The sequence below is a fragment of the Mercenaria mercenaria genome, chromosome 2 (assembly GCF_021730395.1).
Source record: "Mercenaria mercenaria strain notata chromosome 2, MADL_Memer_1, whole genome shotgun sequence".
Taxonomy (NCBI): domain Eukaryota; kingdom Metazoa; phylum Mollusca; class Bivalvia; order Venerida; family Veneridae; genus Mercenaria; species Mercenaria mercenaria.
The window spans coordinates 78629856-78701944 of NC_069362.1; the positions used below are offsets into that span (position 1 = coordinate 78629856).

The 72089-nt window shown below is 34.9% G+C and overlaps 1 protein-coding gene, 4 long non-coding RNA genes and 1 other non-coding gene across 6 annotated transcripts in view; 5 read left to right on the forward strand and 1 right to left on the reverse strand.

Annotated features, from left to right (window-relative positions):
* Window positions 1–22630: 22630 nt before the first annotated feature.
* LOC128548543 (uncharacterized) lies at window positions 22631–23485 on the reverse strand. The gene is made up of 2 exons (XR_008367152.1): window positions 23060–23485; window positions 22631–22765 (listed from the first exon to the last, which is right to left on the reverse strand). It is a non-coding gene; the product is annotated as an uncharacterized LOC128548543 (long non-coding RNA).
* Window positions 23486–26511: 3026 nt separating this feature from the next.
* LOC128555242 (uncharacterized) lies at window positions 26512–37356 on the forward strand. Its single transcript, XR_008369910.1, has 7 exons — window positions 26512–26651; window positions 26986–27134; window positions 27726–27858; window positions 28594–28837; window positions 29724–29850; window positions 34272–34327; window positions 36959–37356. It is a non-coding gene; the product is annotated as an uncharacterized LOC128555242 (long non-coding RNA).
* Window positions 37357–43882: 6526 nt separating this feature from the next.
* Window positions 43883–46847, forward strand: LOC123558130 (uncharacterized). Its single transcript, XM_053523705.1, has 3 exons — window positions 43883–44676; window positions 45603–45766; window positions 46539–46847. The coding sequence occupies exons 1-3, from the start codon at window positions 44406–44408 to the stop codon at window positions 46719–46721; spliced, it is 618 nt and encodes a 205-aa protein (XP_053379680.1). The 5' UTR covers window positions 43883–44405; the 3' UTR covers window positions 46722–46847.
* A 4674-nt stretch (window positions 46848–51521) lies between these two features.
* LOC128548545 (uncharacterized) lies at window positions 51522–54227 on the forward strand. The gene is made up of 3 exons (XR_008367154.1): window positions 51522–51890; window positions 52464–52601; window positions 53549–54227. It is a non-coding gene; the product is annotated as an uncharacterized LOC128548545 (long non-coding RNA).
* A 7403-nt stretch (window positions 54228–61630) lies between these two features.
* Trnak-cuu (transfer RNA lysine (anticodon CUU)) lies at window positions 61631–61700 on the forward strand. The gene has a single exon. It is a non-coding gene; the product is annotated as a tRNA-Lys (tRNA).
* An 8290-nt stretch (window positions 61701–69990) lies between these two features.
* The window catches only part of LOC123562855 (uncharacterized), a 2663-nt gene continuing 564 nt past the window's right edge, over window positions 69991–72089 (forward strand). Inside the window, exons 1-2 of the long non-coding RNA XR_008367155.1 lie at window positions 69991–70077; window positions 70332–70483. This is a non-coding gene — a long non-coding RNA (uncharacterized LOC123562855). The remainder of the gene's footprint in view (window positions 70078–70331; window positions 70484–72089) is intronic.

The window sequence follows — 72089 nt, forward strand, 5'->3', positions numbered from 1 at the left end:
ATCATCAAGATGAACATTCAGACCAACTTTCATGAAGATCCATCGAAAAATACGGCCTCTAGAGAGGTCACAAGGGTTTTCTATTATTTGACCTACTGACCTAGTTTTTGATGGCACGTGACCCACTTTCAAACTTGACCTAGATATCATCAAGATGAACATTCAGACCAACTTTCATACAGATCCCATGGAAAATATGGCCTCTAGAGAGGTCACAAGGTTTTTCTATTATTTGACCTACTGACCTAGTTTTTGACGGCACGTGACCCACTTTCAAACTTGACTTAGATATCATCAAGGTGAACATTCTGACCAATTTCCATGAAGATTTCATGAAATATATGGCCTCTAGAGAGGTCACAAGGTTTTTCTATTTTTAGACCTACTGACCTAGTTTTTGACCGCACGTGACCCAGTTTCGAACTTGACCTAGATATCATCAAGATGAACATTCAGACCAACTTTCATAAAGATCCCATGAAAAATATGGCCTCTAGAGAGGTCACAAGGTTTTTCTATTATTTGACCTACTGACCTAGTTTTTGAAGGCACGTGACCCAGTTTCGAACTTGACCTAGATATCATCAAGGTGAACGTTCTGACCAATTTTCATGAAGATCTTGTGAAATATATGGCCTCTAGAGAGGTCACAAGGTTTTTCTATTTTTAGACCTACTGACCTAGTTTTTGACCGCACGTGACCCAGTTTCGAACTTGACCTAGATATCATCAAGGTGAACATTCTGACCAATTTTCATGAAGATCTTGTGAAATATATGGCCTCTAGAGAGGTCACAAGGGTTTTCTATTTTTAGACCTACTGACCTAGTTTTTGATGGCACGTGACCCATTTTCGAACTTGACCTAGATATCATCAAGGTGAACATTCTGACCAACTTTCATAAAGATCCCATGAAAAATGTGACCTCTAGAGTGGTCACAAGCAAAAGTTTACGGACGCACGGACGGACGACGGACGCCGCGCGATCACAAAAGCTCACCTTGTCACTTTGTGACAGGTGAGCTAAAAATGAAATCAAAATTCTTCAACTCTTTCAAAGTCTACTGACAAAGTTTGACCTCTTTGAGCTAATTACTGTCACAGTAATTATTCCGATTTTTAAAATACTACTTAATATGCAAACTAGTGACATTTTCTCACTTTTAACTAATTCAAGGGTCGTAACTCCATAGCAAATATAATATGCCCATCTTTGAATATGGAGGTATATAGTGTTAGTTTGAATAAGTTCTAAGAGAAAATTATCTAGTTATTGAGCAGTCACTGGAAATTTTGACCAATCCAAGGAGTAGTAACTCTGAAGTCCCCTAATCCAATCTTGACATCAATATAGATGCCATATAATTTGTGTAATTACTAAAATTTTGAACCTGGTGAAGAAATGTGAATGTATCAAGATAGATATTAAACTATTTTTTAAAAATATTTTTAGACGCTTTTGAAAAAAATATGCTAACTTGCAATTTTTAATAAATTTCTTAAATGGTGAAAAGTCACAATACCATATCCATACCACTTTCAAGTATACAGCATAGGGATTTTGTTAACAGAACAAATTAATAAAACCTAAACCAAAAACCAAATTGCCATGAAAGTAAACCGTAAGAGAAAACTACATTTGTACTTGATTCGTTATATTTATTTCAAATTACTTGCATTTGTTCTGTAGTAAAAAAATCATTTCTAAAACTTTAAACATACATATTTATTTATTTTTCCATTTTTAAAATTTAAAAGTATATAACAATACATAGGGAGGACTTAACAGGTAAGGTTACTTTGTTATTAACTGTAAAATTAACATTTATGATTGAGAAAACCTGACTAAATTTCAATAAATGCAGTCTGCTGTACTGACAAATGATTTTGTTTTAATTTATTACTTTTTATGTCACATCTAAATCTTATGATGTATCAATTAAGAAGAGCTAACTTACCTTTAAGTGGATGACATTGCCTGTCTCAGCTCTTTTTCTTTGGTCTTTGCTGAAACACAGTTCCTTGCACGTATGCATCTTTGCCAACACTGTGTGTGCCTCAGCTGTTTGCTGAAACCCTGTCTGTCTCAGTTCTTTGCTGATACTCCATCTGCTTCAACTATCTGCTGAAACTCTGTGTGCCTCAGCTGTTTGCTGAAACTCTGTCTCAGTTCTTTGCTGAAACTCCATCTGCCTTAACTCTTTGCTGAGTCTGTGTGCCTCAGTTCTCCTAAAACTCTATCTGTCTTATCTTTGCTAAAACTTTTGTTTGCCTCAACTCTGTTAAAAATCTAACTGTGCTCTTGGCTGAAACCCTGCCTGCTTCAGCTTTGCTTAAACTCTATCTACCTCAGTTCTTTGATGGAACTTTATCTGTCTCAGCTCTGCACCATTTTCAGATTTTCTAAGTTGTTGCATACTTATTTTGCCTCCCTGTTGTCATTTTTGTCTGTACAGGACATTTCTGGACATTTCATCCCTGCTTCACAATTATACCTCAATAAAATGTTATATTTGTCACACAGTATACCTGCTTCAAGCTGTCTAAGCCCAGTAGGTGAGGTTTTCTGAATGCAATTTGCCTGTACACAGACTCAGCTGTATTATCATCAACTGGCACATACATCTTTGTTTTTATCTGGAAATAAATTTTCATATGATTATGACAAAACATAAAATTACAATAAGATCATTTTATATCTTACCTTGAATTAGTTAATTGTTTTAAAACAGGACTAGTACCCAATAATAAACAAGAGCTGTTATAGTGAAATAGGGAGCTGGAGCTATCACTCCAATATGGATGACAATATTGGGCAATAGATTAAGTCTGAGTAAAATGTATTTAATATTATAGTGTTTCAAAATACTAAGTATAAAAGGGACATAATTCATGGAATATTCTGGTCATAATCCATGACTAGTTATCTCCCCTGACAGTCACAAGCCACTGCTATTAACAACAGCTGTCACAGGAGACAGTACGCTGGACTAATTTAGTGCTTGATAGTGAAACTGGGCACATCTAAGGAAGCTGGAGCTGCCAATGGAGTGTTTAATGACTCAAAATGTTGATGAAGATATTGGACAATAGCTTAAGTCTTAGTCAAATGGATTAAGTAACAACACAGTATGGTTTATCAAAACATTAAGTAAGTATAAAATGTACAGAATTCATGGAAAACTTTTGAAAATGTGGCTAATTATACGGAACAACTATTCTGGATCAAATTTATTCAGAAATAACTGAGATAGAGCAAAAGTGCATCAAAACTTGAACCTGGAATTTTATTAGTAACAAGAGCTGTCTGTAAGACAGCACGCTCAACTTTTCTAAGTGCTTGACTCTGAATTAGAGCTTTGCCAGTAAAAATGTTATAAAACTTCAACCAAAAAATCTAAGTTAAAAAGGGGCATAACTCTGTCAAAATTCAAATCAGAGTTACGGGGTTTGTTTCGCCTGGTGAAGACTTTGATAGTAAATAACTATTTTAAGTTTTAAGTCAATAGCTTTGATAGTAACAGAGATATTTGCCTTAATCAAAACTTTTACCGAAAAATCTAAGTTAACAAGAGCTCGTCGAACACGAAATGCCCCCTTGATGCATTCAGTAATTGCACAAGGAACAGAAATTATATGCTCACTGTATATAAAACAAAAGTTCTACCCTTCTGGTTTAATCTGACCTTGACCTTTAACCTATTAACCTAACAAGAGATTACAGAGTGATCCTGGCGCCATCCACTGAGCCATTTTTGAATGTTTCAAATTTCAAGGCTAGCTCAAGGTCAAAATCAATGTCAAATTTCGTTTTGGTACAAAACAATGTGTATGTGGTCCAGATTTAAAAGCTGTGGCTTGAGAAATGTGAAAGCAGGTCACTAGATCAATTTCAAGGTCAAAGTTCATTTCGGTAGACAGAACTATGCATGTACTTCAAATTTGAAGGCTGTAGCTTGAGAAATGTGAAAGTAGGTCACTAGGTCAAAATCAATGTCAAGTTTTATTTCGGAACAAAAAACTATGCAAGTGGTCCAAATTTGAAGGCTGTAGCTACAGAAATGTGAAAGTACGTCACTAGGTCAAGATCAAGGTCAACTCATGTCAAGGTTCATCTTGCCACTCAAAACTATACATGTGGTCCAAATTTGAATGATGTAAGTTATGGACATGAAGGTTCTAACTTTTTCCCTATTTAAGTCTACATGAACCATATGACCCCTGGGGCGGGGCCATATTTGACCCGAGAGGGATAATTTGAACAAACTTGGTAGAGAAGCACTAAATGATGCTACATTACAAAATATCAAAGCCATAGCCTTTGTGGTTTGGACAAGAAGATTTTCAAAGTTTTTCCCTATATAAGTCTAGGTAAACCATGTGACCCCCTAGGACGGAGCCATATTTGACCCTTGGGGAATAATTTGAACAATCTTAGTAGAGGACCACTAGATGATGTCATATACAAAGTATCAAAGCCCTAGCCCCTATGGTTTGGACAAGAGGTTTTTCAAAGTTTTTTTCCTATATAAGTCTATATAAACCAGGTGACCTCCGGGGTGGGCCATATTTGACCCCTGGGAAATAATCTGAACAATCCTGGTAGAGGACCACTAGATTTTGCTATGTACCAAATATCAAAGCCCTAGGCCCTATGGTTTTGGACAAGAAGATCAGAAACCGTTTTAACTGTTCCTTGTATGTGACCTTGACCTTTGACCTAATGACCTCAAAGTCAATAGGGGTCATCTGCTAGTCATGGCCAAACTTAACTATCAATTTTCCTGACACTAGGCCAAAGCATTCTAGAGCTATTGCCTAGAAACCATTTTACGGTTTCTGGTCATTGTGACCTTGATCTTTGAAATACTGACCTCAAAATCAATAGGGGTCATCTGCTGGTCATGACCAACCTCCTTATCAACTTTTGTGACCCTAGGCTGAAGCGTTCTTGAGTTATCAACCGGAAACCGTTCTACTGTTCAGGGTCACTGTGACCTTGACCTTTACAGGGTTTTCCCTGACGCACAAATCCTGCGTCATAGTCGCACTTTTCTGAGAAATGACCCAAAAAAATAAATTCTGTGCGTCACAGTGGACGCAATTTCTTGAAAATCTAAATCAGGCCAATTTTGTTTACAGCATGTACAAAGAGCGATTTTCTGAAAATTTACTTTCAGTTTCATAATTATATGAAGACTGCGTCACCAATTTTCTATATTTGCGTCGATTCACATTTCATAAATTTAATACCCAGATACTGATACTTTGACTGATTAACACTTTGTAACAGTTGTTATCACTACTCGCTACTAATATCAGTTGTACAAGTCTGATGTTTACTAGAAACAAAAATGGCTCTAAAGCAAAGCAAGCTGACGATGTTTATGACGTTCTCGGCAGCAAGTAGAGTAGGACCCAACGGTTCAAATCACCAGTTTCTACTATAAACACTGCCTGGTAAAAAATACTAAAACCTATTTTAAAACATATTTTAGCACATATATAAGTAAAAAGTCAACTATCAGCTATTTTTATCATTTTATTCAGTGACAAATATGAGGAAACACTTCAGTCTGTATAATCACTAGTATAAGTAAAACAAAGTTTTATTCAAAGTACTAAAAGTATATCTGTATGACCCCCAAAATTTGGAAATGACCCCCAGATGTGAAATATTGGGGGTCACAATGACCCTCATTTTCAAAAGTCAAGGGAAAACACTGCCTTTAACATACTGACCTCAAAATCAATAGAGGTCATCTGCTGGTCATTACCAACCTCCCTATCAACTTTTGTGACCCTAGGCCGAAGCGTTCTTGAGTTATCATCCGGAAAATGTTTTACTTTGTTTGTTTGTTTTGGGTTTTAACGCCGTTTTTCAACAGTATTTCAGTCATGTAACGGCGGGCAGTTAACCTAACCAGTGTTCCTGGATTCTGTACCAGTACAAACCTGTTCTCCGCAAGTAACTGCCAACTTCCCCACATGAATCAGAGGTGGAGGACTAATGATTTCAGACACAATGTCGTTTATCAAATAGTCACGGAGAACATACGCCCCGCCCGAGGATCGAACTCACGACCCCGCAATCCGTAGACCAACGCTCTTACCTACTGAGCTAAGCGGGCGGGCAAAATGTTTTACTGTTCAGGGTCACTGTGACCTTGGCCTTTAACATACTGATCTCAAAATCAATAGAGATCATCTGCCGGTCATTACCAACCTACCTATCAACTTTCATGATCCTAGGCCCAAGTGTTCTCGAGTTATCATCCAGAAACCGTTTTACTATTCAGGGTCACTGTAACCTTGACCTTTAACATACAGACCTCAAAATCAATAGGGGTCATCTGCTGGTGATGACCAACCTCCCTATCAACTTTCATGATCCTAGGCCCAAGTGTACTTGAGTTATCATCCGGAAACCGTTTTACTATTCAGGGTCACTGTGACCTTGACCTTTGACATACAGACCTCAAAATCAATAGGGGTCATCTGCTGGTGATGAACAACCTCCCTATCAACTTTCATGATCCTAGGCCCAAGCGTTCTTGAGTTATCATCCGGAAACGGATTGGTCTACATTCCGACTGACAGACATACCGACCGACCGACATCTGCAAAACAATATACCCCTCCTTCTTCGAAGTGGGGCATAAAAAGGGGCATTACCCTACCAAAATTCAATCAGAGTTATGAGGATTGTTTCTCCTGGTGAAGACTTTGATAGTTAATAACTATTTTAAGTTTCAAGTCAATAGCTTTGACAGAAACAAAGATATCTGATGTTATCAAAATGTTTAACCAAAAATTCTAAGTTAAACAGGGGCATAACTCTGTCAAAAATCAAAGCAGAGTTATGGAGATTGTTTCTCCTGGTGTAGACTTTGACAAAAAATTATTTAAAGTTTCAAGTCAATAGCCTTGATAGTAACAGAGATTTTTGACTTTATCAAAAACTTTAACCAACACCGACGTTCAAGAGTTACAGAGGGGACACGAAATTGCTAATGGTCAGACGGACACCAGCGTCATAACATAATACGATCCTTAGGGCGTATAAAAAGTAAGGCTTCAGAAAAAGTCATTCTTGCATCTGACTTTTGCCCTCTAAGTGTGACCTTGACCTTAGACCTAGGGACCTGGTTCTTGCGCATGACATTCCGTCTAATGGTGGTGATCATTTGTACCAAGTTACATCAAAATCCCTTCATGCATGAAGAAGAAATGCTCCAGACAAAGTTGTCATTCTTGTATCCTTTGACCTCTGTGACCTTGACTTTAGAGCTAGGGACCTGGTTCTTGTGCAGGACACTCCGTCTCATGATGGTTACCAATTGTGCCAAATTACATCAAATTCCCTCCATGCATGAAGAAGAAATGCTCAGGACAGTCATTTTTGAATTTGACCTTTGACCTGTAAGTGTGACCTTGACCTTTGAGATAGGAACCTGGGGTTTGCACATGACACTCCATCTCACTGAGGTTAACATTTATGCCAAATATAAACAAGATTGCTCCATGCATGTCAAAGTTACAGTCCAGACAAACAAATCCGGACGGACGCCCACACACACACACCGAACAGCCATTTGGACAACTATGTCTTCGCTTCCGCAAGTGGGCTCGACAAAAAATGTCTGAAAATCATGGTCGCAAAAATGCTGGTGACAAATACGGAAAGCATTTATATTTGTTTTGGCCCAAATAAAGCCTCAGTAATGATAATAATTTGCTATAGATTGTAACGGCTGACCGGCTCATATAATTGTATCAAGCAAACAAAACTAGAGATGCTTTTGAGAAAAGCGCATGATTTTTCAGTAATTCAAGGGCCGTAACTCCAAAATGCCTGGACCGATTTGGCTAGTTATCGAACTTGGTCGAGGTCTCATGGTCAAACACACTTTGTTCAAGTTTGGTGAAGATCGGATGAGAAATGTTCGACTTAGGGTGCGGACAATAGTAAAACGGCAGATTTTTCGATAATTCAAGGGCCGTAACTCCAAAATGCCTGAACCGATTTGGCTAGTTATCGAACATGACTGTGGTCTTATGGTCAAACACATTTTGTTCAAGTTTGGTGAGGATTGGATGAGAAATGTTTGAATTAGAGTGCGGACAAGAGTAAAAAGGCTGATTTTTGCTAATTCAAGGGCCATAACTCCAAGACGCCTGGACCGATTTGGCTAGTTATCGAATTTGGCTGAGGTCTCATGGTCAAACACATTTTTTTCAAGTTTGGTGAAAATCGGATGAGAAATGTTTGACTTAGAGTGTGGACAAGCTTTGTGACAGACACACACAGACTGGAGTAAATCAATATGTCTCCCACGCCCACTGGCACCAGATCAGAAAGAAAATGCCTCCGTACGTGTTATACCCTACCCCTAGGTATTCTATAAGAACCATGGTCATGAACGGGAAAATATACTAACCCGTTTCAATCGCGCATTTCATACCTAAAACACGCAGTGCGGTAAATGTGTACTATGGATATCAAACAAGTGGTAATTTATCTTCCATTGAGTACCGTCGCATTTCTTTAATACATCTTATCTTAGAAAAACAACGCGTAGTTTATAGTAATTTCAACGTAACACAAAAAAACTTGCTTGAACTTCCCTGGTGAAGTTCCGTTCTAGATTAAAAAACCATTCTGATTGGCTGTTGTGAAAATGTATGTCAATCGTCACTTTACTACACGTGTTCGCTAAAATGTGAAAATGCAGCATTAATGTGCAAAATGAATAAAATAAACAGAACAGATGCAGACCAATGTACGATTTCAAATTAAATATCGTATACAAGATGAATTTCATTCATCATTTGGAGTTTTAGTGTAAAATTGTGATTTTTTTAAATTCTGTTTTTGTTTGTTTACGTTTCGCCAAACATGTGCACACTGTCGTGACCTCTAGACCGGATGTTCATTAGGGAAGGTCAAGCAAGTTTTTTCTGTAACGTTGACGAAAGCATAAAATATGTTGATAATCTCAGCAATATGGAATATTGAGACAATGTGACTGGTGCACGATGGAAGATAAATTATCGCTTGTTCAATATGCTACATACCCATTCACCGAACTGCGCGTTTAAGTTGAGAAATGTACGATTGAAACGGGTTAGTATAATTTCCCGTTCACGACCATGGTTCTTATAGAATACCTAGGGGTAGGGTATAACACGTACGGAGGCATTTTCTTTCTGATCTGGTGCCAGTGCCCACGCCAGTGTGTGGTGGGACACAATGATTTTAATTATCCAATTTGTTGTACTATTAGGATCATTTTCATTTTAAGTCGGCAAGACATATAACAATACAACATAATTAAGCTGTATACTGCTAATTAACAAGTGGTACAAACACAACAATCTAAGGCTGTATTGTTTATCAATTAATTTTTACACATTGATCAATAAACATGGGGCATATTCTGTGTGGGTCAAATATGAGTTTGTCTCAATTTTCACGGGTCAAAACCCGGAACCTCAGGTCAACCGAACACCCTGGTAACTAATAACGTATTAGTGCCAGCATTATTGACCTTTTGTTATATGATGTAGGTGATGTTGTGGCCAAGGCTTGGTACTGATCACTCCTGTGAAGTTTCGTCGAAATCCAGCAAGCAGTTTAACGTGTGAAAGCCGGACAAGATTTTTCTATTTTTAGCTCTGGCGGCCATTTTGTGCAGTGAAGTTGGACACGCCAGCGATATGCACAACTAAGCTTGGTACTGATCACTCCTGTGAAGTTTCGTCGTAATCCGGTCAGCAGTTTGACCAGTGAAAACTGGACAAGCTTAATGCAGATGGACTGATGAACAGCAAACACAAAAACAATTCTAAGTAAAAAGGGGATATAATTCATTAAATATTAGTGCCAGAGTTATTGACATTGTGCCATATGATGATGAGGAGCATCGAATAGTCGAGCTAAAAGGCCAGCTGGCAGCTTTGCTTGAAAAAATCTGAATACAGACTGGACTCAAAACCTTAAACAGTATAAATATAGCAAAAGAAGCAAACACTACTTCACCTTGCTTTACTGTTTCCGCAACATAATATTCTGCCGTATCTCATTCTGTGGGGTCTCTTGACAAACACAATTTCATACACACCATATACATCAGATCTGATCTCTACTCAAGCATGGACCAAACAACCAGAACTATATCTTTTCTATCTAAATTTAGTATTAGATGAATCTGAAAATGAACATTTTTGAAACAATTTTGTTCGATAAAAGCTGCTTAGCAGTTCAGATTTTTCAGTAAAACGTCACTGTATGACTAAATTTTCTCGTTTTGTTGAAAAGGTATTAAAATTGATGTAAATCCTGCAGTAGGAACTAGAGCTATCACTAAAGGTGATGAATGTACCCCCCGCATGCACTGACACAGTACATTGCAATTTGACACACACAAGACTGCATAATTATGTGGACTGTATGTATATAGACTGTATGTATACAGTATAGTAACAAAAAACAAAGTCCCATAACTATGCAGAATATTTATCTAAAAGAATGTAACATGCCCCATGCACAACTAGGGTTGGTACTGATCACTTGTGTGAAGTTTCATTAAATTGTGTGCAAGGGTTTGGTAGATTAGGCATGCACAAGATTGCATATGCAGACTGTATGTACATAGTATGTTAACAAGAAACAAAGTCCCAAAACTCTGCAATTTTTGTCGCTGAAAGAACCTAACATGCCCCATGCACAACTACTGTTGTTACTGATCAGTTGTGTGAAGTTTCATTAAATTGTGTCAAGGGGATGAGGAGAGATGGTGCCAACAAGATTGTGTCTATGTCTATAGTATAGTAACAAAAAAACAAAGTCCCATAACTCTGGAAAAAAATTTTCAAAAAGAACCTAACATGCCCCATGCACAACTACTGTTGTTACTGATCACTTGTGTGAAGTTTCATTAAATTGTGTCAAGGGGATGAGGAGAGATGCTGCGCACAAGATTGTGTCTATGTATATAGTATAGTAACAAAAAACAAAGTCCCATAACTCTGCAAAAAAATTTTCTAAAAGAACCTAACATGCCCCATGCACAACTACTGTTGGTACTGATCACTTGTGTGAAGTTTCATTAAATTGTGTCCAGGGAATGAGGAGAGATGGTGCGTACAAGATTGTGTCTATGTATATAGTATAGTAACAAAAAAAACAAAGTCTCATAACTCTGCAAATTTTTTTTCTAAAAGAACCTAACATGCCCCATGCACAACTACTGTTGGTACTGATCACTTGTGTGAAGTTTCATTAAATTCTGACAAGGGGATAAGGAGAGATGGTGCGCACAAGATTGCGTCTACGGCGGCCGACCAGACGGACAGACAGACAGACAACCTGAAACCAGTATACCCCCACTTACAACTTTGTTGTCGGGGGGTACAAAAACAGTAACTTATAAGTGATGTAAAGTTCATACTACCTGCAAGGGTGTATTGCACCAGGGCGCAGCCCGAGTGCCAATATAGTTTTAGGAGTTCTAATTATGTTTGAATGTGTTACTGTTTACAAGAAAAACAAGAGCTGTCAGAGGACAACAACGTTCGACTGTTCAACAGCCTTGCCAATTGAATGAATACTAAAGTTGAAAAAGGGGCATAATCTTGTAACAAGAGGGTCATGATGACCCTGGATCGCTCACCAGCGTAACATGAGCTACATGTTTCAAATGTCAAACTGATGATTTTTAGAATTTTTTTGGAAGATTTTCCGATGTACAATCAAGTAACCCCTGGGGCGGGGCCATTTTTATTCCGGGGGTCATGATTTGAATTTTTTTTGTAAAAGTCTACTAGGCAATGCTACATGTCAAATATCTAAGATCTAGGCCTTCTGATTTATTTTTAGAAAATTTGTGAAGATTTTCCAATGTAAAATCAAGTGACCCTGGGGTGAGGTCAATTTTGACCCCGGGGTCATGATTTGAACAAATTTTGTAGAGGTCCATTAGGCAATGCTACATGTCAAATACCTAAGCTCTAGGCCTTCTGGTTTATTTTTAGAAAATTTTGAAGATTTTTCTATGTAAAATCAAGTAACCCCATTGGGCGGGGTCAATTTGACCCCGGGGGTCATGATTTGAAATTTTTTTGTAGAAGTCTACTAGGCAATGCTACATGTCAAATATCTAAGATCTAGGCCTTCCGTTTATTTTTATAAGATATCTGAAGATTTTCCTATGTAAAATCAAGTGACCCCTGGGGTGGGGTCAATTTTGAGCCCGGGGATCATGATTTGAGCAAATTTTGTAGAGGTCCACTAGGCAATGCTACATGTGAAATATCTAAGCTCTAGGCCTTCTGGTTTAATTTTAGAAAAATTTTGAAGATTTTCCTATGTAAAATCAAGTGACCCTTGGGTGAGGTCAATTTTGACCCCGGGGGTCATGATATGAACAAATTTTGTAGAGGTCCACTAGGCAATGCTACATGTGAAATATCTAAGCTCTATGCCATCTGGTTTATTTTTAGAAAAAAAATTAAGATTTTTCTATGTAAAATCAAGTGACCCCTGGGGCGGGGTCAATTTTGACCCCAGGGTCATGATTTGAATAATTTAAGTAGAGGTCCACTAGGCAATGTTACATGTCAAATATCTAAGCTCTAGGGCTTTTGGTTTTTGAGTAGAAGATTTTTTAAGATTTTCCTATGTAAAATCAAGTGACCCCTGGGGCGGGGTCAATTTTGATTTGAACAAATTTGGTAGAGGTCCACTAGGCAATGCTTTACACCAAATATCTAAGCTCTAGGGCTTCTGGTTTTTGAGAAGAAGATTTTTAAAGTTTTTCCTTTCGGTTGCCATGGCAACCACAGTTCTGCATGGAATTCAATTCTTTGAAAAATTTTGGTAGAGCTTCACCCAAGGAACATTCCTGTGAAGTTTGGATGAAACTGGCCTAGTGGTTTATGAGGAGATGTCATTTAAAGTAAAAGTTTACGAAGAACGGACGCCGGACGGTGAGTGATCCTAATAGCTCACCCTGAGCCTTTGGCTCTGGTGAGCTAAAAATGGGAAAAGGGGTTATGGAACCTTCACAGTGTTTATCAGCTCATGACAGTGAACAAGTGTGTGAAGTTTCAATCCTTTCCCATTAGTGGATACTCAGGGCTAACACTGGCCTACAAAAAAAAAAATAGCCAACTTTTAAACCTATGAAAAAGTAATAGCCAAAATTGATGCGAACCTTTGCGTGCAATTTTGATAAAAACAAAAATGATGAATTTTAACATATTATATCTTCTTAACTGCTAATTCTTTAAAAAGCAGTTGGCCCCAACAGGGGGTGTGGGAATCGGGGATTCTGGGTGATTACCTCCTAATATTGGTGGTGGGGTCCCACTATAAATGTTTAAAATGCTATATTCTGATGGATTTTGAAGGCATTTACAAGACACATATTTAGTTTGTGTAAGGCAGCTGAAATGGTTGATACTGACTGACATTATGGACTGGGCAATGGCTCAGTTAGCCCCATTCATGCACACACAATATGGACACAGTTGCTCACAATGGAAAGTTTACCAAGTCTTTGAGCATCATTCATGTTTATACTTTTTCTTTATATATATCAAAAGAGTTTTCTTGATTCCTTTGACCATAACTGCACTTAAATTGCTCGAAAAGTAAAAAACAATCAGGTCGCGAAAATACGTGATATTTGGCATCTATGCACACTATTGAATTACAGCTTTTTGTCAACAAGTTTTTTATGCTTTATTCAATAAATATACTAATTTTTAAGTGTTTTAGAATGTTTTTACTTACGCTAATTACAGTATGCAAGCAAATTTATTTGTTGATTTTTTTAGTTTGCCCGTATCGGCCATGTTTCTAAAAATAGGAACAGGACTGGGTTTCCCGATATTTTTTTAATTAATGTGCAAAACAAACATTTATTATGCCAGAACTGTCTTGGCAAAATAATAGACCATTAAAAATATCAGGCCTGTAATATTTCAACAAATTCGCGTTCTTTACAAATTTTGAAAATTCGAAGAAAAAAAAACAAGATTTTTTTTGCTTCGAACAATTTCATTTCAGATTAAAAACACATATAGATCTAACCTAGATCTGATTAAAGATATTTTGAAATCGTCGACAGTTAGGTCAGTTTAAAATATGTTTTGAAAGATATTTAAATTAGCGGTTACGATAGATGGCAAGTTAATTTTTCATCAGGAAACTGCCCGTACAAATTGGTTTAATTGTCGTCTGCCAAATATAGAGTTGAAGAAAATTTGCGTTGGCGTTTTAAAATATTCCAAAAAGTAGCCTGCCATTTCAATCTGATTGATAGCTAGATAAATACGATTAATTTCCGGTTATAATCGGTTTAATTGTCGTCTGCATCCTACTGCCTTAGGCAATGTTATCGGCATAGTTGACACGTGTTTGGAATACACAAGGTTATAAACAGTCCGCTTTATCGATTTTCTACACAAGCAGACCGCGGGTTACTGTCTCACTTGGCATAATTATTTATGTAGCTATTAAATAAAATAATCGCCAGTTCCTGTCGCCAAAATGGAAAAATATTCGCCATTTAAATAAAATAATCGCAAATGGCGATAACGGCGACTGACAGCGTGAGCCCTGATACTGAAATACCAGCTTACATACAAAAACTTAACCAAAAACTGCTAAGTCGAAAAAGGGGCATAATTTTGAACAAGAGCACCGCCTTGCGGGTGCTGACACTTATCTGAATTTTTTGTAAAATAGAAATATTGTCCTACCCATGATTTTCTAAGTCGAAAAGGGCCATCGTTCTTGCAAAAAGCAGGATAGAGTTATGTTTCTTGATGTACAGCGTCCGCTTATGATGGTGAAAAACTGTTGCAAGTTTTAAAGCAATAGCTTTGATAGTTTATGAGAAAAGCTGACTTAAACGTAATACTCAACCAAGAAAACTGATTTTCTAAGTCCAAAAGGGGCAATAATTAAACTTAACCAAGAAAACTGATTTTCTAAGTACAGAAGGGGCAATAATTCTTGTAAAAAGCAAGATGGAGTTATGTTTTTTTAATGTACAGGGTCAGCTTATGATGGTGAACAAGTGTTGCAAGTTTCAAAGCAATAGCTTTGATAGCTTAGGAGAAAAGTTGACCTAAACATAAAACTTAACCAAGAAATCTGATTTTTTCTAAGTCCAAAAGAGGCCATAAATCTTGCAAAAAGCAGGATGGAGTTATGTTTCTTGCTGTACAAGGTCAGCTTATGATGGTGAACAAGTGTTGCAAGTTTTAAAGCAATAGCTTTGATTGTTTATGAGAAAAGCTGACTTAAACGTAATACTCAACCAAGAAAACTGATTTTCTAAGTCCAAAAGGGGCAATAATTAAACTTAACCAAGAAAACTGATGTTCTAAGTACAAAAGGGGCAATAATTCTTGTAAAAAGCAAGATGGAGTTATGTTTCTTGATGTACAGGGTCAGCTTATTATGGTGAACAAGTGTTCCAAGTTTCAAAGCAATAGCTTTGATAGTTTAGGAGAAAAGATGACCTAAACATAAAACTTAACCAGGCAACGCCGACGCCGACAGTTTATCACAGTGAATAAGTGTGTGAAGTTTCAATCCATTCCCACAAGTGGTTACTGAGATACCAGCTTACATACAAAACCTTAACCAAATCGGGACGCCGATGCGGACGCATGGGTGAGTCCAATAGTTCTACTATTCTTTGAATAATCAAGCTAAAAAGCTATAAAGAAGGTCATTCATTTGATTCTATTTTAATTATTGTTTGTTGAATATGACATGCAAGAAAAAGATTCTATATATGGCTGTTAGTACGGATGGGAAAAAACGGCAGAGCCTCCTTACTGCCAAAACAGTTACCTGCCAGCCAGATATCCCATCAGCACCTACAACCAGTGAAAGAATATCATAATTAAATTTTTACACAACAAGTAAAATTTAGTTTTAAACTGATGTTGATGACCTACTTGGTGTTGTGGTCACCTGTCTTTGTAAAGTAGTGGTTGCTTTCAGTCAGCCACTTTAACAGACTAGATTGTATACCCATACAATTTCTTTAATAAATGATAATTCCAACAAGGAAATGATTCAAAGAAAATTGTAAAATGTCATTTTATCAATGTACAAGTTATATGCAGATAACTGACCATCTGTTTTACTTTACCTTTTCGGCTACACTGCCATGCATCGCCTCTACACAACATGAAACTTAGGAACTATCTACCAGATGTCCAACTTCTCTGCCAGGACCAGAACAAAACAATGGAACTGTCTCCCAGTGAACATCTCTGCTAAGAGACCTGAAACAATCGAACATGTCTGCACAAAATCTGTTTGCTTGATATGACATGCTGAAATTCCACATGCTTATTTCAAAGTTAAGTTGTTTCTTATGGAATACCTTTTGAGATGTCAGATGAAAAATGCTAGGTATTTAGTAGGTAAAGTAAATTTTGAGACACTGTCACACATGGGACACAAACTTTTATTTTTTGACTCAGTCAAGGGCCAAAACTCTGGTTTTGCAAAAGGAATTAAAAAAAAAAGACCTCAAGTGCACAAATTCACACTAGCAAAAATTAATATTCCTACATGGTTTCTTGAATTTTATGTGAAATATTTTTAAAGATAAATGCAACACAAGTTTTTAAGAATCTTGTATATTGTTTCTCCAAGCGACAGTAAATAAAACTTACCTTTACCTTTTAGAACAGCAGGTGCACAACTTCACCTTAGCTAAAATCTGCAGCTTGGCTGAGTGGCAGATTTGCTAAATGTAACTTCAATATCTGAGCATTTACCCTCCAAACTTCATACTAGTTAGATTTTTACTGGCAGCTGAGGTATTTTAAGAGGGAGATCAATGGAGACAATACAAAAAAGTTAAACTGACCACTTTCCACTTTTAATATAGCGATTACATGCCCGGATCCAAGGCCAGGCCGAGGCTGCTGTGCCTCCCCTCCCCCCCCCCTACCCCACTGGCTGAGAAATGACAAAGGAATATTTTTTCTCAAAATCATAGACCCAGAAACACACCAGAAGCCATCATTTCATACTAGTCTAAATAATGGGACCTCGGGTAAGCCGATTTTACATTTTGATATTTTACGTTGTCTACCTCGGAGGCGGATATCAACAAGTCAAAAAATTATTAACGATAGTCAACTCTCAAGTACAATTATCAGGTCTAGGAAAGTGGTATATTTACAGATTATCTGTAAATTTACAGATAATCTATAAATTTACAGATTTTTCGATCTATAAATTTACAGATCAAATGTTTGAAAACTGCTAAAATCATATTTGGACTCAAAATCGCAGCTTGAAATTAATTGATTTACTTATGGTATGTATAAATAAAGGTCTATAGTAACTTTCGATTATTTCTGTTGACTTTGATTTTTCTGAAAATGCCAAAAACTCAAAGTCAATAAAAATGGCTGAAACTCACAAATGATGTTAATTTATGCATACTGTAAATAAACCAATTAATTTCAAGCTGCGGTTGTAAGAATAAATGTAATTTCACCATGTTACATACACACTATCTGTAAATTTACAGATGGAAAAATCTGTAAATTTATAGATTACTGGTACTGATGATAAACCCGAAAAGAAAATGAGGTTTTTTACTTGTAACTTTTTAATTTCTGCAAATTGTAATCAATGGTCGGTATCAAAATAAAGCTTAACCTTTGATGAAAACTTTACATAATTCAAATTTATATTTAGTAAGCAAACTCACACGAAGTGAGGCCCTGAAAGGGGTATGTAAAATGGGGACTGTACGAACCTTGACTGATGATAAATTCGAACCCTTTGTCATTTACAAAATTTTCTTGGTATTATTATATTGAAACTTTCCCCAAAAAGCTGCAACAGTCATTCCTGATCAAGTACTGAAAAGTTACCAAATGTCAGGCCTTCATGTTTCGACAGTGAGCATGCGCAAAAAACACCCACTTCCCCAGTAATTTTGGATAAATATTGTTTATACAAATAAATGTAAGTCATTTATTTATACAGAATATTTACCAATTTTGTTTTTGTTTACACCAGTTGGTGTTGTAAGTGGAAACTATAAGATGGTGTGTTCAAGGACTTCGGACACTATCATATGCTTCTAGCCTACATTTTGAATGCAAAATTCTCCATAAGTATTTAAACAATACCCAAATTGTTTCGAGTCAATGATAAACCAATGTGTTAGTTAACTTATTACAGCAGAAACTGTTTTTTATCTGTTCCTATCAAGATGTTTTTCTTATTTTATCTTAGCCAGGATATATTTTCTTTAAAAAATAAAATGTTTAATTTCCGTAAAAATATAATGTCATCACTTTACGGAAGTTTTAAATATATGAATTCCAGTCGAAAAAAGTGACAAAATCTGTTTATTTAAGGAAAAAATAACATTTTAAAATTAAAATCCTAAAAATAAATAAAAAAGCGAGCGATATTTTTGCAAACAACCTCTTCTTGATTTATCTATACACTGTTCGTAATGTTAAGTTATTGATGCATTACATGTATGAATAGATATACATGTATAAGTGACCGGTCAGTTTTATTACAATGGTTCAGGTAGTTATTTAAGTACATGTACATGTCTGTATAGCTGTGTTATAAGTGATGGCAGGTATTTGTGTGCTGTATAACATTAATACTACGAAAACGCAGTCATCTTATCAAGCCGTAGGGTGGGTTCTTGCTTGGAATAAGTACCAGTGGCACAGATAATATTTGAGCCGCGCCATGAGGAAACCAACATAGTGCAATTGCGACCAGCATGTATCCAGACCAGCCTGTGCATCTGTGCAGTCTAGTCACGGAGCTGTGCTGTCAGCTAACGGTTTCTCTAATTCCAATAGGCTTTGAAACCGAACAGCATGGATCCTGACCAGAGTGCGCAGATTCGCAGGCTGGTCTGGATCCATGCTGGTCGCAAAACACTATGTTGGTTTTCTCATGGCACGGCTCATTTGGCTTAAACATTTAATAAAAATGTATCCGAAATGACAGTTCTTTGTGGGGATTGCCTAAGGAAGCTGTATTGGAAAAAGTTAAATCGGGATAAGTCTGACAACAGCCCATTTAAAGATAATGTTGTCTAATCAGGGCAGAAGTTGTGAGCAAAACACATTCGAAATGTATCATTTGTAGGGCTAAAGTAGAAGCAGGTCGATGCATAAAAATTCCACCTGAAACTCGGCTGGACCTTTCAGTTCGTTTTCGCGTCTGGCCGTATTTGTATATGTCATCTGCATGGAACGCGACTTGACACATCACTTTCGTGGCATCACACTGAATGTGAAACCGTCACTGTCATGACCTGCCAAGAGGCTACTGTTCTGGACCTATGCATCACAGGCATATCAATAACAAGCGTTATTTCTGTTTGATGGACTATAGTCAGGATCAGATTATCTGCTGTGCACATATGGACTCTTTTTTGTGGTGTTAAGTCCGTCGCAAAGAACAATACTCAATTCAGTTTTCACAGAAGGAAGAACATGAAGTAATGAATCTGTGTGACATTTAGTTCGTGTCTAAAAGAAATAAATATAAACGCACAGAAGAAGATGAAAAAAATTAAGAAATGAAAAATATATAAAAATACAAAACATAATAAAAACAAAATGGAAAACAAGTAACATCCTCATCGCTAATGGCTGGCATGCGCGTCGCGAGGAGGGCATGCAGAAGATTAGCTGGTGTGTTGCTAGTATTTTACAGCACACATTTGCCAATCTACTGCAACAAACAACCAGGATAAGCCAATGAAAATTTAACCCAACGAATAATATTCACAGTAGTTGCTTCTCTCACTACTATACATGTATAAAATGCCTATGTGTACCCTTTAAAACATTTGCATAGTATATGAGTTACAAACAGATGTAAAAATATGTGACAATCTAAGTATTAAACATGAATGTAAAAAGTATTGGTTACTTTACATTTAGGAACACCCTGTAGTTATATTTTTTGTTTAAAAGTACTGTTCCACCCCTTGCATCAACACAATAGTCACAGAAAATGTGTATAATTAATATCTACATGTGCTGGCCAAATATGGTTTTGATGCACGGGTGGGAACAATGTTGTATAAAACAAAATAGCTTTTATATGTATAATAACAGGGTACGTAATTCTATTTAGAGAAAAACTCACCGTTTTATGAAACAAATATTGAAAATGTGACTTTAAGAAATAATCTCAAATATGTATTTTGATGGTGTATGTAATTAAATACTTATTTCTTAGTGGTTTATTTTTCACTCTTGGAGTAGGCAAATTCATATAGAAAGTGTCCGAAGTCCTTTTATAAATAACCGATTGCAATCGAATATTTCCAAGGTGGTCAACTTTATCATCTGTCCGGGTTTATCATCAGTACCAGTATCTGTAAATTTACAGATGATCTGTAAAAACACCACTTTCCTAGACCTGATTATTTGGACTACATTTCATACCTGAATTTCAAAATTTTTCAGGAGGAGAGCCCCCTGACCTCCCAATCAGGATGGGAGTAACTTACCCCTACTGGTACTGATGATAAACCCGGACAGATGATAAAGTCGAACACCTTGGAAATATTCGATTGCAATCGGTTATTTATAAAACTGAACACACCATCTAATAGTTTCCACTTAAACACCAACTGGTGTAAACAAAAACAAAATTGGTAAATATTCTGTATAAATAAATGACTTACATAAATTTGTATAAAAAATATTTATCCAAAATTACTGGGGAAGAGGGTGTTTTTTTGCGCATGCTCACTGTCAAAACATGAAGATCTGACATTTGTTAACTTTTCATTACTTGATCAGGAATGACTGTTGCAGCTTTTTGGGGAAAGTTTCAATATAATAATACCAAGAAAATTTTGTAAATGACAAAGGGTTCGAATTTATCATCAGTCAGCGTTCATCAAGTCCCCTTTTTACATACCCCTTTCAGGCCCTCACTTCGTGTGAGTTTGCTTACTAAATATAAATTTGAATTATGTAAAGTTTTCAGCAAAGGTTAAGCTTTATTTTGATACCGACCATTGATTTCAATTTGCAGAAATAAAAAAGTTACAGGTAAAAAACCTCATTTTCTGTTCGGGTTTATCATCAGTACCAGTAATAGATCTATACCTAAAAATTTAGACCTATAAGTCAAATGCACCAGAGGCCACCATTTTTACAATATTCTATAATCAATGCTCAAAAAAAAATGTTCAAAAAAATCTCCACCTAGCACGTGCTAAGCTGTCTAAATTAAAATGGTATATATATGCATATTTACTAACCTGGCGTTTCGAATCATCTCCAGCTAAACCTTTGTACATTTTATTTTCTCTTTTTTTTTCAACAGTAACAAACTCGTTATGGCGGCAACAGGGTGAAACAAATACTGCAATGTCACGTGATCATGTATATGTCTAAATATGGAAGGCCACTCTCGTTCTAGAAACAGTTCGTGGCGGGCAAAAACAGTTCTCCGATACTTTTGCTGGCATCTATATTTGGGTAAGTATTTCGATCCAAGAATCGGTTGGTGCAAAATATGTTTAAGATCTTTGTTTCTATAAAAAGAAGCATTAACAAAGAACACGTCTGTGACACGGGAAATAGTATTTCCCGTTTTTGATTTTCAGTTACGTAGATATATAAAAAGAAAATAGTTTGTTTAAACTTTAGAAATATCAAGAAAGAAAATGATTCTGGAGAGAAGTTTTTGAACCCAGGCAAAACATTTCTTTGGAATTTCATTAATTAATGTAGGGTTAACCCACGTTTTTTTTGTGTAACAACAGCTGCAGAATCCCAAGGGATTGGTTGGTGCACGAGCCCGTAGGGCGAGTGCACCAACATAGCCCGAGGGATTCTGCAGATGTTGTTTCACGAAACAAACGTGTGTTATCGCTATTCTTGCATAAAACACAACTAAAGTGCTGGAAATATCGAAAAAGCAAGACTATTCAGCTGACATTAGTCGATCGAAGTCGGCCGTTTCAGGTTGTTATGGGCACGTGTTTTATTTATGCATTTCCAGGGCCAACAGGAACAGTGCATGTGTAGTGAGATGCAGACAGAACACAATTCTGCTTGGTTTAAATTGATAGTCTGTCCCTTACGCTTTTTTAAATGTAAACATTATTGCTATCGATACCTATATTCTTCATATCGTTAGAAATGAAATCTCTAGGCATATAACGTAGAAAATTTTGCTTTGTACCCAACCCCATCGGCTCTAAAGGCAGTTTCGTATGTCTATCTTGAACTGCATTGTACTGAATTAATTCAAATGGTATATTTTCGAACAAATTGTTTACTTTTCAGTATCACATCGAGAGAGAACTTTGCATGTCAATTTTCAAGAAAAAAGAGTTATATCCCAGTAGGCATTTGACGTCGGTTAGACGTCGTATAGACGTCAGACCCCAACGTCGGATTAACGTTGGATTTTGGTTGGATTTGCAAACCGTTTAGACGTCGGATCCCGACGTTGGCTAGACGTCGCAATCCGACCATTTTCCAACTAAAATCTAACCACTTTCCAACCAAAATCTGACCAAATTTTCAACAGAATTTGCAATCAAACAAGTAATCAACACATGTATTTTATAAGCTTTATTTCACATGATAGCGACATAAGTCTAATATCATCATTCCAAAAAAGGTAATCCAGTAACTGAAACTTTCAAGTTTAGTCATGTCTGCATGATTCTTCAACGCCGCTAAAATTCCCATCTGAAATGTATAAAATTTGACAGTTTCATCATTTCATAAAATTTGAAAACTTACACAAGTATGCTAGAGCTATTACTAAAGAACATAACTGCTACGTGCAAAACAAACATGTTATATTTTAAATTCTAAAAGTATTCTCTATAACCTCATAAAATGTAATGAAGTTTTATGTTAAACGCAACTGATTTTTAAAGTAATAAACATGATGCATCAATCTTTCAAAGAATACTAGTACGTAACATTAAAAAGAATAATTATTAAACTAAGTACAACTTTCAAAAATCTGCTACTCACGTTGCGGATCCCTTTGTGTAAAGTATTTATAAACTTGCTATCTTATCCCACAAATATCAAATTACCAGAAGACTTGTGTAAACCGATGCAGGCTTATCTCGCGGCGAAGGCATGACTAATAAACAACATGTGTAGAAGAAGATCCTTAGGTGAATTTAGAATAATTTATACATGTGTATAGAATGCAATTTTTTCCTGAACAGTTTTAAATTGGTAAAAAAGAAATCCGTTTCCGAAAATAGACAATCTCATGCGATTTTGTAACATAATTAATGATAATGTTTGATGTGCTAATGAACTATTATTTATAAGCGCATGTTCAGGCATAACTATCTTTAAACTATACTAGCAAAATTACACCAGTTAATTTCATAAATGAAAACATTTAAACAGACTTTCTATCCAACCTAATTCCAACGTCTCCTAGACGTCTGACGTCTATTAGACGTCGTGGTTATGACGTTGTTTAGATGTTGGATTCAGGTCGCCGACGTCGCAACCAAAATCCAACGTCTAACCAACGTCGGTACGACGTCAGGTGTTTACTGGGATATAAGCAAAGAGCTATAAAATAAATAGATTGGCAACTTGAAAGGCATATAGAGCAAATCTCGCCAACCTCCCGTGACAAAAAAACGAGATCTCGTTACCAGAAGTGACGCTTTCTCCACGCGCCATTTTGTATGCGAAAGCAATTATTCATCGGTAAAATAATTATCACCGTATGACCACGCTTCTTTCGATGGCAAAAAAAAACCCTGTACTTCGTGTCTTAAGACCATTTCTCATTAAACTAATTTTGTTTTAGAAGCTAACATGTATTTTAAATGTAGTTTTAAAGGTACAAATTGTAACTGCATGCTCGCCGATGTTTGTTTTTAGTAAGATAACGCCGAATCACGCTCTGACACGAGCTCACGCGAGATTACAGCCAGTTGCCATTCTGTGTATTTTATACTTCTTTGATATAAGGTGGTTTTGAAACGAAAAACGTATAACGGATGTTGATTTCGCCAGATTCTACTGTATACGCAGACATTTTAAGTGACAGGCAAAATCATGATATTAAATTTAAAGTGATGATTTTTTTAAAAGAATCATTTTAAGCTTTTATTCACGAAAAACGTTTGAGGGTGTTGATTTGAACAGAATTTATATGCGAAGAAATCTCAAGTAAAAGGCAAAATCAAGACATAAAATCTAAAGTGTTGAATACTTTTTAAAATCCTTTTAAGCTTTTATTAAGAATATATTGTATCTGTATCTTATGTACTATCTTTCATTAAAGCACTTCTGTATGTTATACATTACATTATTTCATATTTCATACTTATATTACATGTTTGTATTCACGTATCCTTCCGTATCGTATATACTATATTTCATTAACGCATATCTTTATCTTATATGTGTTCTAATATTTCATATTTCATACATGATTGAAAGCGCCTGCAGTACAATGCAATACAAGGTGGACATACAAAACTGTCTTTAGAGCCGTAGGAATAGCCACCTGCGGGCTATTTCACTATTCTTACGGGAAAGCCGTAGGAATAGCCTGCGAGGCTATTCTTACGGGACCGTAGGAATAGCCACTTCCTAAAGTTATTTCCCCTTTATGCAGTTACGCCATTTTCTTCAAATGTTTACCAAATTACATTCTCCAAAAATTGATTTATTTCATTGAAAACTGGACGAAGTAAAACATACTAATTGGTTTGATAACATCAATCTACATTATTTTGGTAAGGGTAAATACTTATTGATGCATGTCACTTATCTGTTTTCTGTTTTTTCCTGTCCAAATGATCAGCATTTGTGTGACAAAATGTCCCTAATACACTAATAAGGTTGTTCCTTAAAATTGTTCACCTTTAACAAAACAGCTTTTGATAACTTCTACGTAGTGCTTTCCCCTTTATTATGCAACGTCATTTGCAAACAAAACAAGTGTTCTGCAAACGAGCTATCAAATCACTTCATGTAAGTATTTGAGGTAAATGAAAGCATTGATTGCACTCATATTTCATTCAATCAATTTATAATACTTCTGTTAATGGTGCACTTTCGCTGCTTAAAGCTTTATTTCAATAGATATCAATAAATGCTTATTGTTTGCATATATACGTACATGTATAATCAGTCAATGTCCAGACGGCGTTCATTAGAAATGAATGTAAGTATTTTTATCCAATCAGTAGACGTTTTGCATAGTTATGTTCAGTAGCACTACGCATTCCCTAGAAGAATTTCCATTGGATAAGTATGTTAGCGCATGCGCAGATCAAGAAGCAAGTAAAAGGACTTGGCTTCACTTGAGATGACTCTCAGTTCGCTGTTGGTATTCGAAGGAGACACATCGATAATAATTAATTATTTAATTAATTATTTGTTGCACTAGTCAAGCTGGGACTTTGGGACGACAGTGCCAAGTAGACAATTTCAAAGCGAAAGGAAGGCATTCTTTAGCTAGATATATTGAAAGGCATTGGATGCCCGGGTCGTAGTCCTCTAGTGGCATTTTAAGAGTCTTTTGCGGCTTATTATACCAGTTGCACCAGGACTTTAGGCTGATATTCCTACAAAGAACTGATAAGGCATTCTGTGTCTTTATTGGTAAAAGAAGCCTGGGTCGTGGCATTCTGGTGATTATTTTAGTAAGGCATTTTGCCTTAGCTAAGGGTTATCTTTTTACACATTGTAGTTCTTGTCATTTCAAGTATCTTTGATTATTCTTCTGATCCTTTTATAAGCTAATCATTTTCGAATCATTTCTTATAAATCACTAAGCAGATAGCTTGAGGAATATTTATATAATAGGCATTTCGCTACAAAAATCAGTTTGACAAGCAGTCATTAGGAAAATTAAATATATGGCATTTTAAGTACTTTCATTTTAGTGTTATTGCATTCTGATACTTTTTCTTGTCTTTTTATGATATTAGTATATTTTTATCTAGACCGCTCGGATAAATAATAGCACCCACCGAAATTCGTTACATTTGCATACAAAAGTTGGTGGGGTAAGGAATTTACATTACGAGTTGTTTCCAGAACAGTTTTGATTTTCAAATTTTCCAGTCATTTAGTAGACTAATGTTAATGCACGTTAATCTCCATTCAGACTTTAACTGAGACTTTGTTTCAACAAATTTAATATGTTATGAAAGTTTAAAGTTAGAAAAAGAGCTGTACATAAGAGATCATGCTCGACTTTTCTGAATCAGAGCTTTGCCAGTAAAAGGGGCATAATAGTCAGAAGCTATTAAAGTACAGAGCTATTGGTCATTATATAAAACTTTTTTTATAATTATAGATAAATATTCTATGTTAAAAAGGGGCATAACTCTGTCTAGATTCAGAATTAAGAGTATTGTTTCTCCTGGTGTAGACTTTGACAGTAATAACTGTTCTAAGTTTCAAATCAGAAGCTTTAACAGATAAAGCAAAAGGCCTGCCAAAGGATCTATCAAATTTTGTGTTCTGCCAGTACTCTTTCTGGGGTCATGATGACCCCATCTCTGTCCCACCAGAGATACACCCAGACACTAGTAAAAAGGACACCAAATATATCAAGTTTAACCATGAAAGGGTAAGGACATAGAATGTTTTAAGTTAGCAATGTTAGAGCAAGACGACTGGTCACTAATATATCAAGAACAATCTTTGGGCTAGGGCATTACTGATATTATTGTAGAACCCCACTAAACTGTGCCATCTGCAATTGAGATATATCATAAGATTTTCCATTTTAAATTTACAACTGCGAAATCATGCATGGAATCCTTGCATATAAATATCAGATATTTTATCATGAAAGTGTAGTTTTCTATTGTAGTTCTACTTTCAACATATTTGCAAAAGATATTCTGAAAATCTAAGACAATTTTTTGCTTAAAAAAAATATGCTTAAACTTCTTTTGCAGGATTTTAAAGTGTACATGTCAGAAGAGTTCATTGAGCATGCCCAGGAAGGGGCATTATCTATCGAGGTCTGGGGACATAAAGTTGTTGGGTTTGGTCAGCAGAACTCCCAGGCAGACAGTGTGGCTAGATCCAACTCTCTTGTTGACAGGTATAATGATAATAAATACCTTGCTTAAATCACTTACTCGTCACTGCCCTGAGTGCACCACTCATCACTGCCCTGAGTGCACCACAAGGATGTTCAGTTATTTCATGTAAGGAATTCCACCAGCTAGCACACTGATAATGGGTGGTTTTAACAAAGTTCCCACCCATATCTGGAATGATGCTCTTAGGGGAGGGGTCTTCCTCCACCGTTGAAAGCTAAGAGTTGCAGTATGTCATAAATTACACAATCTTACCAATTAAAGTACTTCATATATCATTCTAAAATTGAAAATTTGATGTACTGAAGTGAATAACTACTGCATTGATGATTATATATGACAAGATTTTACGTATTATTTATGCCTTTAAGTTATTACAATATGCATAGATGAAAAAATTAAGCCAGGAATACATGATGTTGCAAGCATGGTGAGTCAATAAACATCTTATAGAACCTGCAAGATACCATAATAAGAAACTCTGACTAATAACTGTAAATAATACCCTTTAAACCCGAGCATGGGAATTCAAATTTGAAAATGGCTGACAATTACTGACAGATACATCTGATGAAAGCATGTTTAACTTTCAGATGGCATGAAGTAACCAGGAAAATAGAACTGTGAATTGAGATACATGAAGTTAATGACCAAGGTGAATATGCCCCTGTAGAGGTCAAACCTCAGGCTGACGTCCCAGCTGCCGGAGTATTTCAGCTAAGACAGGTAAATTGAAATGCACATGTAAAATAAATACTATTTAACGTAGCGGACCCATTATGACAGTTGGCAAGTAACATATTCTCCACAGGCAGTTTCGGCATTCTCAGGTTTTTACAGAAAGCCTTACGCGCATTGAGGTACTTTTGCCCAAAGAACGCCAGACCAGAATGTGTGATAGCACAGAAATTGCTGTGTTTCACTATGTGTCCGGTACCTTAATTCTTCATTCTGTTTGCAATATCTATTAGTAATTAGTAAATTGTTATAATTGTACACCTACAGTTGAACTCGGCATTTAGACAACTTTTGAATTGAGATTACTCACTGAGGTCACATTGTAATAGTGAAAAGTCTTAAATGGATATTGCTATATTTATACTTGAGTATCCAATAGGTTAGTGAAGACAGTGGTAGTATGCTGAGCATTTACTGCAGACACTACGTCATCCAGAAGCTTAAAATGTTTTAAGATGTTTGGCTAAAAATGTTGATAAATGGTAAAATATTTTTTTTTTTAAACTTTAAAATCTTTGTTGGTACAGCTATAAAGGATAAAAACCTTTTTAAAAAGACAAAGGTATCTAAAATGAATGAAATAAAGAGTGCTTTAAGTTATTGTTCTCTGAAGGGCAAACATTCGGAGAGGTTTTCTATAGAGCATTTTTACCATACTGTACACATACAGTACTGATTTTCATTTTAATGATGTTTGTATAAATACAACTTCAATACTTACAGGGCCATGCCAGACGTATACTCACTCGTATAAAGTCCCGGGGTGACTCAGGCACTCTTCCATTAATCTGTGATAGTATAAGCTCGCTTGCCATTGGTTGTATTTGTGCTCGCTCCAAGATACAGAAAGGCTTGGACAGTTACCAAGAGGAAGATCTAGGTCATTTGAGAGATCGCTGGAATGATGCTTTATCAAGGAGGCATAAATATCTGGACAGCCAAATACAGAGTCTTATAAATAAAACTGGTGAGATATGATAGCTTAAACTCAGTGTTTTTGCATAAATATTAGATTTTTTTTATAATTACTGGCTGAAATATAGTTGCTTAAGTGCATAAGTTATGCTTGAAGACACTTACATTTCAAGGGCTAAGTGCAAAACTTCTGTATCTTTTTATGCCCCCAAAGGGAGGCATATTAGTTTTCAACTGTCCGTCCGTTAGTTTGTTCGTTTGTCACAACGTTAACTTTTTGCATGAAGGCACTTTACTCGCGAACCACTGCACCCAGGACCTTCAAACTTCACTTGCTGATAGTACTTATTGAGTACACGACCCCTATTGACTTTGGGGTCACCAGGTCAAAGGTCAAGGTGCTGCGGGGGTGGGGGGGGGGGCATTTGTCACCATTAGTGACAGCTCTTGTTTCTTTATTTATATACAGTTCAGTTTTGTGCTCAGCCCTCAATTTAAAAGTGTTTATTATCAGTTTGGGTTTCATAAGTATAGGTTATAGTTTATCTTGTGAGTGAACAAAGCTTAAAGTTTGTATGCATCATTTTAGAGTCAAAGTCCTTGAAGAAACAAGCTCTGATATTTGATAAGAGTGGTTATTGTTGTAACATGGGAGTCTGGAAACTGAATTATTATCATATGCAGTTGAAATCCCTTCATAATTGTTGAAATATGATTTTCATCCTTGATAGCAGTCTATTGTCCATATGTGCTTGACTGGTTTTCTGATTACTAAATAGGTTTTTTAGTCTGGCTTTAACTTTTTTTGACTGGTTCACTGGTTTATGACCTGGAAAAAACTATGATAGAGAATGTGCGTGCCTGGTATTCAGATTAAATTCTGTTTTGAACTGGTTTATAATTATTCTAGACTAGTTCACTGATTTATACATTTTCAGATAAAACTGAAGAAGACTGTGATAGAGAAAGCGCATTAATAGACCAGTGGGTATTACTGACTGAGGAAAGAAATGCTGTGATGGTTCCCGTAGCAGGCAGTGAAATTCCAGGGGCACCAGCAGACTGGTAATGATTTTTAGCTCGACTATTCATAGAATAGTAGAGTTATTGCACTCGCCCATGCGTCGGCGTCCGCGTCCCAATTTTGGTTAAGGTTTTGTATGTAAGCTGGTATCTCAGTAACCACTTGTGGGAATGGATTGAAACTTCACACACTTATTCACTGTGACAAACTGACTTACATTGCACAGGTTCCATAACTCTATTTTGCTTTTTTACAAAATTATGCCCCTTTTTCGACTTAGAAATTTTTGGTTAAGGTTTTGTATGTAAGCTGGTATCTCAGTAACCACTTGTGTGAATGGATTGAAACTTCACACACTTATTCACTGTGACAAACTGACTTACATTGCACAGGTTCCATAACTCTATTTTGCTTTTTTACAAAATTATGCCCCTTTTTCGACTTAGAAATTTTTGGTTAAGGTTTTGTATGTAAGCTGGTAACTCAGTAACCACTTGTGGGAATGGATTGAAACTTCACACACTTATTCACTGTGATGAACTGACCTACATTGCACAGGTTCCATAACTCTATTTTGCTTTTTTACAAAATTATGCCCCTTTTTCGACTTAGAAATTTTTGGTTAAGGTTTTGTATGTAAGCTAGTATCTCAGTACTTACTAATGGGAATGGATTGAAACTTCACATACTTGTTCACTGTCATGATCTGACATGCACTAAGCAAGTCCCATAACTCTACTCTTTTTTTTCAAAATTATGCCCCTTTTTGGACTTAGTAGTTTTTGGTTAAATTTTTGTATGTAATCTGATATCTCAGTATCCACTAATTGGAATGGATTGAAACTTCACACACTTGTTCACTGTCATGATCTAACATGCACTGTGAAGGTCCCATAACTCTACTTGGCATTTTTACAAAACTATGCCCCTTTGACTTAGCAGTTTTTGGTTAAGTTTTTGTATGTAAGCTGGTATCTCAGTATCCACAAATTGGAAAGGATTGAAACTTCACACACTTGTTCACTGTCATGATATGACATGCAGTACAGAGGTTCAATACCTCTACTTTGCATTTTACAAAATTATGCCCCTTTTTCAACTTTTGTATTCATTCAATTGACAAGGCTGTTGAATAGTCGAGCGTTGCTGTCCTCCGACAGCTCTTGTTGAGTTAATATTGTAGTGTGAGAAAAGAAGACTGCTAGTCTAAAGGTCCTGTTTATCCATAGCCAGATAAAATCCTCTAGGGCTGTCACCCCAGATTTTTCCTCTTTGACAGTATCACAGAAAGCAGTACACCTGTAGTCATTTTTTCTTCCTCTCTGATTTATTTTGGGAGGCTTTCTGACAAAATTTGTGCTCTAATTGAACTTTTATTTCTGGTCCTTTTGGGAAAATGGGGTTTCACTATAATGGAGTTACCTCCCATTTACATGTTAACAAAGTGTGCTATCACTTTGCTTGGTTGTGTTTATATCTTCTTACAGAAGAAGCTTGTGTTCAGAATTGTGCAGGAGGTTCACCCTTACCCTGCAAAATTTCTATAATTAACTTGTTGTCTTTCAGTTTGGACAGTACCATTAACTGTTTAAAAGGGTGCTTATCAAAACAAAAAGATTTTGACTGAATAGCAAACAGAGCAGATCATGATCAGACTGCACGGATGGGCAGGCGATCGTAATCTACACTGGTCGCAAAGGCCAAGTCAGTCGTGTCCATCATGTTAATTAGGTTTAAGCAGCAATTGAAGCAGAACTGAAATGCTTTTGTGTAACCCCTGTATTAAAAAAAAAAGATTTTTTTTTGGGGAAAAAAATTGATGCTTTTTTTCTGGAGAAATTGGGCTACATAACAATTAATTGTTAAAGAATACCTATTATTATTATGGAGCTATAATTTCCATTCTATGGCATATCCTCTGATAAGTGATGCACATTCCAAAAAAATAAATGGCCACAAATGAAATTGGTTCCATCAGTTTTGCCTCTCAATTTTCTGCTTTCCTTTATTCAGATAAACCTAGTTGTCCATAAAATTTGTTCACTGTTTTGTTTTTTATTGCCAGCTAACAGAAATCTTTCCTTTAGATTCAGTCTTGATGTGATGATGCTGTATTTGCAGCGGCCCACAGACTGCAGGGACTTGTTCTTACCAGAGCAATATCTGTGTCATTTTCTTTTCTCTGGTTATAATTTCCCTGAACAACGCCAGGAACTATTTTTGTGGCGACCCATTATTGAATTATACATCTAGGATAGGAAGAAATTAAAATCTTCATTTAACAAGAATAAAGTTACATGACACTGAAAGAGTAGATATCTTTTGTGTCACATTCTTGAGATATTTTTATTGGTAAGAATTTGTATATTGAGCAACATAGACTCCTTCACAGCTGTTTTAATTGGTTGAGTTTTGCTTGTTGCAGTTATTGGGAAAATGGAATTTTTTGTAAATATTGGTCAATATATGCAAATTTTAATTTACAGAGTGCTTTGTCAGCTTTTTTAGGGTTGCTGTCTGACTATGAATCTAAGGATTGAATTTTATCTCAGGCATGAGTTATTAAATAAATAACACTCTCCATCTAAATCATTTCTCACCCTCAGCCTAATGTTGAGAAGTTGATCAGGAAAATGAGAGTTTACTTCCTTAGTAGAATTGCTGATAATGGCTAGATCACCTTAGCTTCACATACCTGATATATTATTGGAACTCAGTGTTCAGAAAAAACCCAAACAAATGGGTTTTAATATGTGAAATCTGTCATTAGCGCTTTGCAACCTGTAAGGATCCAGACCAGATACAAATTGCATAGATGCGAGGATAAATGAATGAACAGTATGAATTTGTGGATAAACAAACAGTACTGGTTGGGAACCATTTTCCGGACTGGACCAGTTTCCGGACACATGTAATATCCGCTTTATTTCGTTGTTATTCCTGTTATTGTTTCATCTAGATCATTTAGGTGTTTGTTCTTCATGTCTACAACAAACCACTATATTACAAAACTGTTTTATGTTAGTTTTTATGATGATAACTCACCTGTGTTTACAAAACAACTTTCTGTCTTAACGGGGCATAAAGATAGCATTGCGCATGCGCAGTAGTTCGCACTTGCCGAGGTATCAAGTGGGGAAGAAATAATTAAACTTCATATTGATTGTCTGCTGATAACATGTGCTACTTAAAATTTCACGGTGATAGTTACACAAAATGCAGGGCTGTCGATTTTTGCACTAATTTTATTCTATATCTATTGGAATTATCAAGAATTCGCGTTAGACGAAATTCGAAATTTTTATTGTCAACTTCGGTTTGCTTTCGTAGCTGCTATTGAACGTCAGGTTATGTTACATGTACATTTTTGAAGAGATGAATGATGAAGAAATGTGTAAAAATAGTTTAATTACTTATTTCGATATCAAATTAACAGCAAAATACCATCAAAATAGTTGTCCAGATACTGGTTTACCTTACGGGGAAAATAACTTTTTTAGTGACCCCATTTGAGGCCCCATAGAACCCATGTTTTACGTCACAACGCAATGCTGATTACAACATCAGATGCGGAAGGAGCTGAAGTTTGTGCAGTGTGGGCTTCATTTATGTCAAATATTTTTTTTAGGGAATAATGGAGCCAAAATATGAAAATGTGTCCGGAAATGGTTCCCAACCAGTATGGATGTGTGGAAAAATAAGAGTATGGATGTGTGGATAAATGAACAGTATTGATGTGTGGCTAAACAAGCAGTATGGTTGTATGGATAAACAAACAGTATGGATGTATGGATAAGCAAATAGTATGGATGTGTGGATAAACAAATGGTGTGGATGTGTGGATAAGCAAATAGTATGGATGTGTGGATAAACAAACAGTATGGATGTGTGGATAAATGAACAGTATGGATGTGTGGCTAAACAAGCAGTATGGTTGTATGGATAAACAAACAGTATGGATGTGTGGATAAACAGACAGTGTGGATAAATAAACAGTATGGATGTGGGGATAAACAAACAGTATGGATGTGGGGATAAACAAACAGTATGGATGTGGGGATAAACAAATAGTATGGATGTGGGGATAAACAGACAGTATGGATGTGTGGATAAACAAACAGTATTGATGTGGGGATAAACAAACAGTATGGATGGGTGGGTAAACAAACAGTATCGATGTGTGGATAAACAAACTGTATGGATGAAACAGTATGGATAAACAAACAGTATGGATGTGTGGATAAATGAACAGTATGGATGTGGGGATAAACAAACAGTATGGATGTGTGGGTAAACAAATAGTATAGATGTGTGGGTAAACAAACAGTATGGATGTGTGGGTAAACAAACAGTATAGATATAGGGATAAAAAAACATGTGCACTTAACAAATCCTTGCTGGTCACTAAGCCCTTACATTGGTTTTCACACAGTGGAGCTGAAATTTATACTTTATTTTTCAGGGAAGCTCCGCCTGACATGGAACAACATCGACCAGTGCTCTTTCTGGATTTAAATTGTACGTATTGTCTGATTCAATCTTACAATTTTAATATTTTTCTTTCAACATTATTTTAAAGATTTCAAGGTAATTGTTACTCAGTTCCTATGAGGAGCCAACTAGTTCAATGACATCAGGTTCTTGAAAGAAAATTTTAATGGAATCGATAGGCAGAGAAATGTAATATCTAATAAAGCCCTGCATGCTTTGAACTAAAATCCTTATAATCTGTTAAAGCTCTATTTTAATGAGAGCTTAAAGGACCTAGCGTTGGGATTAGTGTCAGAAAATTTTTAGAACATGAAAATCAAGTTGACAGTTATGTAGGACATAGAAAATAAAAAAAAGTGGATAATAATTATCTAGCTAGTCCAAAACCAGTCATTTTAATTAATACACCATTCAATTTACCCAGTGTGTTACGTGTTGTCACCTTGTCTTCCATTGGTTCTGTTTTAATAGCAGTTTATTTGTTATGGCTTTAAATATGACCATTTTGCATAAAATGTTTTGCTGAAAGGTAACGCTCAATTTTTTGCAACATCAGCTTCTGCAGCTTTTTTGTTTTCTTTACTCCATCTCAAATAAGATTAATGTAGTCATAAAAAGAAAATGCCCTAAAATCTCAGTTATAAACCAGATTTAAAAATAATCTGGTCTCGGAAATATGCCAATGATTCCTGCAGTATTGGTAAAGAAGTCTCCAACATTCAACATGCTCTATAGACAGAATACAAGTGTGTTGGCCTGAAAAAAAACAGATGACGTGTGGTCAGTATTATTGTAAAATTTTGTCAAGGTCTGAAATGAAATAGAAAAATAGGGAAACTGCAAAGGTGGCTCTCAACAAAAGTGAAAATGTTGCAGGCTCCTTTTGACTGAGCTTGTTCATGGATGGTTGTGGAAATGCATATGCTACCGTTCATGCCAACAAGCCCCAGGTTGAGCAGAACTTGGTGTTTAAGATCACGTTTTGTCTTCTCTTCAGTGGCTGAAGCTTAAAAGTGGCTGTGACCAAGAATATTTTTCCAAAACCTTTTATCTTGATAAATAACTTACACTAAGCTGATTTTGTTTCCTTATACTGATAATAGTACATCAAAGTAAGCCGATAAATCCTTGTAAAAAGTTGAAATAGGCCACACTTACCAGGATTCTATGGTATGATAAAATATCTGAATTTAGGAATATGTAACCAGATGATCCGTTTTAGCTTGAGGACACAGATACTGCAATGTCATTTAACTTGGTGTGTATTAAAATGTGAGGTTTTGGCAGATGTGGCTATTTTATTTGGACATGACATTTATGGGTCTTAATTGTTAAAAAATACATAAATGGGGAATTTTATTTGTTAATTTAGGTTACGTTTTGTGGGAAGGCCATTTTTCAGGACAGGTCCTGATTTTAGGCTTTTGACTGCCAGAATTTCCCTTTATAGCTCTATTGAAAAAGAAGATATCAGGGTTGTTTTTTTATTTATTTATCTATCTATTTAATTATTTATTTATTTATTTATTTCATTGAGACCTGCATAGGCTGATAGCAAAATCCCAAAAAGTAGTCCCTCACAAATATTAATGATTTCACAGTACGACTTGAATCACTTGAGTTTCTTGTAGTTTGATTCATTTTGTTGTGTCTAGAAAATTAAAGAGTCTGTTAGATGAAAAATTGCTTATGGTTAGATAAATTTGTTTTCTTGTCAAGTAATTCCTCATGTCTTATAAATGTCATTGTATTATCTGCTTAGAGGCAAAACAGATATAAAAGTAGGCCTTTGGTGTCAATAAAATCACGGAAATGGCCTCTAAATCTTTTGTCAGTAAATAAAATGTCAGGTTTTTCAGAAATGATAACACTTTATAAAGAAGTGAGTCAGTCATGTTGTTCAAACTAATGAAGTCTAAATCAGGATTTAATTATGTCTGGCTTAGAGATTTATAAAATATTTTTATTCAAGAAAGTTGTTGGAGAAATACACCGGAACAAATTGAGTTGTCTATGTAGCCCAGGAATTCCATTACTTCTGTCTGATTTTGTGATAAGTACAAAAGTTATTGTGTTTTATTTGAGTTATATGCTATCTTGCAGTCATAAGTACATATTTTTACGTAAGCACCACAAAGGTCAAGGTCACTTATTACAAAGAGTTTTAAAGTGTAACTATGAAGCCTGGCCAGGTCATATTAAATCGTCATAAAGTCCAGAAGGCTACACAACCAGGTTTCTGGAGTTTGATTCTGTTTCCAACTGAAATTATTTCTAGCCTATGTGATGTAAAATGCTATTGAGAATCATACAGCTGTTTCAAAGTCAAGGTCAGTTTGAATCAAGATTATGATAATTAATTGAGCTGTGTAGATCAAAATGTTCTTCTACTATGTACTTGAATATACACATGGTATTCCTATCAATGGTATTTATAGCACGAGTGTTGCCCTTAATCCAGAACCTTCACATAGTAATCAACTGTTTGTAGTGTTCATTTCTTAGCTTAGTCCCTTTGGTGACAGCTGTAAAAAGGTTAGACTGTCCTTCCTGCTGAATTTACTAAGATATCATGCATGTCTTTGATTGATAAAAATTGGCAGAAAACCTGATGTGTATACAACTGTATATAAAAAAACAACTTTGTATTAATTTCAGGTGTGTGCTATTGCATCTTGGGTTTCTTCAATCCATGACTCGGCCAGGGACTGCGTTTTAGGCGAAGTTGAGCGAAAACTTCGCTTTAAAATATTTCACTTCGCCCTTCCCGCCCAGAAAAGCGAAGTTCAAGTCGCCCTAAAATTGGATGAAAGGAAAACATAATCGGCAATAAAGTGGGCCGATATCATATATCTCGGTTATGTAAAGTCTGTAAACACAATACGCAATACACAGGATGGCACGCGCGGCGAAACATGTCCATGACAACAAAAGATGATCACTCGATTTCAGATTGACGCCGCATGATAAGCTGCTAATTGTTTACATTTAATGTGATTGCAGTAAACGATAATTAAAGAATGAAAGAGTAAAGCTGACCGACCTCGGAGATCAGAGAGCCCGAAAACTTCGTAAAACGGCGATAATTAACTTCCGAATTACAAACCTAATTAGGTGTCAGTCGGCGCGTGGAGTGATTGACATCTGTCAGTAGCTAATTAACATACGACGCTCCGCCTACTGTCATACTTTGTGGCGGCGAACAATTAAAATTCACCGAGATTTTGATTCACAATGCAGAACTTCGAACTCGAGACGCATTTCGCGGATCGAGGCGACGCACAGGACACTTTTTTTTGTGCGGGTCAACTACGAGTTTTTCTTGATTTTCGCGGGCCAAAACACAGAACCTCGGGTCAACCGAACGCCCTCGGTACTTGTCTTATCCAGTTATTCTTGTTTTCAGATAAAAATCGTTTCGGAATTTTTATTGCCATCACAGTGTAGACTACCCGTTACTACCGACGTTTATTTTTCAATTGGGATCTGCTTACTATTCATTTTAATCTGCATTTCTCTTTCATTAAAAACATATATAAGTTAAATATATGGCCCTTGACAAACTATTAAATTTGTTGTTTGATAAAAATAGCAGACAACTCTTTTAGTTAATTCTGAAATGTGTTAAAGGGAGGTAATACTTTTAACCAATTTTTCGATTTTTTATGTCAAAATATGTAGTTTTAAAAAATATTAACCCTGATTTTTAAGTATTTTATCTACTGATCAATACAAATAACATTTCATTGTAAGTTTCAGAGTTTTTTAAACTCTGTAGTTTGTCAAATTAAAGGAACATAAAAAAATTTAAACTCAGAATGCTCACACACCTGAAGAAGCTGCTCTGGGAAGGAAGAAATTTAATCCAGGAAATATTAAGTACTGATTGATTATGAGGAAAGATTTGTTTTGTCAAGTTGTTAAACATTTTGCAGTAAAACAGTACAAATATGTACTGTATTGTTGAAACATTGTACCATTTTTATTTAAGTCATAGCAAGATAATACTAGTACAAATGGAACTGAATAAACATTATTATTGTTATTTAATGCATGTAAGCAATGTCCTGTCTCACGTTTGCCGAACTTCTCCCAAAATTTCAAAACTTCTCCCTGTTTCCCCAGGAGGGAGAAGTCACTTCTCCCTAAATTTCCAGGCTAAGGTAGTCCCTGCTCGGCGAACCTGAATTGTATAACTGGAGCAGATAATCATGTGTATTTGATACTTAAGGTGGTGTTGCGACTAAGTCACCCTGCTTACATGGAAGTTGTGCTGCGTAAACCTATCTGTGTGAATGTAAAACATCGTAACACGAGTGTGACAGACAAACTGAAGAAAAAGATGTGGTATGGCGGGGTAAGTCTATGATATGTTTAATATCTTAAAAGTTTTTGTGATTATAGGCTGAACACCACTAAATACAACTGTTCTTTATTTCATATAAAATCCACTTACTAAGTAACATTTTTTGGACATTTTCTAGTATATCAGATGTTAGAGACTTGTATTCCAGTAAAGAACTATATCCCAACTGTAGAAAAAGAAAAGAGGTGTTAATTTTATATAAGAAAGCTACAATTTGTTAAATACAACTCACTGGATTTGCTCCTTCCCATTTTTTTCAATGTCTCTTTCTTAGACTTAAGTTCCTATGCTGCCATTTTTTATCTAGCATGCAGTAGGAACATTCCAAGTTTGATAGCATGCTACAAATACATGCTGAAACACAGTTACTATTTAGGATGGGCACAAGGAAAGGAAGAAAGATTAGGACTATTTATTTTTGGCCTACTTGTGACCAGCATAGGCTTACATTTGATTTGGTAGCAATCAGCCTATAATGGAGGTTTATATACATACATATATTCATAAACCTGAAAGATATATTTCAGAAATGTAACACCAGTAATGACTATATTTAAATGTAGTCAGACATGTATATTAAATAAGACCAGACTTGAGATAGTCAAAAACTGATAATGACAAAGTTGTCTTTGTTTACCAAGAATCTTCTTTATGTAGGTTATAAAACTATTTTAAATTAGACCTTTAAAAAGTACTAGTAATGTAAATTGTCATAATATTGATCATAATCTTGAATTATATATTGATGCATTGGCTTGATGATTGTTCTTGTTTCTTCCAGGAAAGCCTACATGCGTGTGGTGTCACATTTGATGTTGTCTCAAACATTCCAAAGGTAATCTTATACTGGCAGAACTTTACTTAGCTCCAGCACTATCTCATTTATTGATAAGCTGGTGGGTTTTGCCTATCATCATAGTCTGTTTGGAGGAAACAATATTTTTAGTGTAATGGCTTCAAACTTTACTAACCCACTGCCTTAGCTGTTGAAATATACACCTAAACAATAAAACAGATATGACGCCGATGAAGGAATACTTTGGTTATGGATCTATCCTACTATGAATATATGAGCTTGACATATAAAGAATAGCGTTTTTATGTCTTTAAAGGTTATTTCTAGTTTTGTTTCAACTACATAGAAAAACATTTGATACAAGATATACTTAGTAGTGATATATTTTTCACTTAAACTTCCCTTATGTAAAGATTCCACTTTCTACGATACAAACGTTACCTTTATTCTAAGACACTGAAAATCACAGCAGTTCATGTTGAACTAAGAGTAGTTTTTTCATGCCAAAACAGTGTATGCATTTTCAATACATCTATCATTTGTCTGTTATGAAGCAGAGGTCATTCTTAATTTAAATGGCATAAGAAATGGCAAAATGATACGTGATCGATACAAACGTTACCAATCTTATTTAAAATAACATAAACAAGAAAGTGTCACTCAGTTTTAATTGACAGTGTCATCAGTTTGTATCGTCTACGTCGTGAGATGCAGATTTCACACAGGTTAAGTCGCACATTTGTCCTTGAAGACGTGTTTTCTTTTTCTGAAAATGTTCAATGGGCTCCGCTGGTAATGTTTGGTTTAAATAGGAAGCTTAAAGTAATACCTATTTGTGATTATATGACAATTATATTTTTGTTTCAATTAAATTTATGTTGTTGTACATATTGAGTACGCCATAAACACAGTACAAATTATTGATACATAAGTTACGTATGGTAACGTATGTATTCTTTCATGCCTGATATATTACTGACAGTCCTTTTTATACAACATGAGGCTTCTTTTATTTTTTGAAGTCAAGGTTCCAAGATAATACGCTCAGGCGTTTTAATTTGCTAAAAAGTTTTGTTTTATCACTATTTTTGTTTAAAACACGTCACGCAAATTCTATTTTTAAAATCTGATAATATATGCTTTAATATTAATTTCTTGTTAAAAAGGTTTCGTTTACAGAATTGGTCGTATGTCATAGTGTTTTTATCATAAAGATACATGTTTAACATTTTTTTAATACAAAATAAATTGGAAATAGCATACCCGTGGTACCCATAGCACAGTGATCGGTAACGTATGTATCAATACATAGGTTATTGGTGTGTGTGCGTATATCAGTAATAATAACTCACTGTTGACTTGTGGTGGGTTGCACATCAGGTTAACATTATCGTAACATCAAGGGCTAAAATCTGAAAGGTGTATCGAGAATGTGAGAAGGCTAAAGACAGTGCGCTACTTTAAAAAGAGAGAATCAGACAGTGAAACTATTACCTCCCTGCAAATTAAACCCTTTGGCAAACAGAAAAGGGAGGAGAGAAAATAAGAAAAACAAAACGAGAAGCGGACTTCGAGACTTCGAAAAAAAACAGTACTTTTTCACAAGAAATGTATAATATGACATTATACATTCCCTGTGAAAATGCACCGTGTTTCTTTCGGAGTATCGAGAGTCTGTTTCTTAGTTTGTTGAATAGGCTTTGGTTGTTCGGGCGCAGGCTTAACCGAAAAGATAGTGTTGTAGTTTTTACTAAGAACGTATGCGACCTTATATTACTTTATTTTCGTTTCTATTAAAATCGATACCTTAAAACGAATCGCTGCCGTAGAACTGGTAGCTAAAAGATAAAAGAGCTAGCTTTAATTACTGTTAAGGTAAAAATCTGCAAGTAAAAGGGCATAAAGTTTTGTTCCAACCGTGATATATCTTGAAATATTTTTTACAAGACTGTTAATATATTTGAAAAAGTCTTTACAGTAAAGACAGACTTAATAGAACTGTTAACTCAGAATGAAATTTTATATGTAGAATTGTTGGTTTTTGTTGGTGCTTGGTTCATGAATGTGGTTGTACTCAAATAAAATTATCTTTTCTTCATTATTTGGAAAAGTTCTGACACGGTGACTTGTGCTTATATTTAATTTTTAATATTAGAATAAGTACTTTTTCTTTGTGCATTTCATTATATACAGCTTAAAGTGGTGTGATTCATGGATTCAGTGACAAAAACGCTTGTTATAAGAGCTGCCACTTACAAATATACAAGAGAACGAGATTATCAAAGCCGCCTTTGAAAATACGAATAATTAATTTGACAATCGTAAGAAATAATTAATTTGAATAAATAAGTACATGTGTATTTGTGCTTTTGATTTACAATGGTCGGCTTCAATTTGATGGCAATCTTGAACACGAATTTTGATGCCCGAAAATGAATTTATTCGTTAATTTGGGATACATACGTTACCATCAGCATATTTCTGATCAGTTTTGACAAGTTTAATATGTGTAATTGTTGATTGACATAAATGTTTCCAAGAAAAGCTTGATAATTAAATGTTCTTAAATTCATGGTATAAGATACATAATGTTGGTAAATAACAATCATATTTGCCACATATTAAGCCTTACTTGAATGTATTTTTTTCTCATGCCTATGTGCAATGATACTTACGTTACTTTTGTAATGCAGCTTAAGATACAAGCAGGACACATAAAATATTCAAATTGCTCTTCCAAATATATATGTTAATGGCATCGTAAGAGTATATCTATGATTTTATGAGCTTATTATGTTTGCGACTTGCCTTTTGTCAATGTTCTTAAATATGTTTTGTAACAGTTAAATGTTCGTTCAATAATCTACTAGCACACTCGCGAGGTAATATTCCTTAATAACTCTAAGCCAACGTTAACTTATAATGTAAGAGTTAACCATAATTATGAAAAGTCGTATACATAGTTATAGCTTCAACCACGAATAATTTCTGGTCTTTGTATCCATAAAATCGTTAATTAGTGCGCCTAAATGTCGCATAACGTATGTATTTTAACGCAAAATTACAAAGAATGCATAACAAGTTAAGTGGTGTTGCTGAGTTTTCACTATCTTTAGTAAAACACATTGTATTTTAAGTAGGTTTAACTTTTAATGGTTTTTTAAGACAAAAAAAAATAATATTTCAACATTTTTGTAAGGCAATTGCTTATTATTAATGACTTTGGGCGCTATACTAAATAGAAAGTTATAAATACTTAAATGTTGGCGAGGGATACTATATTAAATACTTGCTGAACTTTTGGCTTTCAGTACATCACGTGTCTGATAAACAGGTGGATACCTTTTAAATCTTACTACATTTAGCAAGAGATAGTTATAAATGATCACCACAATATTATTGTAATAGAATTTTTCTTGATTGTCTCTGAAAAGAGCGAAGTAAAAAGTTGCTTGAAGAAGTGAGCTGCACCTTATCCTCTTATTTTCGTACACTGTTCCTTACCATCAGACAAAAAACTGTGTAATTTAAAATTACGACTTTTAATCGGCTCCAGACTAACCATGATGGAAATATATATCGATTCTTTTCTTCTAATCAGAAAAATAGCTCACAATTATTTGAATTACAAGGAAAAAAGATCATTTTTGCTAATCGCACTATTCCTTATCCCGTGTTTACCGGAGGATTTTCCATCGATTCAAATCCCATGACCAGCATTCCAGACAAACTACAGCACTGTTTCCAATGTTAAAGGTACCGATAGATAGAAAAAACAGTGGAGCAGGTTGATAGCCATGTGTCATGGTCTAGAAATCCTTAAAAAAGATAAAAAGTAAGAAAAACTCACATTTTCAGTTTCGGCCGCCATTTTGTTTTGGTGGTAAGGAGTAGATCGAATACCCCCCTTGTTTTAGGCGGGATTGTCCTGTTAAACGCGCCAAAATTACAAACAAAGAAAATTGTCCCGCCGGTTTAAAATTGCATTAAACTTTTAAATACTTTCACATTTCTGCCTTTAATATAATACACTATGTCATTATGTAAAACTATATTTAAATTAATGATTTTTAATATTAAATTCTGATTATGTCATTAGGTCCGCAGCATCATATACAACAGCCCGGCTAGCTCTCAACATCACCGATCAATCGTGGTTTCAGTGTCCAATGAAAACCACAGAACCACAAATTGAATATCCAATGAAAACCACAGAACCACAAATTGAATATCCAATAGAAACCAAAGAATTTGAAAAATCTACTTCACTAATGGCGGCGCCCATAGACGGTTGTAGCTGAAGAAAGTAAAAAGTGATTTATTCTTTCATTTTATATATGAGGTAAATATACAATACTTGTGAACACTTTTCTATATGTTTCCGTGTGATAAAGTGTTCGATGTATCTGTTTTTGTTGAAAATATCGCTAGAATGGGGGAGTTCGAAGCCAGAGGCAAAAAAATTTGGGTAGTTTCCATTTTAGCGGTCCCACTGACTTTGACTATTTATTTTACTCAATTTTTAGGAGGGTTGTGTTTAAATGCTTGTTAAAATAACATAGCTTTGGTATGGGGCCAGTGACGCTAATGGAAAAAGCAGGGGTGTGGGGGCGGCAGCCCTCAAAATAACGTAACGTCATGACGTACTTCCGACCGGGGACCGCGTAACTGGAAGTGTCCCTAGACTCGATGCCAGGTCAGGTCACTGTGGTATGTGGGGTGTGTTTTAAAAGGGGTACAACACCTTATGTACCAGTCACTTTATGTACCAGACACTTTATGTACCACCTATATATTATATATATTTTAACATGTTTAGAGAAAACTTATTCTTGGATGTATTTTTATACGGTGTAGAATAATTTTGTATAAATGTACACACCTCGAACATGTACTGTTTTTTAAATATTAAAATTGATACAGGATAAAGTTTGCACTCAACAATGGGCACAAGTCGATATTTTAGTAAGTTAATAACCTTTCAGATATCTCTGATTTATATAATTATTTCAGGAACCATGCCTGGCCCTATTCACCCGAAGTTTCGGCGAGAAGGTGGAGCACCAGCTTTGACAGACACTGAGGAGGGACGTAGGATTGGTACGCAGCGAGAGCAATGGTGTCCACCAAGTACGACACAGCAGATAGAGAAGGATGCACGTGAGAGAGTGATTGCTAGACAGGGGGATGTGACTGACCAGAAGGATGTTCTTGGTATGTTAGTTGATAACTATGTTCTCATTCAGTTTTCCTGAGAATTTGGTTTAATCTGTGATGGATACCTACCCAGTGTAAAATAGATTATCTCCCTTTAGTTCTGTTGGTCAGATACTAAGAAAGAGTATAAATAGAATAATCTCCCTTATTTTTTTACCACCATTTACAGTCAGACTGGAAAACATTAAAGAAGTTAATTCATATTTAATATATATTACTTGTATATATACATATAGTTCGAGATTAAATGCCTTAAGCTGAAAACTGGTCTAACAGCAGGTGTTTATTCTTTATTTGTTTATTCTTTGTAAATTATAATTTGTATCTCAAGTTACCTGAACTTGAAATCAAGTCTTTGATATTCTGTTGAGATTCAGGTTTTAGGTTAAAGTTTATTTAAGAAATAATTTATAGCAAAACAGTGCTTTATCACTCTTTATACACGATGGGCGGTTATACGTCGGGCGTAATAATTTCATGAGGGCGCAGCCCAAGTGAATTTATTTAGGACGACTTATAACCGCTCGAGTGTATAAATAGAGAATATTAGGTTACTGTCTTTCTTCTAACTTAAGTTTATCCACCGAGTGGGAGAAAGGTTTATCCACCCGAGGCTTGCCGAGGGGAATGAAAATTTTGGAGACGAGTACAGAGTAATGAAAGCAATGACAGAGTATATGAAAGCTGTCTGGCCGCCTGACATGTCTGGTAAAAATTCAAGGCGGTCTGTCTTGTAAAGATGTTTGAAATTTTACATCGAATAAAGAAGGAAATATTTATTCGGTCTCCTAAAGCGTGAAATTCTTTTAAAATGACTATGACCTATAATTGTGTCGGTGCGACGCTAAACACAACAGAATAAATAAATTCAAAATGACTACAATAACCATATTACATGTACATTAAAACCAACATTATTCCAGGAGAGTATGTTATGCAGTTCGGGAAGTACCGAGGACAGAATTTTAGATGGGCTTTGGAGAATGTTCCAGGATATGTTGGCTGGATTGTGAATCAGATAATCAAGGACGAGGGGAAAGAAGACACATCCAGCCAACACCAGAAAAACAACAAAGCGGCTTTGAAGGTAATTTTAGTTCTGAAAGTAAGGCATTAAGTTTGTCTCGGTTAATGATCTGGATCACATGTGGTGCCAAACTGACCTAGAAAACCCCTTGACAAAGATATGGATTCCATACATATCTAGAGCAAGCCATCTTGAAATATATCATTTGTCATAAAATAAGGTATGGTTGTTTTTTTCCTTTGCCAGATTTACACACATTTATATATTTAATGGAAAATGTTGCCATTTTGTCGTCAGTATAATGTAACTTTAGCACGGCTATTAGGAGAATAAGAAAAGCTATCCCTGTCACCTGCCTGGTTAAGATCTTGGTTACTTATTAAAAACATTTAACCTGGCAAATATCTCTAACACAATAAAAGCTTTTCACTTGAAACCTTGCATATGTCTTTGGTGGTCATTACTAGAGGTCAGTAACCAAGATCTGTAACTTTTGCATGGATAATCTCCCCCTTATGTACTTAGAATTTTTTGGTTTAACTTTTTGAAAACTTAAACCTGGCAAATATCTTTAAAACTATCAAAGTTTTTCACTTGAAACCTTGCATATGTATTATGTGTCATCACTGGAGGTCAGTGACCAAGAACTGTAACTCTTGCTTGGATTATCCCTTTTGTACATAGAAAATTTGGGTTAAAGTTTTTGAAAGATAAATTTAACCTGGCAAAAATCTCAAACACTAACCTTCGAACACTAATGTAATGTAAACTGTTTTCAGAAAGTTAATTGAAAAGGAAAAAAGTAATTTAACATTTTCTGATATGCTTCCAGAATTACGTCCTGATGTTTGAAGAGGGGAAGCGAATTGTTGAAGCGAAAGCCAGTGAACCACGGAAACGTATAGCTTGGAAGTCACTTCTTGTTGGTCGGCCACTATCCCCAGAACAAATACGGAAGAAATACAAAATGCTGACTTCTCCACCAAAGTTTACACCAAATAAGTACTATTTGTAACATGTTAACCTTATATGTATAGTATGACTCGCTTAATGGCAGAGTAAGAGGTTGTTAAGAGGTATTGTAAGCGTTTGTCCATATGTATGGTATGGTGTCTAATACATTGTTTGTCATACATGTATATCATTCAAATTGCCCCCATGAACACTAGAGTTAGCACAGTGCTATGTGGTAGTCATGATTTAGAGTCCTGTGAATTGTTATACATTGTGGACTCCTAGTGCTTAAAACACAATTTCTATTGTAAGTCTGAATCCCTGATGGCATTACTTGACCATTATAAAACAATTCCTATCATTACCATGAATGAGTATTATTATAGATGTAAATTTTAAGGCAATAGAAATTCCTGATAAAGCCAATTATTATCCCCCCGCCAAAGGCGAAGGGGATATAAGAAATGCTCTCCGTCCGTCCGTCCGCAACGACCTTTGTCCGGAGCATAACTCCAAAAGTACTGGAGGGATTTTCTTCAAACTTCATACACTGATAGAACACATTGGGAGGAAGTGCAGTGTGCAAGAACAATAACTCTTCCTTGCCTATTTTTTGAGTTATTCCCCTTTATCATATTTTCTTAAAAAAATTTTGTCCGGAGCATATCTTCTTCATGCATGGAAGGATTTTGATATATCTTGGCACAAATGTTCACCACCACAAGGCGGAGTGTCATGCGCAAGAACCAGGTCCCTAGGTCTAAGGTCAAGGTCACACTTAGAGGTCAAAGGATACAAGAATGAAAACCTTGTCCGGAGCATTTCTTCTTCATGCATAGAGGGATTTTGATATAACTTGGCACAAATGTTCACCACCACGAGACGGAGTGTCATGCGCAAGATCCAGGTCCCTAGGTCTAAGGTCAAGGTCACGCTTGGAGGCCAAAGGTCAGATACAAGAATGACTTTGTCCGAAGCATTTTTTCTTCATGCATGGAGGGATTTTGATGTAACTTGGCACAATTATACACCATCATGAGACGAAGTGTCATGCGCAGTTCCCTTCTTTAGAATTACTTCCCTTTGTTGTTACTTTAAATAGCTTTTACTTATTAAATAAACTTATAATGAAGTGCATACACAAAGTCCTGCAAGAATGAAACTGCAAGAGAGTTTTTAAAAGCCATGGCAGTGTACTTAAAGCCCCAGTACCACATGCAATTGTAGATTGTGACCATAGTACGCAGTTCTGAATTCCATACAGTGCAGTTTGAATAATAAAATCTGAACTTTTACAGACATAACTTACCTTAATGTATATAAAATCATTGTGTTCCTTGAGTAATTGCTTAATATGTGTCCACTACATGTAAAAGGTAACTTTTGAAAGGCTCAGTGACTCATCACTACCTAAAAGGGTGTCAGAGTTGTTTTACTGCCATTCCGTTTGTAAGTTAATGCAATGTAGCTCTGACTTTGAATGTACAGACATGTTTTATAAACCTAATACTAAAAAGAAACCACTGCCAATTTTACAGATATCCCAAGAAGAAAGGAGAAAGACATGGGTGATGATGAACTGTTGGCATGTGTTGAGGAAATTGAAGCAGGCACACGTGGTTAGTACTACAGTTGTTTTAAATGATATACTCATGCTCTGTTAAAAAAAGGGTATGCTTGAAGCTGAAAAGAATAAGCAAAATTGTGTTTCAGAACTTTAATTGTTTGATATTAAGTGGAACATTGTACAACCACCTTATTATTGTGGTAAGATGAGGCAATTCAGTCAGTGAGATCTGTCACTGATGCATGGTTGTGGGTTCGAACCCTGCTACAGACCACTTGATGTGAGAGAGAACATTTGGGACTTGTATGTGCCCGAGTTTCAAATTGAGTATTGGAAGTTCCCAGTAATGGTTAGAAAAGTACCGGAACCTGTCTGAATATGAATGAAAAACTGTGGAGAACAGTCATAAAACAAAATAAAATCCACTCCAGAATTATAAATAACTTTGTACAATGACAATTTTTATTAACAGTTGAGATGTACAACTGATGCAGACAATCAACTTTTTTCATGAAATGTTGCAATGCAGTGTATTTAACTTCAAGGAATTATGTAGATGCATTATGTCAGCTCCCTAACACGTTACATGATACTTGGCTAGAGCTGCATAGAGCAGTAACTTCTGATCCAGAGGCTGTGGGTTCGAGTCCATTCAGAGTTGATATTTCCTTTTATTGTCTCTCTTATCGTAAATCCTAAAGAAGTCCTAGTACTGGTAGGCATTCCAGGAAACAGTTATTCAGCAAAAATAAGTTGTTTGACAATCAACTTGAATTAATAATTTTGAAATAAACTGAATATTTATATGCTTCATGTACATAAATGTGTATTTTGTTTTCATCCCATGTGGCAGACCAGTTCAGGTAAATATAATTTCCAGGTGCTGGTAGAATTGTCTAGACGGTTTTATTAAATTCATATATGCATTGCTACTTTGTATTCATGAGTCAATTCCAGACAGGCATGCTTTGGTGATGGGAGATTGTGCTTAATAGTACAGTAGGCTTATTATTACTATGCTACAATACATTTAATCATTAGCTAGAATAAATGTATGTATAGATGTGTGTATCTATTGGTGTGGTGTACTCATTCATGTTGTAAATGTTCTAATCATTAGCTTGGTTTTAAACATGATACTTTTGACAAACAAGTAAATTACAGCCTTACTTACATGATAAAGAAGTTGAAAATTAATTTATAACCAGTATTATATTCAAATAATCTTATGGCAATACATAGGGACAATTTAATGGAGCACACATAGTTTGTTTGACAGTTAACTGGAAAATCTTATAAAAATCTAAAGTACTTTATTTTAGTGAAATTTATTGTAAGTGAAATATTATGTATCGGTCACAAGCATAAGATATTCCAAACTTGATATGGTTTCAGGTATTCTTTTAATTGATTCTGAGGATCTATTATTTTAATTGTTAAGCAAAAAGCAGAAATGTCTCCAAATTTCTTTCATTATTTTGAGAATTTTATGTATTATCAAAAAATACATTGGCATGCATGAAGGATACCAGATACTGCAACTATCACTTGCTGTAGTAGAATATTATACTGTGTATTAGTCGTTCACATTGACATAAACCTGACCTTTATGCAAGAATATATTACATGATGACTACGACTGGGTGATTAATTTTCAATAAATGCTCGGGAAATTCCGTTTTAGTTTATGCATTGTGAATGCATAAAGTTATGATTCATATATTGAAATAACTAAAGACTTTCATAAAAGATGAATAGCCTAGTGGTTAGAGCGTTTTCCGATGAACTTTATGGTTGCTGGTTCGAACCAATGCGAAAGATATTTTTTTCATCCATTTCTTTAAGTAATAGTACATGCATTAATTCTAAGCTTGATTCGAAGTGCACGGTTGCAAGTAAAAACCAATTGTGTTTTGTTATTTTTTTTTACTGTAAAGATAACAGGCAAGAATTAAAAGACCATACATGTTTTTTATTAAACAAGAAAAGTATAAAATGCAGAGACTATTGATAAATTATGAAAATGATAATAATAAAAATAAAGTACGAAATCTGCAAAGAAATGAGTTTTGACTATGGCTGCACCATGCCTCGAACTTGTGCTAAAAAGTCCAAAGTACACATGGTGAAATAACACAGGTAGAGCGATTGAACCTACTGCACTACAGAGGATTGTTGTATTGAACACCTATAAAAAAGCAAAAAATTAATAACAAAAATAGCAAAACCACGTACATTTTCGGAATGGTCAGAACGAAGAAAGCCGATGATATTTTTAGCAAAACCAGTCACTGTGTAATTATTTAAATAGGGGTCTGCAGGTTTAGGTCAATGTGAACGACTAATACTGATCTTATATACTGCTTAGATAGTACTACAGGTAATGGTACAACAAGATCTTCATTAATATTGAGGGAATAGGATCAAATAGAAATTCTTGAAATCTTTTAGATGGAAATCATTATATCACTTACTATTATAATAATTTTAATATTACACGAAAGAGATGATTGTTCTTTATTGAGCCATTTATTATTTTTATGAGATAAGTCTTATTAGAGACCTTTTTACCATGAGATTAAGCATTTTCTTCAACCTTTTGTCTTACCATCAAAAGCTACATGTGTCTTAGAATTGATTGGTCTTATGTGGAAATGAACTCTTAACTTGCATGTGTCATGTCGCATGTTGTCATGTTTGCAGAAAAAATGTTCATAAATATCTTAAAGGGTGTTTGTGTTCTAATCTGTATTGAATGTCGAGGTTAATTTTTATGTCATAGGCTATGTATAATTTAACCTGCCAGTGTAGACGACCTAAGTTAGGGCTGTCATCGATAGAAACGATATCGATGTATCAACGATATTTTTTTGTCGATCGATTATCGATTCCAATTTTCAAAAATCGATATTTTACAGAGAGAAAAAAACTACCCAAATAAACACTCAAACCCTAAAAAACAACTAAAGTTCAAAAAGTTGTAAATTTGGATAAATGCAAAAAAGGAGTGAAGGCAAAATAAAAATGAAAGATGTTATTAATTTTTATGTATTTCTTTTATTTCATAAATACAAATACAACACAATCAAACAGAAATATGGAAAGTAGGCAATAAAACTTAAAACAGCATTTACAGGAAGGTATATTGTATGCATATGAACAAATAGGTCGTTAATCTAACTTAATAATCAATATATCGATGTATCGTCGATATTTGTCTTCTGATATATCGGTATCGTCGATACACCTAAGACCCAATCAATGACAGCCCTAACCTAAGTTTAATAATAATATCTGAAGTGCATATGATCAAAAGAGTCTGTTTTGTATGTCCAGACTCATGATGTGTGCCAAATAATGTTTCCATCTACTTTCAGTATGATTAAAATATAAATATAGCTGTTTTGTTCTGGGTCACACTGACTGCTATAATTGGTGTTCATTAAGTCGACAAATGATGTAGCAGTTTCTTGAAATATGAATAAAATAATGAACCTATTAAAAATGAAAAGATAAATACAATCTCTTGTGTCTGTATTGTCATATAATTAATATTTTAATATCATGTATTTATTGGTATTCATTTGTAATTTTCAGTGCAGGAATCTTCTGCTAGCCAAAGAGTGGTTAATACAAGTGTGAAGTCTAAAGGGAAGCGTACTTGTAAGTCTTGATTTGTTACTTAAAATTGTAGAAGCTGTTAATATTTAAACAGTGGTATAGGCCGGTAGTCATGTATAACAAAAAATTTACAGAGTTAACATGAATAAAAACAAGGCAAATAGCTTAGTTCAATGTTTTGATTGGTGGATATTGTCTGTGAAGATACATGTAGTTTAAAGGTGCTAACCCTTGGGTCCTTCTCAGAAAAATTCTTAATATTCTTAAGTTACCGTATTATGGATGGAAACATGATTAAATTAGCTGTTAAACAGTTATCCAGAATATATTTCTGAAGCATTAACGCGTAAAATAATAGCATTATCTGAATTTCTTCAAACTTTTGCATTAAAATTTTATTTCTTGTAGTTTGAAATGAAAAAAGAATCAATCAGAGGTCATTGGTGCAGATCGGGAAATCCCAACAGTCTGTACCGTACAAATAGGAAACTGGGAAGATCATCGTTATATATTTTGAACAGTTCAGCCTCGTTGGGATTTCCCTATCTACATCAAAGACTCCTGATAGATTATCTTTATACACAAAGTACATTTGTGCACATTACTTTCTTACAGTGTTCCAACCAAGTGAGACGACACTTGCCCCTGCACCCAGTCAGACGACACTTGCCCCTGCACCCAGTCAGACGACACTTGCCCCTGCACCCAGTCAGACTACACATGCCTCTGCCACTTTACCTCTAGAACAAACAGGTAAACATCTTGAAGCATGATATTTAGCTTCCGTTATTTCTGTTTTTCATCCTAAAATATTATATTTCCTCCACCTGGACAGCATAAACTGAGATAAATGTTGAATCCTTGAAGGAAGAAAGAACTTTTCCAGGCAGTTATTCTTCCCCCCCCCCCCCCCCCCCCCCCCCCCCATCAGTGCTTGAATATTGAAGGAAGTTACCAGTAAGTTATGTCCCAACTAATCAGTACTGACTTAATGAAGGAAGTTATCAATCTGTTTTTCCCGTCTGATCAGTACTTGACTTATTGAAGGAAGTTATCGGTCAGTTTTCACCTGTCTGATCAGTACTATACTATGAAAGGAAGTTATCACTCAGTACTTTTCCCGTCTGATCAGTACTTGACTGTTAAAGGAAGTTATCACTCAGTACTTTTCCTGTCTGATGAGTACTTGACTGTTAAAGGAAGTTATCACTCAGTACTTTTCCTGTCTGATCATTACTTGACTGTTAAAGGAAGTTATCACTCAGTACTTTTCCCGTCTGATCAGTACTTGACTGTTAAAGGAAGTTATCACTCAGTACTTTTCCCGTCTGATCAGTACTTGACTGTTAAAGGAAGTTATCACTCAGTACTTTTCCTGTCTGATGAGTATTTGCCTGTTGAAGTAGGTTATCAGTCAGTTTTTGCCTGTCTGACCAGTACTTGACTAATAAAAGGAAGTAATCAGTCAGTTTTCACCCGTCTGACCAGTACTTGACTTATAAAAGGAAGTAATCAGTCAGTTTTCTCATGTCTGATCAGTACTTGACTGTTGAAGGAAGTTATCTTTCAGTATTTTTCCTGTCTGAGCAGTACTTGACTGATAAAAGGAAGTTTTCAGTAAGTTTTTACCTGTTTTCATTCAGTTTTTTACTGCAGATTTTAATTCTTTTCATTATTAAGAAGTACCTCATTTTTTCCAGGAAATGAATCGATTGAGCCATTACCTGAGTTGTTACCTGTCACTTCATCAGAACTTGCAGCATCATCTTCAGGAGACTCAGGTATTTTAATATACATGTATATGAACAAATCTAACACTTGTTTTATTACAGAATTACTGATGATAGCGACAACATTGAATAGTTGATGTATCCGGGAATCAGACTCACAAATTCAATGTTTCAAACTGTTCTGTGAAACCAAAGTATAGTAATGACCGTCTCAAGCTTGGGTTGAGAGGTGTTTTGTAATCACTTTGTCTGTCTATCATTTTATTCATCTGTTCTTTTGTCCATCTCACCTTTTTTTGTAACCCCAACTCCTCATTCATTTTTTGACGGATTTGATTCAAATTTTCAGCAATGACTGCCACTTATGCCTAGTTGTGCATGAACAAAAATAGATTTTCTTTGAACAGCTGTTCCAGAGTTATGGGTCTTTTTTTCTTTTTGCGATATTCACATAGTGCAAAATATTGTGACCTCCTTATTAATTATTTAACGGAATTAAATCAGATGTTCAGCAATGACTACAATTGATCCCTAGATGTGCAGCAACCAAAAAAATATGGAATTGCTTCAGCTGTTCAAGAGTTTTGATCTTTTATTACCTCCTCATTAATTATTTGACTGAATTAATTGAAAATTTCAACAATGACTACTATTGATGCCTAGTTTTGCAGGAGCAAAAAAAAATTGATGTGTTAAACCTGGCATTCAGAGTTGTTCATGAATTTCAGATAAAAGGTTTATCATCTGCAAGATTCATTCAGGTTGGCATTAATCACTATTGTGATATTTCTAGTTTTCTGTTCGACTGTTAGCTCTACTTTCGATGAAAGTCGTACTATTATTGATCCGCTTTAAAATTACTATAAAAGTGTAAAGCGCGAAACTCCCCTACCCCTTTTTAATTGCATTTTGACAGAATTATGCCCCTTTTTGACTAAGTCAAATGTTGACTAAGTCAAATGTCTTAAAAAGTATTTTAAATCTTGGTAAATACTAGGTTTTAACTATCAAGCACATAGAATAGTGGGGCACGCTGTCCTATTGACAGCTCATGTAGGTCTGTGGGGAGAGTTTGTCTGTCTGTAAACTTAACTTTAAAATTCAGAATGTTTTCAATTTGCAATCGTCAAACTTATATGCAGGTTCCGCATGAAGCCTTTAAAATCAGTTCTTTCAGGTCAAAGGTAAAATGACATTCTAAGATGGCAACATCAGTTTTAACTATTCCTTCAGTATTTAAAACACTTTCAACCACTGTCATCAAGAGGGGGTATCATGTTCTGTTGAATACATCTTGTTATTATCAACATCTACTTGAGGGGAAAATCTTTAAATTTTTTGTTACTTCTTTTTTTTTAGACAGAGATTATGTGCATTTATCATGGTTTAAAATAAAGTATTTGTGTTTCTGACATCTCAGTGGTTTTCATCCTATCATTGAGCCAACATCCTTTGGGCATCAAATCACAGAACAGTAAGGTTTTGTTGACCTTACAAATAGCTACTAAAATTTTTATTAGAAGTGTGTGAAAATTTTAGGAAATCAAATAAAATCATAGTCTGTGCATGAACATGGGAATTATCACCTCATTGTTACTATATTAAAGATTCTTAAAATTAATTACACTTATTGTCTTATTTATTTGTTAATTTTGAACCTTTTAAGGATATATTCTTTTAAATTATTTCAGAGCCATTATGTATGAAGGGTGGAAGACAACTTTGCCATCCGTCGATCAAAGACTGGATTTCCAAGGCTTTCTTCGCCGCAATGCCAGGATAAGGTAGAATTCAGGATGGAGAAAGTCACCCAGCTTTGGTTTGAACCACCACAACCAAGTTTACACACCACTGCCAGGACCCGCATCCAGAGATACTTCGCACATCGTCTCTTCCTCTGGATCCCAGTGAACATCTGGGGTGTAAAAACTTCATTCCCCCACAAGGATCAGAGACAAACATTTTTGTGTAATGGGGTTCTGACCAGATCTGGGATGCACCAGAAGACGCTAAATTTGTGATAAAAAGAATATTACATTTGTGACTTTCCACATTGAATTTATTAAACGAGTTCAATAAAATTGATAAAATGCTCGGCAGAGCCTCGCTTTTTATTATTTTATTCAACTCGTTTAATAAATTCAATATGAAAAGACACTCATGTAAATATCCTCTATATAAGAAATGTTTCATGGTGAAAATGAAAATACGATATCTGTTTTGTAGGCATAATGGAAAAATCTCTTCGATTAGTGACGAAACTTATACTTTAACGAGTGTGCAGCACGAATGAAAATATTAAATTTATCACTATGAGATGAGATATATATCCACTGAAAATCTGTTAAATGCACTTTTTGGCATTGGTTTATTTTAAGATTTAAAAATTTTGGGAAACATCGCTTGAAAGCTTTTACAGAAATGATGTCATTTTACGACATAATTATGCGCTAGACACTATATGTGCTTTTAAATACGACTGAGTAAATAGGAAAAGCGTGTACTAAAGTGTTAAAAATGTCTGTAATGCAACATATTGTTTTTTGCTGTTTGTACATTTTTTATGTTGTTCAACTTGTTGCCCTTTTGGAACTTTGTCCATTCCTTCCAGGGGGTCAGGGGCAGTTGGGAAGCTGGACAATGTTAAATTGTTCCTGTTGCGGGGACAATATATTATTTATTTTCTTTTATTTGAATGTTCATTGTGGGCTTCCTTTTGTTAATCATACCCTCATACATTTTAGTCACTGTCAAAATATAATTTTTGCAGGAAAATTTTTGAAATTACGTATTTTCCTTTGGCATCGTTACCATTGTAAATTCAGATTTGAAAGGTTAGGACTTTGAAAATCATGGGTTAAACCATGCGTTTTAAGCCAAACAAGAAAGGTGATGCACTGTACTTTCCACTTTTTCAGCTCTCAGCAATTTAAAAACAACCTTGTCTGGGACTTTTTTATTGAAACCTGTATCATTATTTTGGAAATTATAAGAAAGTCAGTTGTGATGTCAAAACTTTTTACCATAAACCAAAAACGGTAATTGCACACTTTCGATTTTGTCCGCAAGTTTTTTTAAAAAATCTTTAACATCTTCTCTATTAAAGTGAGTTTGGATTATTAGAATATAGTTAACTGTATGAAAAATGTAAATTCTTTAGGCTACTCTATGAAATATATAATTTTCTTAAACTCGCTTAATATTTTTAAATTTATCAGACAGTAACTTGATTGGTTTGAAATGTAATTGTATTTATTTGATCTACAGAGTTTATATTTAGTTCTGGTTAATGTACAGCTATTTTTGTTATATAGGGTTAACACTCATTTTTTGTTATAATGTCTGCAGAGTCCAGAGGGCTGGTCGGTGTCCAAGCCTGCAGAGCAAATTTTCCCAAACTTGACCTTAGGGAATTTTCAGGTGTTATGAAAACCAATGAAAATTTTGTTGTGTTTTAAAAATTTTCTTTCCTTTCTTTCCTGGTACCGGGAAATATATTGATTCCTTTTCTTTCATACATATGTGTACATAAGATATGTGTTTTGACAGTAATTGTAACCGTACTTTTTTTTTAATGTTGAAATGTACAGCGATTTTTCTTATGTAGGTTTTAAACACTCATTTTTTTCTTATAATGTCTGCCAAATCCAGAGGGCTGGTTGGTTGCAAGAACACACACAGCAAGTTTCAAACATAACCTTAGGGCTTTGCGGATGCAACATACTTTATTGCTTTTTGCTTTGTTTCAAATGTCTATTTTTCTGTATTGAAAGCGATTTGCCTGGGTATTGGGTTGCTTATCGCAAAGCTGTCAGTTTGCTGATGTTTCAGTCTGTCTGTATTTTCTGATTGTGGCATTTTAAATTTGGATTTTGGCACTTCAGTTCATCACTTTGGGATTTTTTATAACATTTGTAGATGCATCATGTGAAGGAAAGTCAACAGAGACTTAATGCATCTGTAAATGTGTCAAATTCTTGCTTTAAAACAAATTTATATTTCAGAGCCAAATCAGTTGATTTTTTAAGATATTTTTTTAACTTGGGCATATTTTCTCATGTCAGAGGTATTGGTAAATTTCTACTACAACAATTTTTTTGTTCAAATTTTCCCCCTACTCCAGGTACGGGTTTTAAAAATTTTGGGGTTTTATAACCCTGCATACAAAGTTTTCTTTTTTGAAAGGCATGGTAAAAGAATACAACTGACTTGATCAATTCTACATTTTTAGAGGGACATAAGCATTTTGAATTTTGTTAACATTTGGTTGGAGATAATACTTTTGTGGTAAACATGAAACACATAGATCTGAGTAACATATACATTTCAACAAAAAGTGGTATTCGTCTTCAATTCAATTAGTATCATTTAGTTTAACATGTCTATTTTGTCTTGAATATTTGCCCTACCTTCCTTTTTCGTTTCAAGATCATGCTACCTATTCTAAAATTGATATAAATATATCTTAACTTTCTAATATCTAAGACATCTAATAAGGTTCGAAACAAAAATCACTTTGTACAATTTTAACTTCTAAGTTTCGGGTTACACTAACAGTTTCACGCCACTCATGGAGTACTGACATCTCTAAGCCTGTTTTTGAACATATTCAAAAAGAGTTTTCGTGTTGTACATTTTGATTTATACCTCCATACAATAACCAAACCCGAAGGTCTGCAAACATGTTTTAACAGAATTTGCCAAATTTACACCCCATATCTGTCCATCATTTAACATCATGTTATAACTTTTTTCACAATCTTTCATCTGGCATTTTTAAAATTTTTAGCCCTGTAGGTGCATATTTTAGTTTTACAGACCTTAAACCTTGTGTTTATCAATTGATTTAGAACGGATTTGTTAGGTTTTCATGTATTAAATAATGGGTCCAGTATGCTGATTTTTCAGATATAAGCCCCCTTTTGTACTAGAATCATTGCAAATTACAGTCAGTGTTAATCCGAACATGTCAACCAAATTTGGGGGGATTCTTCAAAAGTAGAAAATATGGGCAAACTTCTAATTTTTGGCAGTCCACGGAATTTTCAGGCAGTTGTGATTCTTTATTGTTAGAATCTGCTAATTTCAGTTTTTGGGATATAGATCTTAAGGGAGTATTTCTCTCTACCAAAAGCTAACAAATTTTGGGTGTATTAAAAACATTTTATACATACAGGTCAAGTTTCTTATTTGATGCAAGTTTGTAATTTTCCATGAAATGTTTATTGAAAAAATAACAGTTTCAAATTTTGGTAACATTACTTACTTTAAAACAGTTCTTGTACTTTTGAAACTGTTTTCCCCTGTGACAGATTAACAGAAATCTATAAACTTATATTAATTTCTGTACCTTGCATACTGCCTACTAAATGTACATGTACTTGAATTAACACCAGCTTGTTTCTGTATTTCATCATTTAAGTAATACTTTGATTTTGTTCTAGGCTTAGGTTACATATGTCTCATTTTTAGCTCACCTGTCACATAGTGACAGGATGAGCTTTTGTGATCGCCCCTCGTCTGTCCACATTTCGTGCCTGCACGATAGTGGTTTCATTTATGATTTTATTTTGGGCCAAACTTGCACACAACTTGTATTGCTATAAGTCTCGTTCCTTTCTTGAACTGGCCAGAAACCCATTATGGGTTTCAGAGTTATGGCCCCTGAAAAGGGCCAAAATTGCTGTTTTTGACCTTGTCTGCACAGTGCCCAAATTTATTTTTGATTTGATTTTTACCAAACTTGCACACAACTTGTTCACCATAAGTCTTGGTTTATTTATTGAACAGCCAGATGCCATTATGGGTTCTAAAAGGTATGGCCCCTGAAAGGGGCCCGGAATTAGCTGTCTGCCTTGTCTGCACAATAGCAGCTTCATTTATGATTTGAATTTAAGCAAACTTGCACAAAACTTGTGTCACCATAAGATCTTGGTTGCTTTCTTGAACAGGCCAGATCCCATAATAGGTTCCAGAGTTATGGCCCCTGAAAGGGCCAGAATTAGCTATTTTGACCTTGTTGCACAATAGCATCATTTATGATTTGATTTTAACCACACTTGCACACAAGTTGTATCACTGTAAGATATCGATTTTCCTTTTTTTAAAGGTCTTTCCTTTTTATACGCCCTAAGAGACGTATAATGTTATCGCCTGGGTGTCGGTCTGTCTCTGTCTGTTGGTTAGCAATTTCCTTCTCTCTGTAACTCTTGAACCCCTTAAAGGATTTCAAAAAAACCTGACACAAATGTTCACCTCATTGAAACGATGTGCAGAGCGCATGTTTCTGATGGCTCACTTTAAAGTCAAGGTCATGCTTAGGCATATGACTTTGTTGTGTGTATATTGCACTGCATTGTAGTGCTCTTGTTTTTATTTGGCAGATCCTTTTTTTGTTCGCATACAATTTTTTTAATTACTTCCCTTTTTTGTTATTATAAATAGCTTATTTAGTAACTTTTTTTGGCCGTAGGGAAAAACCAAGACCACTTCTCTGTGGTAAAAACATGGATGGATACTTCCAATTTTTAGGTGTATTTTTGACATATCTGTACCTTAAGAACGTTTCAACTACATTTTCTCATGATTCTTTTGATTTATCTTGTTTTTTATTTTCTACCTTCATGTCCTAAAGTGCAATGATAACAGGTGGCGATATATGTTTAGAAAAGCTGCTTTAAACTTTAAAATTTTAATGCAGCCAGTCTTTTCTAAAACAGAAAAAATAAGTTTTGAGAAGACTGAAGGTTCCAAGCCCTTTAAAATGCAGAGGAAAAATTGGCTAAATTTCAGTATGTGTCCAAACCAACATCTGTATCTCTATGATCAAAAGATTAGTTAATCCACTTTGGCCATCTATGTGTTCATTAGTTTTTTCAGCTTTTGACAAATTCAGAATACTAAAAAAGTATATCGAAAGAATGAATTTGAGTAAGTAAACATACTTAATATCTACAACAATAAAACAAAAACTTGGTAGTTTAACGGTGAGAACACTTTCCTACATTGGAAAGAGGTCTGAGTTCAAAAAACTCAGCTAAAGTGAATGATGTTGTTGTAGTGCAAGTATGTTTATATTGTTCTGCAATAAATATCTTTAACAGGAAAAAATACAATGTATACAAAAGCTGACAAATTTCTGAATGATGTTTTAGTTTCAATTTTTAGCTCGACTTTTCGAAGAAAATGGTAGAGCTATTAGCACTCACCCTGCATCGGCGTCTCTGTTGGTTAAAATTTTTGATAAAGTCAAATATCTCTGTTACTATCCCAAACTATTGACTTGAAACTTAAAATAGTTTTTTACTATCAAAGTCCTACACCAGGAGAAATAATCCCCATAACTCTGATTTGAATTTTGACAGAATTATGCCCCTTTTTATCTTAGAATTTTTGGTTAAAGTTTTTGATAAAGTCAAATATCTCTGTTACTATCAAAGCTATTGACTTGAAACTTAAAATAGTTATTAAACTATCAGAATCTACACCAGGAGAAACAATCCCATAACTCTGATTTGAATTTTGACAGAATTATGCCCCTTTTTAACTTAGTATTTTTGGTTAAAATTTTTGATAAAGTAAATATCTGTTTCTATTAAAGCTTTTTACTTGAAACCAAAATAGTTAATTTCTTTCCATTCTGGTGAGTAGGACAGTCTTTGTAAATTCTTTAATCTATTAATTTTCCATTTTTCCATTACTTTCAGGTTTACATTCAAGGTTCAGGGATGGTCCCCAAAACTTTGTATGGGAGATCACCAAATCTTGTATTTTCTCACACTTTTTAATTGTTTTTAATTTTTTATTATTTTTTTCTCTTTCCTGCCACTTGTTCTTTTTCTCTTCTTTCTTTTTCATATATTATTTTGATTTTTTTTTCAAACACACACCATTTATTTCTTTCATTTTTGCTCATTTTGTCTCTTCTGGCATTTCTTTAAATTAGTTACTCTACTTTTTTCCTCTTTTTCTCTTTCCCTTGTCACTTTCTCTTTTTTTCTCTTCTTTCTTCTTTTCAATTTCTGGTTGGGCGCTGGAGACTCATGAGTGATGGCCTTAGCGCAGTCGGTAGAGCACGAGACTCTTAATCTCGGGGTCGTGGGTTCGAGCCCCACGTTGGGCGTAGCTTTTTAATTTGCTTTTTCCCCACACGATGTTTCACTGCTTCATTTACATATTTATATTAGATCTAAATGAACTTATATTTTGTGATGTCGTCGGGGTATAGAGCTAGTTTCTGCATAATTATAGTTTTTATTATATGCTCTTCAGTGAAATACTGAAATGTATCAGTGAAATAAAATTGATATTGATGTTTCAAACGGTGAAAATATCATTTATAGTTTTCACTAGTACGGGACTAGGGCTTACACCTTAAAGAATATGAATTATAGATAATAGAAAAATTCCTTGAAAAATATTGATCTATTTCAGTAAAGATATAGTTGTATAGAAATACTAACAGTAACAGGATTATAGATATAATATACGTTCTATCATAATAAAATGTAAAAGAAATCAGGGAATGTAGTAGAACTAACTCTATTTACAGTTTTTCTACAAAGATATTCTGACGTCACGACACACGTCATGATGCCATGCACGTGACGTTGCGCGTACAAACTAGGTAATTTGGTTAAAACTATTAAAGGCACATAAAATAAATAGAAAATTTGTATGTTTCTGTGTAAGATTAAGATATATTTCACTCCTGAACACCATAATTTACATTTTCATTTTAATATTAAATTCTGATTATGTCATTAGACCCGCGGAACATGAACCAATAGCCCGGCTAGCTCTTAATCTCGGAGTCGTGGGTTCGAGCCCCACGTTGTGCGATATTTTTTCCTTTTTTTTTTTTTTGCTATACATTTGCAATAATTCCATGTTTTTTTCCACACAATATATCGCTTATTCTCAGCAATCAGGAACCTATTAGACCTGTCCATGTCGCAATGGAATTATTCATATATCAAACGGAGGCAGAGTGGGTTTTAATGGCTTAAACATTTGTCTAAAGTCGGCTTGTAAAAGTAGCATACATTTTGTCATATCTAGTATGTATTTGTATCAGTAGCTTGATATGAAATACATGAAATAATATCTACGTTACCTGTCGCTATTCGGGTCCATACGTTTCTATTCTTCACGTGCGATTGAAATTTAGGGAATAGCAATTTTTCTTTTTACAATTCTAAGGGATGTAAATAGTAATGTATTTTTATCGACAGGTTACCCCTTTAAGGAAACGAAAATCACTTATACACTACGTTTGACTTTTGTCGCCGAAATCAGCGTGCCTACGTTATAACCTTCTTCAGATTTGGATTAAATGTTAATATTCACGGTAAGACATACAGAATTTCATTTTAAAAAGTGTCAACTGACTCTTTGATAAAAGATATGTACTTTTAAGCTGTTGTCTTGAATACTTTTAAATGGATGTCTGTCAGAGTTATACTGGTCATAAAGTTATAAATTTACTCGATACTAACGTTACAAGGTACTTTGAACATAAAAAATGCAACATGAAAGGTATATATGTACCACATTTACGTCGATTAAGCCCTTAACCATTTGCAACCCATAAATTAAGATTTGCATTTTTACTTACAGAATATAGCATAATATATCGCATAGAAAATACTTACCTTACTGATGCCTACGTTACTAGTAAATACACTTGTTACGAAAAAGTGTGTGTACGAAAGGTTCAGATTATTCTGACGTAATTTTTTTCATGACGTCAGCAAGGTCTTGTCAGCCATATTTGAAATTGCAAAGATAGAGATTTAACTACATGGAAAAAGTTAGACTTGACTTTTATTTTTGACCAGTCTTGGAAACTTGGAGGTAAGATTTTCTATTTATTATCGAAATCTAATATATCTCAATAGGATACAGAGATAAATTGTTATTTTATGATAAAAACACTAAACTGATTAGGACAATGCAATAGTAAGCTTACTGGATGGCGGACAAACACGCGATACCTACGTTACATATATGTAACGTAGGTATCATCAGGTTTGTTTCGCATTTAAGTGTTCCATATGCCAGTAAGTATCCGGTATTCTAATACAATACGAAAGATGTACTTCATTTCACTAAATCTGAAGCATTAAAAGGTACATTTATAGGAATATAAGCCCAAATTAAACAATATTCTACTTTGATTTTTTACATGTTACTATTTTCTATATGTGCCTTATTACTGAGAATGAGCGATATCACTGTTTTATTAACATATTTATATCAAATCAACTTCCAATCTGTGATGTTGTCACGGTATATTTCGTACAAATTGTTATATATTATCGATTAAAGATTATGACAGCTTTAGTACCATTTACTTTAACAGTCTCTTGTAATTTTTATGATGCTTACATGTTTTATTTGTGTATTATATGTGTGTATTATATGTGTGTATTATATGTGTGAATTATATGCTGGTGTATCTTATGTTTTGTAAGTGGATGAGACTCTAATAAAATCAATATAGATCTTTAAATAAAAAATGATAAATATTTTTCAGCCTTGAATTTGGTTAATCAGATTTTGTCCATAAAATGGATTTGTTCGAGACAATAACTCCTGATTAATTACACTTACTTTATGTTCATTTAATGCTAAATATACCGTAAGATTTCCACTAGAAATATTTCTAATATTTAATTTTCCTTTCTTGGTGATCTAACCGAGGTGGATTTGTTTAAGCACAAAACATACTTACTCTAAAGAATGATATGAATATAAAACACTTGAAATGAAAATAATTGTCTGGCATGTACATTTTGACAAAATTTTATTCAATGTTCATCCTGTATAAATGGCTTTTATAGTCTGAAAACATAACAATACATCACAATATTTAATACTGGACACAAACACAAGTAAACAAAACTTGAAACGAAAGTTCATCAAAATAAAAAAAATCTTAAAAAATTCTATTTTTTTTTTCCGAGATGCTCACTTTCAAGCTTTTTATTTTTATTCCCTCCTCCCCCGGCTCATTTTTCAAAATCTCCCGTAAAACGAAAGATAAAAAAACTCTGGCCTTATCATCATTTGACGCCAACATTATATCAATGTTTTACAAAACGAACTAAATAGCACTAACACTTATACATTGAGTCCTTCTGTTGAAAATAAGTTGATTACTGATCACATCACTGAAGTTTCTAATTTAAAAGTTCGTATAGACGATCAACAAATTAAACTACCGACCATGTATTGGATTCCTAAATTGCATAAACAGCCATATAAAGCTCGCTTCATCACTAATTCAAGCTCTTGTACAACTACAAATATTTCAAAACTATTAACATCATGTCTAACTGCTGTGAAAGCCCACGTGGAAAGATACTGCGATAAAGTATACGAAAACACTGGTAAACACTTATTTTGGTCGATTAAAAATTCTGGTGAAATCCTGGATAAGTTGAAAATTAATAATTACAAGGTATCTACAGTCAGTACATACGATTTTTCTACTTTGTATACCACTTTACCACATAACTTAGAAAATGACAAATTAACTGCCCTAATTCAAAAGACTTTTGCCAGAGAGAATGCTACATTTATTGCTTGCAATTTTGATAAAGCTTTTTTTACTAACAATATTATTAAACATTATACAATGTGGACCTGTGACGAAGTTTGTAAAGCCCTTTCCTTTTTATTGAACAACATTTACATCAGGTTTGGGAATGCGGTTTTTAGACAAGTTGTTGGTATTCCCATGGGAACAAATTGTGCACCCCTTGTCGCAGATTTGTTTTTATATTGTTATGAAAGAGACTTTATGTTGAGCTTCTCTCCAGATACGCAGGCAGATATTATAACGGCATTTAATAATACATCACGCTATCTAGATGATATTCTTAATATGGATAATCCGTTTTTTGGTCAATTGGTGGGTACTATTTATCCTAGGGAGCTTCAGTTAATTAAAACTAACAGTTCGGATACTGATGCTTCATTTTTAGATTTACATCTCTCTATTTATGACAATTTTATACATACCAAAATTTATGACAAGAGGGATGATTTTAATTTTAGTATTGTAAATTTTCCCCATTTGGATGAGGATGTACCTCAGGCTACATCTTATGGGGTATATATTTCTCAATTAATTCGGTTTGCCAGAGCGTGTAGTCATGTCAAGCATTTCAATGAACGTAATCAATATATTACAGGTAAACTTCTTCAGCAAGGCTACCGTTATTACAAATTCCGTAAATATTTTGCTAAATTTTATTATCGTAATTCTGATTTAGTTTTAAAATTCAATAGTAATTTAAAGACACTTTTGCGAGAAGGTATTTCTAAACCCGTTTTTTATGGGGATGTGGTTTACAAACTTCGTAAGATCTTGGGTCACGGTAATTTTCAAATGTATTTGGAAAGATTATCAAACGTTTTATTAAAAGAGGTTACGACCCAACTGTTTTGAAACATACCGCATGTTTAGTATTCAACCCGTTTACAGTTGAACACTACGCTTCCCTCTTTGATTGCGTCTGACGGAAGAGGGGGAGGACTCTATGATGAGCAGTTTTTAAATCCTACCAGGACTGAACTGTTTTGATATTTGTCTTCTGGCCTGTTTCGTCGGGCCCTTAAGGGTGTTTCTCTTGTTGCTCTGTCTTCTGAAAAGGCATTGAGTACATACGTTTTTGGTTCTTAAGGTTTGTTTTTTATATATTTATACACGAGCATTTTTGTGTTTTACATGCCATGCCTTTTTGTTTCCATTACGTGTGTAAGAGATTCACCTGGAGGGGATTACTTTTATTTACACTGTCCCATGTCTTTGGTACATGGTGGGGTAAGAGTGAGGTTAGGTGCACCATAAACCGGTTTAAGCTCCCCAGTGGTATTTTTGCCACTGACCGTTCCAAGGCGGCGCCCCACTATGTTCCTTTGTTTGTTCGTTTCGTCTTATGTGTTGGCTTTGTGTGCGTGCGTGTTGTTCGTTTTGTCCTTATGTGTTGGCTTTGGGTGTGTGTGTGTATGTGTGTGTGGTGCGCGCGTCTGCGTGCTGGGGGTTTCGTTTTGGGGAGGCTGCGTTTTTGGTGCTTGGCATTCCCTGTTTGATATTTTTTTTTTTTTTTTTTTTTTTTGAACACTAAACATGCAGTATCTCTCAAAACAGTTGGGTCGTAACCTCTTTTAATAAAACGTTTTATAATTTTACCAAATACATTTGAAAAATACCATGACCCAATATCTTAATAAGTTTGTAAACCACATCCCCATAAAAAACGGGTTTAGAAATACCTTCTCGCAGAAGTGTCTTTAAATTACTATCTGAAGTACACTATTACACCTACATGATTATCGCCATTACGATCCTTCCGGACTGGTGCTGCAAAGTTTTCAAATATGAGAGAAGACTCGTTCTGATCACTTAGCCAAGTTTCAGAAAAAGAAAGAACGTCGAAGTGTTGTAGTTCAGCCTGGAGAATATCCCTTTTATGAAAGAAACTTTGTACGTTATATGGACAAATGTCAGTGAGTTTTGGGAGCCCTCGAAAATGTAAAAATATGAGAGTTGTCAGTGGAAGATGACGTGATTGTATTGGGTCCGGGGTTTTGATGAATGTCACCAGCTCTCAGAAGAAGCATTGACAATCAAATAATAAGTTCAGAGGTTGTGAAACGTGCTAGACCTTTAAATTTGAAAAGAAGCAAAAAAGACCAACCCTCACCCTGTAAGATTGTAAGTCTATACCCATCAGGTGATGCCAGAAGAAAAATTCGTGTTGTTCCAGTTGTATAAGTGACCATAAGAAGACAGAGAGGAGGTAAATGTAGCAGTTGCAGGAAGAATAAGAGTTGAAAGGCTGGTAGAGTCCGACATATTGTTTCGAATTGCGACCTCCACAAGTTGGAAGGGCATTAACGTATACGTTTTCTTTGGACATTCACAGTAAAGAAAGTGTGAGTATTAAACAGATTTGTTTTTCTTTGAAAGTGTTTACGATAAAAGAATAGCTAGGTTGACAATCACCTTAATTATGTATTCGATATTTGTATTTCAAAATGACTACGAAATTCAAAAATGATCATTTATAAAATAAGTCTATATTGAGAAGTATAGTATTTTGTACTAAATTAATTTTGAAAATTACCATGAATCAAATCAATGAATGGATTGTTATAGTATCTATACAACCGTGACAGATCAAGCGATTCATTGGTTGAATGATTGTATTATTATTTAGTACATCGTGTGTTTCATTCACTTATTTAATTACACGGTCGTGACACGTTTGAAGCTTACAATGTGTACTATAGTGGACGCAACTTGACCCCGATGGTTGACCTTTGTATTATAATACATAATGAGGCACAACCTATTATTGAAAAGGAGTGTACGTAAAACACGAGCTGCACGAGAAAGCGGAAATATGAAATTGTGTAATTATGAATTAGTGTATTTGAAAGTTTTAACTGATCAAATTGAGTATACATACTTTGATACTGCACTGCATACATATTCATTCCATATAAATATACATGGCTACCCTAATCACCCTTTATTTCCTCAATGAAATAATCGATATGAATAATCAGCTGAAGGTCAACCATCGCGGTCAAGTTGCGACTACTATATATTATGTTATAATGGACATAAATAGCAAAGAATATTGATGTTTTACCATCTGTATTTTCTGGAATACAATCGTTGGAATTTGTGTCGTAATTACTGTAGTTTGGAGTGTTCTATAAATTATGTGATGGTTGGAGAACGTGATTTGTAACAGTCAGTTATTGAAATGTATTCCAAGGAATGAGTGAGCATGTAAAATGTAAATGTTATGTCAACAATGCAACGTTATAATGAAAATGGACACACATATTTTCCATTTTAGAATTAATTGATGAAATAATCATGTTTACATCTTATTACTGAATTTTCAAGATTTTTAAGATGGTTTTCAAGATCATGTTCTTTAAAAAATGTTCTAACAATGTGGATATAAAAATAAATCATACAATTATGCGTTAGATTTATTAAAACTGGTCTTTTTGTTTCCATTACGTGTGTTAGAGATTCACCTGGAGGGGATTACTTTTATTTACACTGTCCCATGTCTTTGGAACATGGTGGGGGTAAGAGTGAGGTTTGGTGCGCACCATAAACCGGTTTAAGCTCCCCGGTGGTGTTTTTGCCACTGACCGTTCCAAGGCGGTGCCCCACTGTGTTCCTTTGTTTGTTCGTTTTGTCCTTATGTGTTGATTTTGTGTGCGCGCGTGTGTGTGTTGTTCGTTTTGTCCTTATGTGTTGGCTTTGAGTGTGTGTGGCGTGTGTTTGTGAGTTGTTCGTTTTGTCTTTATGTGTTGGTTGAGTGTGTGTGTGTATGTGGTGCACGCGTTTGCGTGCTGGGGGTTCGTTTTGAGGAGGCCGCGCTTTTAGTGCGTGGCATTCCCTGTTTGATACTTTTCTTTGTTTTTTTTTACATTATAAAAAACCTGATCAAAAACTAATTTCAGTGAACTATACCCCCTACTGAATTTGTTTTTTGAATGAAGGGGCTAGATTTTGAAAGATATAATAATCAAAGCGCAAAAAGCAAAATTTATTGAAGAGATCCTGATAAAAAATGCTACTGCACCACCGCCCTACTGGTCTATTTCTGTCGTAAGTTTCATGAAGATCCTCAGTGGGTTAATTGTGTGTGGGAATTAAATGAATGTAAGATAATTAAAGGGCAATAACTCTATAGTCATTGAAGTTATCCTGACAAACTCTGCATATACCTTATAACTATCTACACTTGTGTAAATTTCCATAAAATTCAGGCTACTTGGATACAATCAAACATACCTATTAATTACCTAATAAAGTGAAAATACTTTACTTTACTAGGTCAAGGGGGAGAATTCTACGTGTGGGTAAAGTGAAATTAAATACATACCAGCAACAACGTTTTTATTCACATCCTCAGACTTACATTGTTTCTTTCCTGTGATAACAACACTGATAAAGCTGCAAACCTGACATGGGATATTAATAAAATCTTAATAAAATCTGGAAAGTTGATCCCTCGGAAGCACGAGAACAAAGCAAACAGTGAAAATTGCAGACTCGGTTTTATTGAGTCTGTTCATGAGCAGTAATAGAATAAGACTTGTGCCCAAACCCAAAAAGAAAAAGTGGAAACTCCACAGTCGCTCAAGGGATGCTACCGTCCACGCCCTCTAGGCCCCCGATAGATTGGTCCAGCCCTTTTTGTTCATTAAACATGGCCGCTTCCTTATTGGGGCACTATGGCTTTTGTATGCTAGCTTTCGATTGGTCACTTTTCATAAGCGAACAGCCATTTTGTTTGGTTGCTCTTGTATTGGAAATTAATAAATTTTTCCTGTGAGGGTTATCGTAAGTGTGTAAATTTATTAGTAGTGTTCTTAGATCAAAATGATCGTATTAAACATCTCGTGCGGATTAAACGTTTATGGAATTTTATTTAAGCTACCAATCAGGACAAGTGAGTATTAGTATTTGGATAACATCAACTTAGTTTTTACTGAAATATTGTATTTTGTATATCTTTTTTAAATAGTTTGTTATAAATGTTTCAAGTTTGTTACGCGCTTATTTTTGTTATAAGTACGCCATCGCTTCATACTTTCAAAGTGAAACAGGTATGGCGAGTTTATGTAAATAATCCTTATCATCGATTAAACGTCAATACTTCCTGCTTCACTTTAACAAACATGGGAACCTCTTTATACATTTCAGACTACGTTTGTCATAAGAAGAAGTGAAAAACGCAGGTTTCAAAAGTAATAAATTCTAACAATATGATAAGACCAGGTATAATTGGATACATCTTATTAAGTGTAGTTGTATATGCTCATTCTCTGGACAAACTTGAGGTAAACGTTACTCAGGTAAGATTCAAATAAATAATTGAGCCGTGCCATGAGAAAACCAACATAGTGGGTTTGCGACCAGAATGGATCCAGACCATCCTGCGCATCCGCGCAGTCTGGTCAGCATCCATGCTGTTCGCTTTCAAAGCCTATAGTAATTAGAGAAACTGTTAGCGAACAGCATGGATGCTGACCAGACTGCGCATATGCGCAGGCTGATCTGGATCCATGCTGGTCGCAAAGCCACTATGTTGGTTTTCTCATGGCGCGGCTTCATTTACAATAAAGATGTAACTCTGAATGTTATACCTTTAACATTTTTATACAGACATTTTAAAATAAATTTCCTGATATTAGTAGCTCAACATGTTTATAAAATGCATTTTTCCTTAAATGCTATGCTGAATTTCTAATTGGCTGTAACATACACTGGATTTACACAGTACAATTTAGAAATACATGATTTTATGTTATAACACCAAAGCTGTCTTTTCTGTTTTTCTGCCGGAAAAAATGTAATTAGCAGTGGTTTATTTCTTGTGACCAAACAGTATATTGCAATGGCCAAATAGTATATTGCAATGAAAATTACATTAGCACTAATTGAGTACCAATCCCTTACACTTTTACATTTGATTTACACTATTAATATAACAAGTCTCCTGGTTGGCAGAATTAAGTTAACGTGTAGACGGACCTTCTATTCATATAGTCTATCGCCTGTTCTTTTATATAAAATTATGCGTAGGTAAGGAAGCGTTGTAAAATTTATTTTTCATTAAAAGTGGCCGTCGTATAGACACAACTATTTTAGTCTTTGACATTTAGAATTAAATAGTTCGTTACTTCTATAATATTGTCAATAACTCATATCTTCAAACGATAATATATGTACACCTCTATTTACATTTTCTTGTGAAAACACACCTTAAACCCTTTGGGTCAACCATCAGTATGTACATAGCAATTTATGTTATTAATCATTCATACTGTAAAAACATAGTGTTAATTATGTAAATGTGCATTAACGGAAGAGAATTTCCCCGAGTGATAATAAAATTTGTAAATAGATCACTCGTTTTGAGAGAGATAATGAAATGTGCAACACCTTGCGTCCTCGACCAGACTGTCTTGTACCTGAACATTATATAATAACTGTTATACTGATTTCGAGTATAAGAAAGGTAAGAGAATTCTTGTCTGATAGGATTGTCTTATATTCATCAACTTCAGTTACGAAAGTGACACTAATGTTGATAAAATAAGTAGAAATGTGAAATCTAACATTCCTTCTAGTGCATTTTAGGCTAGATGTTTTTTCTTGCTAGATTTCTTTACAGAGTGTTTCAAAACAATGTATACACAGTCATCAAAGTGAAAGAACCCCAGAAATAAATTTAAAAGTATAAAATGATATAGGAATAATTAAGTAAATATATGTAAAATTGAATGCAGCCTTCACTTCAGAATGCCATATAAAGTGATAACAGGCTGGGTAATAATTAGTACTGGTGAGAAAGAAACAAGAGAAAATGTGTTTTGAGATGATATTATACATAAAGTTAAATGTACAAGAAGAGCATTTGCAAAAAGAGATTCAAAATGCCTTTTTGGTTGCGGGTTT

What these genes read in the sequence shown, in the direction of transcription:
- LOC123558130 (XM_053523705.1), top strand. Translation starts at nt 44,406, where the DNA reads ATGGGCACAAGTCGATATTTTAGTAAGTTAATAACCTTTCAGATATCT. An exon ending in TGACCAGAAGGATGTTCTTG is followed by an intron (nt 44,677 to 45,602) that starts GTATGTTAGTTG and finishes ACATTATTCCAG; the next exon opens with GAGAGTATGTTATGCAGTTC. An exon ending in ACAACAAAGCGGCTTTGAAG is followed by an intron (nt 45,767 to 46,538) that starts GTAATTTTAGTT and finishes ATATGCTTCCAG; the next exon opens with AATTACGTCCTGATGTTTGA.